This window comes from Zea mays, chromosome 5 (genome assembly GCF_902167145.1).
Source record: "Zea mays cultivar B73 chromosome 5, Zm-B73-REFERENCE-NAM-5.0, whole genome shotgun sequence".
In the NCBI taxonomy this organism is placed as follows: Eukaryota; Viridiplantae; Streptophyta; class Magnoliopsida; order Poales; family Poaceae; genus Zea; species Zea mays.
In genome coordinates, this window is record NC_050100.1 from 113,592,544 (window position 1) to 113,664,632 (window position 72,089).

At 45.9% G+C, this 72,089-nt stretch overlaps 1 protein-coding gene across 4 annotated transcripts; it reads left to right on the plus strand.

The window, feature by feature from the left end:
* The first annotated feature begins 34,270 nt into the window (after positions 1-34,270).
* On the plus strand, positions 34,271-45,189 carry LOC100192934 (Peptidyl-prolyl cis-trans isomerase CYP95). 4 transcript variants are annotated; one of them, XM_008682858.3, is made up of 15 exons: positions 34,271-34,550; positions 35,934-36,029; positions 36,197-36,251; positions 38,455-38,543; positions 38,690-38,739; positions 38,837-38,861; positions 39,488-39,526; positions 39,866-39,983; positions 40,752-40,918; positions 41,066-41,429; positions 41,669-41,781; positions 42,866-43,061; positions 43,145-43,954; positions 44,031-44,114; positions 44,503-45,189. In XM_008682858.3, the coding sequence occupies exons 4-15, from the start codon at positions 38,492-38,494 to the stop codon at positions 44,861-44,863; spliced, it is 2,379 nt and encodes a 792-aa protein (XP_008681080.1). In that variant the 5' UTR covers positions 34,271-34,550; positions 35,934-36,029; positions 36,197-36,251; positions 38,455-38,491; the 3' UTR covers positions 44,864-45,189. The 4 variants fall into 4 exon arrangements, with proteins under 4 accessions (XP_008681080.1, XP_035823570.1, XP_008681078.1 ...); XM_035967677.1 differs by having other exon boundaries at positions 44,512-45,189; XM_008682856.3 differs by lacking the exon at positions 38,690-38,739.
* Positions 45,190-72,089: the final 26,900 nt, after the last annotated feature.

Sequence of the window (72,089 nt, forward strand, 5' to 3'; positions counted from 1 at the left end):
GTTTACATAAGGGGAGGGACCTCGGGGAAGAAGAAGGAAAGGCCAGGGGGTTTTGTGCGCTGTCAGTGACTCAGGGGAATAGTAGCGCAGGGGTAGAAATGAATGGATTGATTTAGAAAGAACCCAGGGTCTTCGGTGCAAAGTAGTTTTCCAGGAAATCTTTTAAAATATTCTGATTTAAATCCAAACAGAACTTGAAAAATTCATAACTTCAGTTTGGTTTACCCAAATCAAGTCAAACCAATTTTGCCAGATCCTAAATAATGTAAACTACTTAGGAACAATATAAAACCCCTAAGTGTTACAGAAAACTTTAAAGTTTTGATTTAAATGATTAACTGGTCAAAAGCTAAAAGAAATAAGGAAAAATAGCTACGCTATTTGACTGGGGTCAAGAAAATTTAGAGAGGTACTTAATCATTTCCTAACCTGTTTAAAAATAATAAACCCCTCTGTACACCCCATTAAGATAGAATTTGCCATTTAAAACACTTTTTGCTTAAAGTTAGAGAAAATATTAAAGGTAGTTTAAAATAAGAACGAGGGAACACCCACATTTTTGTTAGTTTACTTATTCAGTATTGTTCACTAGAAAAATTTATTATACCCTTGTTTAGTACAAAATAAATGAGATACCTTTTATTTTAGGAAAACAAGGAAAACTTAGAAAAACCCTAGAAAAATAACCCCAAAGAGAAAACACCCCAAACCTTGGGATAACTAAAGTTAGAGAAAATATTAAAGGTAGTTTAAAATAAGAACCAGGGAACACTCACATTTTTGTTAGTTTACTTATTCAGTATAGTTCACTAGAAAAATTTATTATACCCTTGTTTAGTACAGAATAAATGAGATACCTTTTATTTTAGGAAAACAAGGAAAACTTAGAAAACCCCTAGAAAAATAACCCCAAGGAGAAAACACCCCAAACCTTGGGATAACTAATGTTTTGTTATTATTAACATAGGAAAAATATGAAATCTGTTGTTTGATATTTTTCAAATAACAAGTTAGTTATAAGCACCTTTTTGGCATAAAACTTTAGAAATTCACAACTAAATATCCAGTAGGCTTTTTTCTGTGATTTTTAACACAGAGGCCTAATATCACCTATGTATCTGGACAAAAATTCAATTTGGTACAGAAACCTCAATTAAATTACAGCTATAGTGTAAAATGCCCTTTTAAAACTTATTTTTGTTAATTTTGCACAAGTAGTATCTTAATTAGTATCCACCTCAAATTTATAGGACAGTTTGCAGAGACAAATAGTAACTCACTGTAATTTTTATAGAATATTTGGAAAAAGTTAAATCACTGTTGTAGTTCAAACCCACACTAGAATCCATAAATAGAAAATGAAAAAGGGGAATTAATAGTGGAGATTAATGTCACCCTAACCCAACCAGCAAAACCCCTTAAATGCCTACTAAAACATCTAAGGGAAATCCAAGTTTCAATCCACTATGCTTATCCCTAGGCAAAACCCAAACCTAAAGTTGATAAGCATAAACCACTAAGAGCCACGTATAACCAGGAAACCCTAAGTTACTAACTAACTTAGTTTTTTTCACTTAGCATAATGATTATTAAATCCTGCATAATCATAGCATACATATACTTATTCATTGCATTCGATAGATTGCAACCTCGCTGACGGAGAGTACGTCCTCGTGCCGGAGCAAGGAGTTGCTCAGGAGGTAGCCCCGGATCTAGCACCAGAGCCTGCCCCAGCTTTGGAAGGCAAACCCCGGTTTTATGCATAACATGTTCTATATGATATTTTACTACACTTAATGTTTGTAGGCTTGTATTGTGCACTTAAGTGTAGGAGTTGATTGAAACCCTAGTTGCATGAACTCAGGAAATCCTTGTTGAAATGGATACTAGTATGCTAGGTCGAGTAGTTGCCTTGCTAATTAGGGATCTCGGTAGAAGTCGAGTGATTTTTCTAGCACTCGCGCGAGGTCAGGAATTGGTTGTACCCACTTTCATATCATATTGATGATTGGTCTGTGGACACGGATCCATGGGGATGCGTGGTCTACGAGATGAAATTGGAATAAGGATTAACGTGGGGATACCTGTGTCAAGCGTTTGAACGTACTAAGCACATGCCGAGAAATATGGTAAATCGGTAAGCCTAGTACCTGATTGAACCTGGCAGTAGACTTTGCCCCTCACGCGACCTGAGACGTGGTCTCACATTCCGGTTATGGTGGGTACAAGTGCGGTCACTACACGACGGCAGTCGGGGTCAGTGAGGCATTGTACGCCAAGGCGGTGAGCCCTGATCTGCTGACGGGGAATCGATGGGGACAGTTGATGTGTGTGGGGACGGAGTGCCTCGCCACGTCGTGTGTTTAGGTTTACCTTGCAAGGATAAAAACTTGATTCGAATCGTCTGCTTCTCGTAGCTAATGAGACTGCTTGATCCATTGTACTGCATTGAGTAACTAGTGGAAATATGATGATGTGGCAAAAGATGTTGATTGCTAAATTTGCTTGATACCATGAATGAGTAGATAGTACACATCTAGTCTTAAGAGAGTCACACTAAAACTTGACAAAGCTAAAACTTGATTTATAAACTCAGCTAGTGCTTTTGGCAACCAAACCCCACAACCAAACAGCTGCATGTCTAGAGGTAGAGGAGTAGACTCCTCACACCGGGTAAGTCTAGCTGAGTATTAGTATACTCAGCCTTGCTTGTGGCAAAATGTTACAGGTTCTCTGGAGGACATGGTTGCTAGAGTGACTTGGTCGTCCATCTTGCCACCGGGTTGGATAGTCGAGTGGGATCCTGCCTCGGCTGAGGAGGAGCATGAGGAGTGATGGGATAGGCTTCCCCATCTCTCTGTTTATTTATCGTTAGTTTTATTCTGCTGCACTTCGAACAATGATGACTACTTTTGCTAAAACTCCGATGATGATATAATAAATTTAATACTCCTTAATGTATGGTTTTATGCTTTATTGTATTTGCTCTGTGACTCACCATCGAGTGAGAATGTGGTACTTGATCCTGTTAGTGGCCTAGTTGGACTAGATCCGAGGGATTGACGTGTTATTCCCATTTAAGTGTGGTCTAGCCTCTAAGGCGGGACTTAGGCACTTAAGTTGGAATAATTCGGGTAATTCCGCCACATTGGGTAGGGTGTAAAATTAATAGAAAGAGCACATCGGGGACTTGCCAGTTCTTGGGAAGATCTCTTGTGTCTTGGGCTTCAAAGAAACAAAATTTTGTAGCTCTTTCTACCGCCGAAACTGAGTATATTGCCACATGCCATTGTTGCGCGCAATTGCTTTGGATGAGGCAAACCCTTAGGGACTATGGTTACAAATTGTCGGGGACCATAATTAGGGGTACCCTCAAGACGCCTAATTCTCAGCTGGTAACCCCCATCAGCATAAAGCTGCAAAGGCCTGATGGGTACGATTAAGTCAGGGATCAGTCCACATGAGTGACTCGATCACGCTTCACCCGAGCCTAGCCTCGGCCAAGGGCAGCCGACCTCGAGAGACTTCCGTCTCGCCCGAGGCCCCCCTTTTTACGGCGGACACATCACCGGCTCGCCCGAGGCCTTGGCTTCGCTCAGAAGCAACCCTGACTAAATCGCCACACCGACTGACCGAGTTGCAGGAGCATTTAACGCAAAGGTGGCCTGACACCTTTATCCTGACACGCGCCCCCTCGGCAGAGTCGACGTGACCGCCGTCACTCCACCGCTCCACTGACCAGTCTGACAGAAGGACAGCGCCGCCTGCGCCACTCCGACTGCGGTGCCACTCGACAGAGTGAGTCTGACAGACAGTCAGGCTTTGCCAAAGGCGCCACGGCGAACTCCGCTCCGCCCGACCCCAGGGCTCGGACTCGGGCTAAGACCCGAAAGACGGCGAACTCTGCTCCGCCCGACCCCAGGGCTCGGACTCGGGCTAAGACCCGGAAGACGGCGAACTCCGCTCCGCCCGACCCCAGGGCTCGGACTCGGGCTAAGACCCGGAAGACGACGAAACTCCGCCTCGCCCGACTCCAGGGCTCGGACTCCGCCCTGGCCTCGGTCGAACGACCTCCGCCTCGCCCGACCCCATGGCTCGGACTCGGCCTCGGCAACAGAAGACAGACTCAACCTCGGCTTCGGAGGAGCCCCCACGTCACCCTGCCTAGGGCACAAACCCGCCACGTCAACAAGAAGCGCCATCATCGTCCTACCCCGAATCGACTCGGGTCACGGAGAACAAGACCGGCATCCCATCCGGCCAGCCCCGCCAGGCTGTGACAAGCTCTGTGACAAGCTCTGTCACGGAGAACAAGACAAGCTCTGTGACAACGGCGGCCCCCAGCTCTCTTACGGAAGCAGGGCGACGTCAGCAAGGACTCGACCGCTCCAACAGCTGTCCCTCCGCCAGGCTCCGTCGCACCTCCGACAGCCACGACATCACGCCAGCAAGGTGCCAAGACCTCTCCGGCTGCCACATTGGCATGTACCTAGGGCGCTAGCTCTCTCTCCGCTAGACACGTAGCACTCTGCTACACCCCCATTGTACACCTGGATCCTCTCCTTACGACTATAAAAGGGAGGACCAGGGCCTTCTTAGAGAAGGTTGGCCGCGCGGGACCGAGGACGGGACAGGCGCTCTCTTGGGGCCGCTCGCTTCCCTCACCCGCGTGGACGCTTGTAACCCCCCTACTGCAAGCGCACCCGACCTGGGCGCGGGACGAACACGAAGGCCGCGGGACTTCCACCTCTCTCACGCTCGACTCCGGCCACCTCGCCTCTCCCCCCTTCGCGCTCGCCCACGCGCTCGACCCATCTGGGCTGGGGCACGCAGCACACTCACTCGTCGGCTTTGGGACCCCCCTGTCTCGAAACGCCGATAGTTGGCGCGCCAGGTAGGGGCCTGCTGCGTGCTGACGAACAGCTCCCCGTCAAGCTCCAGATGGGCAGTCTCCAGCAACCTCTCCGGCCCGGGGCGGTGCTTCGTTTCGGGACTCTTGAGTTCATGTCCTTCGACGGCAGCTACGACATGATACTTCTTCCACCGCCGCGCGACAACGACAATGGCGGCCGACAACCCGCCCGCCGGCGGCGGAATCGACGACATCTTCCCCGCGTGGTGGAAGAGCAACATTCGAGCTCGCTCCGTTCTCTCCCCCGCCAACGGAGGAGGAGGCGGGGCCATCAAGGCCAAGTGGGAGGCCGCGCTTCGTTGGTCGTCGAGCGAATCGACGCCCCCGACGCCCCGACGGAAGGCACGCCGGACGTCGACCTCGCGTTCAAGACGAAGGCAAGCGCCGTCCCCCCGCGACACGCTGACCCCGAGCAAGAAGACGACGCCGGCGCGCTCGCGGAAAGCCTGCAGGACGTCGCCCTCGTACCTGAGATGACGGTGCAACCAGTCCCCGATGTGACTACGTCGCTCCTCGTCGACCAAAAGGTACCGACTAACTCCCATCTTACGTCATTTCGACTCGGCCTCAACCCGCCAAACGACCTCGCTTTGGCGGGCGCTCTCATTGAGGCGAGTGCAACCCCACTGGGGTTTCGTATGCGGTCGCCTTGGGACCGGCTGACGGACGTCTCGACCTACGGGCCCTCTGGGTCCGAGGAAGATGACGATCCCAGCGTCTGTTGGGATTTCTCCGGACTTGGCAACCCCAGTGCCATGCGGGACTTCATGACCGCATGTAACTACTGCCTATCCGACTGTTCCGACGGAAGCCGCAGCCTTGGCGACGAGAGTTGCGGCCCAAGCCGCGAATGTTTCCACATCGAGCTAGGGGATCCCTCCAAAGGCAACCATCTCGGCATGCTGGAGGACGGTGATCTTCCTAGGCCGGTGCCTCGCGCCGACATCCCACGGGAGCTAGCTGTGGTCCCCGCTCCGGCGGGGGGTTACGACCCACAACTCGAGCAAGTCCGCGAGGCGCAGGCCGGGCTCAACGAGGGAACAGGAGCGCTTGAGCCGATCCGTCGGGACGTCGGGCAGGTATGGGCGGGCCAACCCCTGCCCGGAGAAATACGTCACCTGCCCCAAGGTCTCCAGCACCGCGTCGCCAACGATGTCAGGGTCAGGCCGCCGCCCGCATCCAGCGGGGTTGGTCAGAACCTGGCAGCCGCAGCGATGCTCCTCCGCGCGATGCCGGAGCCATCAACCACCGAGGGTCGGCGAATCCAGGGAGAGCTCAAGAATCTCCTGGAAGGCGCTGCGGCCCGACGGGCCGAGAGCACTGCCTCCCGAAGGCAAGGATATCCCTCGGAACCTCACGCCGCGACTTCCCGATTCATGCGGGAAGCCTCGGTCTACACCGGGCGCACGCGCGACACCGCGCCTGCGGCCCCGGGCCACCTCGGCAACGAGCACCATCGACGCGACCGTCGGGCCCACCTCAACGAAAGGGTGCGCCGAGGCTACCACCCCAGGCGTGGGGGGCGCTACGACAGCGGGGAGGATCGGAGTCCCTCGCCCGAACCACCCGGTCCGCAGGCCTTCAGTCGGGCCATCCGACGGGCGCCATTCCCGACCCGGTTCCGACCCCCGACTACTATCACAAAGTACTCGGGGGAAACGAGACCGGAACTGTGGCTCGCGGACTACCGCCTTGCCTGCCAACTGGGTGGGACGGACGACGACAACCTCATCATCCGTAACCTCCCCCTGTTCCTCTCCGACACTGCTCGCGCCTGGTTGGAGCACCTGCCTCCGGGGCAGATCTCCATCTGGGACGACTTGGTCCAAGCCTTCGCTGGCAATTTCCAGGGCACATACGTGCGCCCCGGGAATTCCTGGGACCTTCGAAGCAGCCGGCAACAGCCGGGGGAGTCGCTCCGGGACTACATCCGGCGATTCTCGAAGCAGCGCACCGAGCTGCCCAACATCACCGACTCGGATGTCATCGGCGCGTTCCTCGCCGGCACCACTTGCCGCGACCTGGTGAGCAAGCTGGGTCGCAAGACCCCCACCAGGGCGAGCGAGCTGATGGACATCGCCACCAAGTTCGCCTCTGGCCAGGAGGCGGTCGAGGCTATCTTCCGAAAGGACAAGCAGCCCCAGGGCCGCCCATCGGAAGAGGCTCCCGAGGCGTCTGCTCCGCGCGGCGCCAAGAAGAAAGGCAAGAAGAAGTCGCAATCGAAACGCGACGCCGCTGACGCGGACCTTGTCGCCGCTGCCGAGTACAAGAACCCTCGGAAGCCCCCCGGAGGTGCAAACCTCTTCGACAAGATGCTCAAGGAGCCGTGCCCCTACCATCAGGGGCCCGTCAAGCACACCCTCGAGGAGTGCGTTATGCTTCGGCGTCACTTCCACAGGGCCGGGCCACCCGCCGAGGGTGGCAGGGCCCGCGACGACGACAAGAACGAAGATCACCAAGCAGGAGAGTTCCCCGAGGTCCGCGACTGCTTCATGATCTATGGAGGGCATGCGGCGAATGCCTCGGCTCGGCATCGCAAGCAAGAGCGCCAGGAGGTCTGCTCGGGGAAGGTGGCAGCGCCAGTCTACCTAGACTGGTCCGACAAGCCCATCACTTTCGACCAGGCCGACCACCCCGACCATGTGCCGAGCCCGGGGAAATACCCGCTCGTCGTCGACCCCGTTGTCGGCAATGTCAGGCTCACCAAGGTCCTGATGGATGGGGGCAGCTGCCTCAACATCATCTACGCCGAGACCCTCAAGCTCCTGCGCGTCGATCTGTCCTCCGTCCGAGCAGGCGCTGCGCCCTTCCACGGGATCATCCCTGGGAAGCGCGTCCAGCCCCTCGGGCGACTCGACCTCCCCGTCTGCTTCGGGACGCCCTCCAACTTCCGAAGGGAGACCCTGACGTTCGAGGTGGTCGGGTTTCGAGGAACCTACCACGCCGTACTAGGGAGGCCATGCTACGCGAAGTTCATGGCCGTCCCCAACTACACCTACTTGAAGCTCAAGATGTCGGGCCCCAACGGGGTCATCACCATCGGCCCCACGTACAAACACGCGTTCGAATGCGACGTGGAGTGCGTGGAGTACGCCGAGGCCCTCGCCGAGTCCGGGGCCCTCATCGCCGACCTGGAGAACCTCTCCAAGGAGGTGCCAGACGTGAAGCGCCATGCCGGCAACTTCGAGCCAGCAGAGACGGTTAAGGCCGTCCCTCTTGACCCCAGTGGCGACACCACCAAGCAGGTCCGGATCGGTTCCGGGCTCGACCCCAAATAGGAAGCAGTGCTCGTCGACTTTCTCCGCGCAAACGCCAACGTCTTTGTGTGGAGTCCCTCGGACATGCCCGGCATACCGAGGGATGTCGCCGAGCACTCGCTGGATATTCGGGCCGAAGCCCGACCCGTCAGGCAGTCTCTGCGCCGATTCGATGAGGAGAAGCGCAGAGTGATTGGTGAAGAGATCCACAAGCTAATGGCAGCAGGGTTCATCAAAGAGGTATTCCATCCCGAATGGCTTGCCAACCCTGTGCTTGTGAGGAAGAAAGGGGGGAAATGGCGGATGTGTGTAGACTACACTGGTCTCAACAAAGCATGTCCGAAGGTTCCCTACCCTCTGCCTCGCATCGATCAAATCGTGGATTCCACCGCTGGGTGCGAAACCCTGTCCTTCCTTGATGCCTACTCAGGGTATCACCAGATCCGGATGAAAGAGTTCGACCAGCTCGCGACTTCTTTCATCACGCCGTTCGGCATGTACTGCTATGTCACCATGCCGTTCGGTTTGAGGAATGCGGGCGCGACGTACCAGCGGTGCATGAACCATGTGTTCGGCGAACACATCGGTCGCACAGTCGAGGCCTACGTCGATGACATCGTAGTCAAGACAAGGAAGGCTCCCGACCTCCTCTCCGACCTTGAAGTGACATTCCGATGTCTCAAGGCGAAAGGAGTCAAGCTCAATCCTGAGAAGTGTGTCTTCGGGGTGCCCCGAGGCATGCTCCTGGGGTTCATCGTCTCCGAGCGAGGCATTGAAGCCAACCCGGAGAAGATCGCGGCCATCACCAGCATGGGACCCATCAAGGACTTAAAAGGTGTACAGAGGGTCATGGGATGCCTCGCGGCCCTGAGCCGCTTCATCTCACGCCTCGGCGAAAGAGGTCTGCCTCTGTACCGCCTCTTAAGGAAGGCCGAGTGTTTCGCTTGGACCCCTAAGGCCGAGGAAGCCCTCGACAACCTGAAGGCGCTCCTTACGAAGGCGCCTGTCTTGGTGCCCCCGGTGGATGGAGAAGCCCTCTTGGTCTACGTCGCCGCGACCACTCAGGTGGTTAGCGCCGCGATTGTGGTCGAGAGGCAAGAGGAAGGGCATGCATTGCCCGTTCAGAGGCCGGTCTACTTCGTCAGCGAAGTGCTGTCCGAGACCAAGATCCGCTACCCACAAGTTCAAAAGCTGTTGTATGCTGTGATCCTGACAAGGCGGAAGCTGCGACACTACTTCGAGTCTCATCCGGTAACTGTGGTGTCATCCTTCCCCCTGGGGGAGATCATCCAGTGCCGAGAGGCCTCGGGCAGGATCGCAAAGTGGGCGGTGGAAATCATGGGCGAAACGATCTCGTTCGCCCCTCGGAAGGCCATCAAGTCCCAGGTGTTGGCGGACTTCGTGGCCGAATGGGTTGACACCCAGTTGCCGACGGCTCCGATCCAACCGGAGCTCTGGACCATGTTTTCGATGGGTCGCTGATGAAGACAGGAGCCGGCGCGGGCCTGCTCTTCATCTCGCCCCTCGGAAAGCACTTGCGCTACGTGCTGCGCCTCCATTTCCCGGCGTCCAACAATGTGGCCGAGTACGAAGCTCTGGTCAACGGGTTGCGGATCGCCATCGAGCTAGGGGTCAGACGCCTCGACGCCCGCGGTGATTCACAGCTCGTCATCGACCAAGTCATGAAGAACTCCCACTGCCGCGACCCGAAGATGGAGGCCTACTGCGACGAGGTTCGGCGCCTGGAAGACAAGTTCTTCGGGCTCGAGCTCAACCACATCGCTCGGCGCTACAACGAAACCGCAGACGAGCTAGCTAAAATAGCCTCGGGGCGAACGACGGTCCCCCCGGACGTCTTCTCCCGAGATCTGCATCAACCCTCTGTCAAGATCGACGACACGCCCGAGCCCGAGGTACCCTCGGCTCAGCCCGAGGCACCCTCGGCACAGCCCGAGGTACCCTCGGCCCCCGAGGGCGAGGCACTGGACGTCGAGGAAGAGCAGAGCGGGGCCACGCCAGATCGAGATTGGCAGGCCCCGTACCTGCAATATCTCCGTCGAGGAGAGCTACCCCCCGACCAAGTCGAGGCTCGGCGGGTAGCGCGACGCGCCAAGTCGTTCGTCCTGCTGGGCGATGAAGAGGAGCTCTACCATCGCAGCCCCTCGGGCATCCTCCAGCGATGCATCTCCATCGCCGAAGGTCGAGAACTGCTGCAAGAAATACACTCGGGGGCTTGCGGCCATCACGCAGCGCCCCGAGCCCTTGTCGGGAATGCTTTCCGACAAGGCTTCTACTGGCCAACGGCGGTGGCTGACGCCACTAGAATTGTCCGCACCTGCGAAGGGTGCCAATTCTATGCGAAGCAGACCCACCTGCCCGCTCAGGCTCTGCAGACGATACCCATCACCTGGCCCTTCGCTGTATGGGGTCTGGACCTCGTCGGTCCCTTGCAGAAGGCGCCCGGGGGCTACACGCACCTGCTGGTCGCCATCGACAAATTCTCCAAGTGGATCGAGGTCCGACCTCTGAACAGCATCAGGTCCGAGCAGGCGATGGCGTTCTTCACCAACATCATCCATCGCTTTGGGGTCCCGAACTCCATCATCACCGACAACGGCACCCAGTTCACCGGCAAAAATTCTTGGATTTTTGCGAGGATCACCATATCCGGGTGGACTGGGCCGCCGTGGCTCATCCCATGTCGAATGGGCAAGTAGAGCGTGCCAACGGCATGATTCTACAAGGGCTCAAGCCTCGGATCTACAACGACCTCAACAAGTTCGGCAAGCGGTGGATGAAGGAACTCCCCTCGGTGGTCTGGAGCCTAAGGACGACGCTGAGTCGTGCCACGGGTTTCACGCCGTTTTTCCTGGTCTACGGGGCTGAAGCTATCTTGCCCACTGACCTGGAATACGGCTCCCCGAGGACGAGGGCCTACACCGATCAAAGCAACCAAGCTAGCCGAGAAGAATCGCTGGACCAGCTGGAGGAGGCTCGGGACAAGGCCTTACTACACTCGGCGCGGTACCAGCAGTCCCTGCGACGCTACCACGCCCGAGGGGTCCGGTCCAGAGACCTCCAGGTGGGCGATCTGGTGCTTCGGCTGCGGCAAGACGCCCGAGGGAGGCACAAGCTCACGCCCCCCTGGGAAGGGCCATTCGTCATCGCCAAAGTTCTAAAGCCCGGAACATACAAGCTGGCCAACAATCAAGGCGAGATCTACGACAACGCCTGGAACATCAAACAGCTACGTCGCTTCTACCCTTAAGATGTTTCCAAGTAGTTCATATACCTCGCACCTACGCAAAGTTTAGTCGTCAAGGAAGGGTCGGCCTAGCCCCGGCAAAGCCCGACCCTCCCTCGGGGGCTAAAAGGGGAGAGACCCCCTCTGCGTCGAATTTTTCCTCGAAAAAGGATCTCTTTTTAGCAGGATTACTTTCGTGCTTCTTGACTACTTCGGAAAGCGGATCCTGGAAACGACGGAGTACACGTAAGCAGCCAAGGCTGACCGAGCCGAGGGACTCCTACGCCTCCGGGATACGGATACCTCACTCATCACCTTCTGCGATAAGTAACTCGCGCTCGGATAAAGCGACTCCGTGGACCGAACAAGTCTTCATGTTCCGAAGCTCTCCTGCCGAAGCAGTCCTTCAAGCTTTCTCGACTAAGTCGAGGACAGGGCCTCATGAACGGGTGAAAGTACGCGTAAGTGGCAAGGCCGACCGAGCCGAGGGATTCCCACGCCTCTGGGATACGGATACCTCACTCGTCCCTTCCGCGAGAAGCAACTCTCGCTCACACAAACATCCCTGTTACCGACAGAGTCCAGATGCTCGAAACAAGAGGGAAAAAGACGCAGCTTCGCGAGCACGGCGAGGGTGTGTTTTCTGGCCTCGGCGGCCGCAGAAGGCACACGCTACAAGACGATCTGATCCTGCAGGCTCGGGTCTTCACGCTGAAGGGAGCCGTAGCACCCTCGGCATCGACGACGTCTTCAGCAAAGTCCGACCAGGCCTCGGACGGCGACGCGGACCAGGAACTCCTCCGGGAATCCGGCCCGAGCAGGCGGCTCGGCCGGTTACCCCTGGGGCCTCGGCCAACCGGCCTCCAAGGGCGCCAGCCCGACCCGAGGCCTCGGCTGATCGACTTTGGCGTCGGCTCCGCTGACGGACAACACGGCTAGGCTCCGGCCAACCAGGTTCCCATTCTCGAGCCAACTCCGCCTCTGTTCATACTGATATCGCTACCCCTGGCCTCGGCTCATCGAAGGGCGGCCGAGGGGTCTCTTTAACTAAGCTAGAGGAGCCCCAGACAACAAGGCCGATCGGGCCGAGGGATTCCTACGCCTCCGGGATACGGATACCTCACTCGACACCTTGACACGGGGCGACTCATGCTCGGTAAAGCGGTTCAGATAATCAACAGACGAGACTTAGTGCTCGAAAATGAGGAAAAAACACGGCTCCGTGCCGAAATTACATATATGTTCAGGCCTCGACAGCCACAATGAACAAACCCACCGGCGTTCAAGATGCCATTACGAACGGAACTCCGGTTCCCCCTCCGCAGGTACGAACGACCCCACTCCATGGGGAAGGCCTGCGGAGCAACAGAAGACTGACGAGCGGCTCGCCGCCGCCCGTTCTAACCACGACGACAACCACCCCCGCCCTGGGCAGCGAAGCGGCTTAGGCAGCAGCTTTGGGGCAGGTGTCACGACAGGAAGGCTCTCCCCCGCTAAGGACGAGAACCAGCCATTCAGGCAGGGAGACGGAGACCCAGGTCCACTGGCGCCCTACCTATCCCGGCATGGCTGGAGGAAGTCCCCGTGGGACTCGAGGACGCCGTTCTCCCCCAGGCGCGGGGGGAAGAAAAAGGCAGCCGACCCACGCGGGGGCGGCCCCTCGACTCGCCTCATCTTCCATCTTGGCCTGGATGACGAAAATCCTTGAGGCCGAGGGAGGAGTAGAGGCCGCGGCCTGGCCCGCTTTCCCCACCGTCGAACTGGAGGTCACCATTTTGGGTGACCGCCGGTGGCGGGGTGTGGCCAGGCTGCGTGATGAAAATCCTTGAAGCCGAACGATGGCTGAGAGGTACCAACTCCCATGGGGTTGCGTTCCTCCAACGAGGAGGCGGAAAGGCGGCGGATACCCCCCATCCGGGGGCTTGGAAGATGGAAAGACACGACGCATAAGGGAGGAAGAAGACATGGTTGCCTTCCGAAAGGAGTCTCCCTCCTTTTAAAGGCAACTCTCCCTACGTGCGCCCCCAGACGCCGCGGGCTGAGTCTTCTCCAACACGCTCCAAGGCCCTCCCCTGCGACTCGGGGGCTGGGTCCCGCATGTCATGCAAACCAGCTCAGGGCAGAAGAAACCAAACCGCCGCGCGTGGTGCGCACGACCGTCCAGCGGTTACAAGCGACCCCCCACTTTTGCCCAGACCAACGGGCGGAAGGGGCGGGCAGCCATGCAGACGGCATGCAACCGCGCCAGGTGGACGCGCTTCTCCGACTTCTGACACGCCAGCTTGGAAGCCCAGGCCCACGCGTCAAGCAACCGGCGCGCCAGTTGCTGCATGCAAGCAACCGCACCGCCACTTGTGCCACCGTCGCGCCTCTTCGGTTGCGGAGCCTATGCCGCGACTCGAGGCGACCCGGCGCGCGACCCAGCAGCGCCAGCCTGGCGTGTTGGTCAAAGCGACCGAAAGTGGGCCGGCAGTAATGGCGGTGGCAGGCGGGCGGGCACAGCAGACACGTCGTCAGCCAGGCTCACGTCTCATCCTGGGACAGCAAGAGAGCCTCCTCCCACGGCGTGAAGACGGGGCACCCGTGACCTGTTCCTCGAACGGATCGCGCACGCGCAACGGCCGCCCCGCCAACCACTCGCCCCGTCGCATTAACTCCGCGGCGGGACACGCGGCGCCTCTGGCGGGAGAAGCGCGCGACGCTTCGCCTTCGCCGTAATAACCGCGTCAAAAAGAGGTACGCCACGTCGTTCGATTTCGTTTCCTTTTCCTTTTTCCTCTTTCTCTATCTCTTGCAACAGGGACCGGGAAAGGGGGATACCCCGAAAAGGATCCTTCTCCGCGAAGGAACCGGGCTCCGAGCCCCCCCCTACTGATCAGGGGTTCGAAGACTGGCCCTCCGGAGGGTTCAACAGTCGCCTCAGATCGCGTGGGCCCGACACCCACTACTGGTCAGGGGTTCGAAGGCCAGCCCCCCGAAGGGTTCCATGGCCGCTTCAGGCTACTCGGGCTCCGCGCCCATTACTGATCAGGGGTTCGAAGGCTGGCCCCCGAAGGGTTCACAGTCGCCTCAGACACCGAGCGAGGGATGACCAGGGGTACGTTCGATACATAACCGAGGCTCGGGCTGCGCTCCCGAGGTACCCTAGGACATTTCCGAGACCAGCGGGAACGATCTTGTAACGGAATCCCATCGGAGGGAGGCATCGAGCCCTCGGACCCCGTCGCCAGGGGACCGGGTCCGGCAAATCACCCGCAGGTACTTTTGGGCGTGCCTCTGGGCCCCTAGCCGACCCCCAACGAACGGGGCACGGACGTCCACTCGGATTACCCGCTTGCAGCTCACCGGAGACACCATGTTCGGTGCCCATCGAGGGTAACATGGCGCACTCCCCCCCTCCTCCTTGCGGAAAGGCGACGTAGGGGCGTATGTAAAAAGTCGAGTCTGTCACTGATCGTCCTCTCGCCCTGTGCAGAGGCTCGGGGGCTGCTCTCGCAAAAACCGGCTCCGGCCAAACCGTTGACAGCGTCAACATACCAGCCCGAGAGCTTGGGCCCCGACCGTGCACCCGGGCTAAGGCCAGTTCGCATGAGGGAACGACCAGACCAGCCAAAGCATTACGCAAGGTATTAAGACCTCGAAGGAGTGTAACCACTCCTCCGAGGCCTCGGGGGCTACACCCGGCGGGTGCGCTCGCGCGCACCCACCGGAACAAAATGCAACCGAGAAAGGCTGGTCCCCTTGCAAAAAAGTGCGACGAAAGCCTCCAAGCGAGTGCTAACACTCCCTTCGAGGCTCGGGGGCTACTGTCGGGGACCATAATTAGGGGTACCCTCAAGACGCCTAATTCTCAGCTGGTAACCCCCATCAGCATAAAGCTGCAAAGGCCTGATGGGTACGATTAAGTCAGGGATCAGTCCACACGAGTGACTCGATCACGCTTCACCCGAGCCTAGCCTCGGCCAAGGGCAGCCGACCTCGAGAGACTTCCATCTCGCCCGAGGCCCCCCTTTTTACGGCGGACACATCACCGGCTCGCCCGAGGCCTTGGCTTCGCTCAGAAGCAACCCTGACTAAATCGCCACACCGACTGACCGAGTTGCAGGAGCATTTAACGCAAAGGTGGCCTGACACCTTTATCCTGACACGCGCCCCCTCGGCAGAGTCGACGTGACCGCCGTCACTCCACCGCTCCACTGACCAGTCTGATAGAAGGACAGCGCCGCCTGCGCCACTCCGACTGCGGTGCCACTCGACAGAGTGAGTCTGACAGACAGTCAGGCCTTGCCAAAGGCGCCACGGCGAACTCCGCTCCGCCCGACCCCAGGGCTCGGACTCGGGCTAAGACCCGGAAGACGGCGAACTCCGCTCCGCCCGACCCCAGGGCTCGGACTCGGGCTAAGACCCGGAAGACGGCGAACTCCGCTCCGCCCGACCCCAGGGCTTGGACTCGGGCTAAGACCCGGAAGACGACGAAACTCCGCCTCGCCCGACCCCAGGGCTCGGACTCCGCCCTGGCCTCGGCCGAACGACCTCCGCCTCGCCCGACCCCATGGCTCGGACTCGGCCTCGGCAACAGAAGACAGACTCAACCTCGGCTTCGGAGGAGCCCCCACGTCACCCTGCCTAGGGCACAGACCCGCCACGTCAACAGGAAGCGCCATCATCGTCCTACCCCGAATCGACTCGGGTCACGGAGAACAAGACCGGCGTCCCATCCGGCCAGCCCCGCCGGATGGGCAATGATGGCGCTCCACAAGCTCTGTGACGACGGCGGCCCCCAGCTCTCTTACGGAAGCAGGGCGACGTCAGCAAGGACTCGACCGCTCCAACAGCTGTCCCTCCGCCAGGCTCCGTCGCACCTCCGACAGCCACGACATCACGCCAGCAAGGTGCCAAGACCTCTCCGGCTGCCACATTGGCATGTACCTAGGGCGCTAGCTCTCTCTCCGCTAGACACGTAGCACTCTGCTACACCCCCCATTGTACACCTGGATCCTCTCCTTACGACTATAAAAGGGAGGACCAGGGCCTTCTTAGAGAAGGTTGGCCGCGCGGGACCGAGGACGGGACAGGCGCTCTCTTGGGGCCGCTCGCTTCCCTCACCCGCGTGGACGCTTGTAACCCCCCTACTGCAAGCGCACCCGACCTGGGCGCGGGACGAACACGAAGGCCGCGGGACTTCCACCTCTCTCACGCTCGACTCCGGCCACCTCGCCTCTCCCCCCCTTCGCGCTCGCCCACGCGCTCGACCCATCTGGGCTGGGGCACGCAGCACACTCACTCGTCGGCTTTGGGACCCCCTGTCTCGAAACGCCGACACAAATTAACCAAAGTTTCCTCTTCTATGTGATAATGAGACTGCAATCCGCATGGCGGATAATCCCGTTGAACATAGCCGCACTAAACACATAGCCATTCAGTATCATTTTCTAAGGGATCACCAACAAAAGGGGGATATCGAGATTGCATATATTAACACCAAGGAACAATTAGCCGATATCTTTACCAAGCCACTAGATGAACAAACCTTTAACAAACTTAGGCATGAGCTAAATATTCTTGATTCTCGAAATTTCTTTTGATGTTTCGCACAAATAGCTCATTAATATACCTTTGATCATGTCTCTTTTATATGCTATGACTAATGTGTTTTCAAGTGTATCTCAACCCAAGTCATAGATTGAAAGGGAATTGGAGTCTTCGGCGAAGACAAAGGCTTCCACTCCACTCCATCAAATTACTCATCCTTCGCCGTCGCTCTGGGCAGCTCTCCGTCTTTGGTATAATCTTCACTCATATTTTTCGCCAAAGGGGGAGAAAGTAGTTCCAAGGGCTTATATTTCATTCAAGTATCCATTTTTGGCGATTCATGCCAAAGGGGGAGAAAGTATTAGCCCAAAGCGAAAGGACCGCACCACCACCAATTTTCAAAATTTGAGTTAAGAAAAGGTTTTGAAATGATGAATTTTTCAATTGGTATCCTATTTTTGATAGAATTTCAAATTGGAACACCTTCTTCAAAAACTAATATCTAAAACCCTCTTGAACACTAAGAGGAGGAGTTTATTGAGGGGGAGTTTTGTTTAGTCAAAGGAAAAGCATTTGAAACAGGGGGAGAAAATTTCAAATCTTGAAAATGCTTCTCTAAATCTTATTCATTTACCTTTGACTATTTGCAAAAGAACTTTGAAAAGAATTTACAAAAGAATTTGCAAAAAACAAAACATGTGGTGCAAGCGTGGTCCAAAATGTTAAATAAAGAAACAATCCATGCATATCTTATGAGAATTTATTGGTTCAATTCTTAGTATCCTTTGCACTTACATTATGCACTTCTATATTTGCTTTGGTTTGTGTTGGCATCAATCACCAAAAAGGGGGAGATTGAAAGGGAAATAGGCTTACACCTTTTCCTAAATTAATTTTGGTGGTTGAATTGCCCAACACAAATAATTGGACTAACTAGTTTGCTCTAGTCTATAAGTTTTACAGGTGCCAAAGGTTCACAACAAGCCAATAAAAAGACCAAAGATGGGTTCAAATAAAGAGAGCTAAAGACATCCTAGAGGCACCCTGGTCTGGCGCACCGGACTGTCCGGTGTGCCACCGGACAGTGTTCGGTGCACCAGGGAACTCGACGCTGAACTCCTCACCTTCGGGAAAATGGGAGGCCGCTCCGCTAAAATTCACCGGACAGTGTCCGGTGTCACACTGGACTGTCCGGTGTGCCAGCGGAGCAACGACTACTTCGCACCAACGGTCGACTGCAAACGCATTCAATGCGCTACAGTGCGCGCCAGAGTCAGAGCAGCGCCAGACGGCGCACCGGACAGTCTACAGGACCTGTCCGGTGCACCACCGACAGCCCAGAGGCTCCACCTGTCAGAGCTCCAACGGTCAGAACCCAACGGCCGGCTGACGTGGCTGGCGCACCGGACAGTGTCCGGTGGCGCACCGGACTGTCCAGTGCGCCATGCGACAGCAGCCTTCCAACGACCACTTTTTGGTGGTTGGGGCTATAAATACCCCAACCACCCCACATTCAATGGCATCCAAGTTTTCCACCTTCAACACATTACAAGAGCTATAGCATTCAATTCTAGACACAACCAAAGAGATCAAATCCTCTTCCAAGTCCGGAACCACTCCAAATCAAATAGTGACTAGAGAGAGCGACATTTGTGTTCATTTGAGCTCTTGAGCTTGGATTGCTTCTTTTTCTCATTCTTTCTTGTGATCAAACTCAATTGTAACCGAGGCAAGAGACACCAATTGTGTGGTGGTCCTTGCGGGAACTTTGTGTTTCGTTTGATTGAGAAGAGAAGCTCACTCGGTCTAAGTGACCGTTTGAGAGAGGGAAAGGGTTGAAAGAGACCCGGTCTTTGTGACCACCTCAACGGGGAGTAGGTTTGTGAGAACCGAACCTCAGTAAAACAAATCCTTGTGTCTCACTCTTTATTTTGCTTGCGAGTTTTTTTCACCCTCTCTCTCGGACTCGTTTATATTTCTAACGCTAACCCGGCTTGTAGTTGTGCTTAAGTTTATAAATTTCAGATTCACCCTATTCACCCCCCCTCTAGGCGACTTTCAGAAGCTAAACCAGACTATGAAGCTAAAACACAATAGATGTACCTATAAGCTTAGCCCGCTCGACAGCTTCTTTAGCCCTTTTCGTTGCTTCTGAAGCATCATGTGATTCCTTTTCGTTCCTTTTGATGGCTTCATCAGCGACTTCTCGTCCGCCCTTATGCCATATCTCGGAGTAAAATTTCCCACCGAGGGTAGTAGCTTTGGCTGAAGGATTTTTGATATCATCAAATAAGAAAGCGAAGTTTGACTAAGCTACAGCCTTAGTATGATCACAACCAGCCTTCTCCAAGATGGACGTGGCCCCCCGGGCACCAGCAAAGGCACAAAAATCTCCTCAATCACTATGAATTTCTTTGAAAGCTTCAGCTTCCCCGCTGATCCACTGGATAACTCCATCGGGGTCACCGCGGATAAATCTTTGCTCGGAGGAATAAGCTCCAACCTTAGCGAAGCTGTTTTTTAAACTCTTAGCACATTCTAAGGATACTTTGTAACGTTTTTCTTTGGCAGTACGAAGCTCATCGGCATTCTTTTGCGCTCTTAATTTTTCGATCTCGCATATCTCATGCTTCACCACTTCAACTTCGAATTTTCGGTTGCTTCAGCAACCTTCCTCTTTAATTCTTGTACTTCAGCTTTGTGAGCTTCGGCTTGGGCAGCAAGCTTGGCCTCATTAGATTTCAGTTTATCTACCAAGGAGAGTAATATTTTGTCTTTTTCAAGAGCTTCGTTTCTTAGCGTGATAACTTCTGAGCGCAGATTCCCAAGAGCTATGCGACAGCTCTCATCCTCTGCATCCTTCTGGCCTTTAAAGCCTTGCTTAGAATTAAGCCCTGGAAAACGAAGAGCGAGAATGTAACAGCGGCAAGAAAAACCATAAAAGTAAACAAGTCAAAGTGCAAACACCTTCAGGCTATTGTAAGCAAGACTATCTGCAAGTTGATCTTTCGACATTGCAGATAGGCCAAGTTCAAGCTTCGGATATCCTATATTGTCCATTATTTCCCGGCAGACATGTATTTCTTTACTATCTGGCAGACAGTAAAGGAAGTCATCTTCGTCATTGCCACCATATACCAAGGACCCTTGGAGGTATTTCAGATCCTTGGCATAGTGTTGCACTTTGGCAACCTGCTCTTCTGATAGCTCCTTTCCTGAAGCATGACGAACAATGAACTCCAGCTCTTTAAGGGGTGCTTCAAGAGCAAGAGATTTAAATTTCTTAGGAACACTTTCTTTCTCTAGTGCTATCGATGCGGTTTCCGAAGGTCCAGCTTCGGCAGGAGCTTCTGAAGGTCCAGCTTCAGCAGGAGCGTTGGCTACGCCCGCAACATCAGTTTTCCTTGCATCCTTAATCTGCGTGCTGAGAGCTTCGGCAGAGGCAGGAGCTGATGTCTCTATGGACTCCAAAATAGCATCTAGCACGCTAGCTAGTCTCCTTTTTCTTGGAGTCACTGTGGGAGCATTTATGGCTTCGATAATCCTATTGTACTTGGTGGGCTCAACACCTTCAACTAAACTGCTGCCTTCACTAATTTCGGCTCTTCGGTCGGGTTTGTAGTAGCCTCGACTGGCACAACATGACCTGGTTTTGTGGCAGACAGACGGTCAGACTGAAAGAACTATCAAATCCTAGAAGATATGTTGAGAGCCCGTGCGTTGCAAGATAAGTCCAGATGGGACAAGAGGCTACCTTATGCAAAATTTTCCTATAACAACATTTACCAGGCCAGTTTGAAGATGTCACCGTTTCAGGCACTTTATGGAAGGAGTTGCAGAACTCCATTGCATTGGGATCAGCCTGGAGAAAAGAAAGTGTTTGGGCCCGGCATTTTGCTCGAAGACGAAGAGAACATCAAGATGGTTCAGGAGAATTTGAAGATTGCGCAGTCAAGGCAGCGAAGTTATGTAGATACAAGAAGAAGAGAGCTGAGTTTTGAAGTGGGAGATTTTGTCTACCTGAAGGTATCACCCATCAGAGGAGTCAGAAGGTTCAGAGTCAAAGGCAAGCTAGCACCCCAATATGTTGGTCCATATCAGATTCTTGCAAAGTGTGGAGAAGTGGCCTATCAGCTTAGTTTGCTAGAAGATTTGTCAACAATGCATGATGTCTTCCATGTGTCTCAGTTGAAGAAGTGTCTGGGTGTGCCAGAGGAGCAGTTGCTAGTGGAAGGTCTGGAAGTCCAAGAAGACTTGACCTACATAGAAAGGCCAACGCAGTTTCTGGAGACTACATACAGGGTCACCCGAAGGAACACTATCAGGATGTGCAAAGTCAGATGGGGTGACCACTCTAAGGAGGAAGCAACTTGGGAGCGTGAAGATGATCTGATGGCCAAGTATCCTGAGCTCTTTGCTGGCCAACCTTGAATCTCGAGGGCGAGATTCTTTTAAAGGGGATAGGTTTGTAACGCCCTGAATTTGGGGGTATAAATTTTCTTCTCCAATATTCACCAAATTCAAGCATTACTCTCTTTTTCTCTTTCTGTTTCGCTCCTTCCTCCTATTTTCAAAGCAATATAGAGACTGGTGTCCGTATCGCATGTAACAAAAACCTAAGTTGATATTGGTGTTGCGTCACGCCGGAGCATATTTATTTTATCTGATGTTGTGCCTAGGCGTGTGCTCGTCTAGTTTTGGTTTTCGATTCACGAATTAATCTCGATTAGAAGCAGGCGAGAGCGAGTAGAGGGTTGTCGGCCCGTCCTGTGGCCCAGCCCGCGGCGCGGCCCAACCCGGCCCTGGGCGCGCGCCTAGGCTCCACCTCCCCCTCATTCTCTCTTTCCCGCGTAGCAACCTCCCTCTCCCTCTCTTCCACCTCTCTCCACCTCTCCCCTTGCCCTAGGTTGGATCCCGGTGAGTGGTTGCTGTCGTCCGTCTAGCCCGTGGTGAGCTCCCCTCTCCTCCTTCCCCTCTCTCTCCTTTCCCTAGTCGATCCCCTCCCCAGCGAGCCCCTCCTCATGCAGCCCCCCCCCCCCCCCGGCGTGGCCCCCTGCCCGGCGGCACGGCTCGGCGTGGCCTGCGGCCAGAGCGCGACCGACCGTGGCACGCGTGGCCATGGCGTGGCTCGGCATGGGTGTGGCCAGGGCGCGGCCCCAGCGCACGGCCCTGCCCCGTGCGTGTAGCCCTAGCGCGTAGTAACGTTTTAAATTCAGTTTAATTCATGTGTTGTGTTGCGTGCTTCGTCACACGACAATTCGTTTTAAATTCAGTTTAGATTGCGTGTTGTGTCACGTGCTTCATCGTGCGACAATTCTTTTTATTTCCGTTTAGATCTTGTGTCGTGTTGCGCGTTTTGTCGCGCGACAGTCTTTTAAATTTACCTAAGACCGCGTATAATAATTAAGGTGCATAGTGTAACGACTATTAATCAAATACCGAGCTAATTAGGATCTAGTGCTGATTTTATTTATGCATTGCACGATGGTTAATCAATAGGATTATGTTTAGACAAGTATTTTAATCCATAGTTGCTTAACGTAATTACGTTTTGACTGTAGCCTCGACCGTTGTAATTTCTTTCTCGCATAGTTGTAGATGCGAGCCCTGCGCCACACGTCTGTTTTTTGTTATATTTTATTATGTGGTGTATTGTTTCTTTCTATGTTAAGATTGTGTAATGTATGTTTGAACTCGTATAGATAACGGTCCGTTGGCGGAGTCCGAAGGATTTGCAGGCGAAGACCCTGAGCAGCAGCTGGTTGGTGAAGGCAAGTGTCCTCTAACCTATCTATGTCCTATACATTTTATAATTCACCTCCCTGTATTTACACAATTTATACCTAAGGATTGACTAGTCTTTGTTTATCCTATCCTTATTCACCTATTTGGGTTGTATCATTTTTGGTTTAGCTTTATGCTAGTGCTTCACTTTAATCAATGAACATGATGAGACTTCTTTATGATACGAGGTTTACTTTTGATTATGATGATGGAATTATGGCATTTAAGGGGGCTCAAGCAGTTTCTCGAGTGTCTCTCCGTAAGGACTGGTTCATTGGATGACCACCTGGGAAAACAGTACATCCATGAGGGTGGTATGGGATGCCGTTATCCAAATAATTAGAGGAACTGAGGTGTAGCTTGCTTCGCCGTCGTGCCGTCAATGGGGCTCGGTGTATGCGGCAAGCTCTGCCGAGGGTGGTTTGCCCCTTGGGGAGGAGTGAGGTACATTAAGGAAACCTAACGGGTGGCTACAACCTCAGGGAATCTTTGTAAAGGCTACGTAGTGAAACCTTGTCTATTCACATTGGTATGTTTAAGGGTTTGATCGGCCCGAGGCAAAAAGGGATCACGGCTCGTGGGTAAAGTGTGCAGCCTCTACAGAGTGTTATGAAACTGATATATCAGCCGTGCTCACGGTTATGAGCGGCCTTGGGAGCTCCATTGATTAGAGATACTATGGTTACAGGTGATAATGAGGATAATTATGGTTTGATGATTATGATTATGGTTTCTAGTCTTCTTTCCATTTGGAAGGAGTACTTTTGGGCTAATAACTTGGGTTTAATGCTAAAACCTGGCTCTCTACTAGTAATAATTACCTAACCAACTAAAAGCAACTACTTGATCTTAACCCCACACAAAGCTAGTCCACTACAGCCAAACGAGACAATTGCTAAGTATGTTGATGTGTACTCACCCTTGCTTTACACACCAAACCCCACAGGTTGTCCACATTGCAACCACTACTCAGGAGAAGATAAAGTCGTGGTGGATGATTTTTAGGAGTTCTAAGAGTATGATGAGTTCTAGGCGTGGGTTACTGACAAACCCCCAGTCGGCTGCCTGTAAAGGTCGTGTTTAGCTACGTTTCGTTTTCGCACTTTGGTCTATGTTAATGACTATGTGGATGTCTCGGGCATCATGATGTAATCAACTATTACCTCTTTTATGTTACTATTTGAGCATTGTGTGATGATGTCCGGTTATGTAACTGTTGTGTACGTGAATTGCTGATCCTGGCACGTACATGGTTCGCATGCGGTTTGCCTTCTAAAACCGGGTGTGACACAGACGGTGCTCGGAGTTCAGTTCACCATCGATGATTCCATGGTCTCACGAATTCGTCTTCTTGTTAAGGTACATGTCCCCTCTTCCGCCATCTCAATCTGTGGGGCAGTCTCTGTGTTTCGTGCACTTTGACTTCAGATCTAGGTACCTAGGAGTACCAAATGCAACCGATGATCTTGTAATTTCCTTTTGCTCCTATGCGATGTATGTAGTGCCTTGTTCTAATAGTTTGTCGCATCATCATTCCCGGCTCGTAGATTCGGTTGATCAGCAGACACAGGACAATGCACTAAAATAGGTTCATGTGATCTTGTAATGGTTTGATTTGGTTAACGTGACTGAAACCAAAATTGTTCCAAATTGTGTAATTTGTACATAAAACCAAAATTGTTGTAATGGAGAACACATGTGATACGCTCGAATTACATGGTCATACGACAATGAATTTTTAAGCAGAGCTAATTTCAAAAAGTATTCCTTTCGAAATCTGGTCGTCCAAACACCTAGATTCCAACCACCAGCCAGATTATCCAACACCTAGATTCTTATCGACCAACTTCTCTGCACAGTCAGCTTCTCACCATAGCCAACTTCTCAAAAAAGCTCGTAAGAAAAAAGCCGATCCAAACAGGCCCATAGTACATCTGACCAGCCTTACTGTTGCATTTAATCATCAAAACCTTACACTTGCAATCAATTATGGGAATGAGACTCCTCATCCAACCTAAACTTGAGCTCGCTGCTATGGTCACATAGGAAAACATGGTGGATGCCACCATAGTGATAAGGATGGTGAAGGTTGTAGTGACAAAGGTGGATTGAAGGTGACGTCCGAGGATGCCGAATACAGTGGCAACAACCTAACCCTATTATTCTAATGGACGACGTCAGATAGAGGAGGAAGAGAATGAGCCCACGTCAGATAGATAGAGGAGGAAGTTAATGAGCCCATGCCGCAAGTGGATATCATACTCGAAAAGGTGGACATCAGGCCTAGCTTGCCTCCTCTCAGGCCAACTGTATGCTTCTCTCTCGGCGGACTTCGATCGCTCCAAGTTCGAGGCCACCGAGCTCACCACCTTTGTTGAGCGTCGCGCTGCCAAGCTTTCCTCCTCTCAACCGAAGATACATCAGGCCTAGCTTGCCTCCTCTCAGGCCGAGCCGAGCTTCGCATACAGGTCACGCAAAGGCTGGATTGCGAGCTCACGTTCTATAATACCCAATTTGTAAATAAAAAGAAAGAGTTGATCTCAATATATGTTTTGCCCTCTACTCATTATAACATGGAAAAAAACTATTTTGCTTATGAGAATTATTCATGTGACATAGTTTATTTTAAATAAATACCAGATAAAAACATGAACTTATGCATCATGCTGAGATTTCTATGTTTGTGCATTAAACCAAAACCTATAATCAAAATAAATTAGCTTTAGATTTAAATTGTGCTCCGAAGAATATGGGAGCAAAGGAATTGAGGAATGAATAAAAATAATAATAATGATAATAATACCACAGAAATTATAGCAAAACATTGGTAGTATTATTTATATTAAAGTACTATTAAGATTTGAGAAGTGAAATTCAAATCAACAATTCAAACCTATTTTGAATTATGGGTTTTTGGGCAAATAGAGGAAAAAAAGAAGAAAGCGCTACCTGGGCTGAAACACCACCGTCGGCCCACTCTACCAGACTTTCTCCCCTGCGGCCCACCTTCTTTTTCCACACTCGCCAGCCCAGTCCATTCACCTCGGTGCCAATCGTGTGGGGGTCTCTCTGCCAAGCAGGCCCACACGCCAGGCGTCCATCCGTTCTCGGTCGCCTGCCCGCTGCTGATGGGAACCGCGACTGGGCCGTTTTCACGCTTGGGCGGCCCAAACTCCCCACCTGACGTGGCGCTGCCCCTCGCACTGCGTCCCACTGACTTACCGGGCCCGCATACTGGGTCTTCGTCTTCCCGAAATCCGTGGTGCCCTCCCCGCCGTGGGCATGCAGCCATCGCCGAGAACCTCTGGAGGGTTGTTAGGATGCCAACAAACTCGCCCCAAACCCTTGCCTATAACCCAAACCACCGCTCCTCCTCGCATCCCTCTAGTCCCTGCCTCGACCAGGGTGATTGTCGTGTGAGTTTCGCTAGGGCATAGCCATGAGCCGCTGCCATTGCTCCCTGCTCAGTCACCGCTCGTGTTTTGTCCAGTACGTTCGTGAAGCTCTGGTGGACATACACAATCCGCTCCTCGGCTAGCCTAGCTCAGCGTTGGTGGAGGGTGGCGCAATTGCTCGCCACCGTTGAAGGAAGTCCCGTGCGTCTTGGGTTGCATTGGGCCGAGGCACCACCGCACCGATTCGAGGTAAGACCACCTCCACATCCTTCGCCCTACCCTCCTCTGCATGTGGCAACTGTCGGGGAAAGTTTTAGGGCGCTGAGTCGCGGCGACCGCGCTCGGCTGGAGCTGCTCCGCCGTGATTCCTGAACAACGTGGTGGTCGGGCGCTGGGGGTAGAAGACGATCACTGTGGTCGTGGATTGCTCGGCCAACGACTAGGAATAGATCTCGTGCGTTTGATGCCTAAGTCGTTGATCCGTGCGCGTGTGGCTAGGATTAGATGGCGCTTACCCATTCGGTCTATTTTAATATGTACCGTTGATCATCGATCTGGCGGTGCTGGGTAACTCGCGCTTCTGGCCATCAGATCTAGATCCGAGGCCTGCGTAGCTTACCGGTTCAAAATTAGTACGCTGTAATCGTGGCAGTTCGGATTTGATCGGACGACCGAGATCCCGCGATACCCCTTTGCCCAAACCTTTTTGCATATGAGTCCCTCGATTATTTCAGAATGAACCCGTCGTCCAGCGTACAGGAGCCTGAGTCTTAGAGAAATTGTGATTTAGGCCCCTGCTGTTCCCTGTTTTTGTGCGCGAGATACAGGGAGCAGTGAAAATAAATAATTATAGAAAATGATTTCTAGTATATAAATAATTCCAGAAACTCATTTTATTCATAGAAAATTCATATGAGGTCCAAATTAATCCATTTCAGTTCATATAATTCTATAATATTACTGTTTATCACCTAGTGCCTCTGTTTTGACATAAAAGCCATATTAAAATTAATATCCTAATTAACCTTTTATCCAACACTTAAAATTTTATAAATTCATACTTTCCCCGTTTTAAATCCGATTTGACTCGTTCAAGTTGCATTAGTCTCGTATGAATATTTATTGTGCAATAACAACATTTATAACACCATGTCTCATTATTTTATAATTAGATCTTTATTTAACTTATGTTGGTTAGTCTTGTTAATCTGTGTATCATTATAGACTACTAGAATATGATATATGATCAATTTATAACTTAAATTAAAGTTGAGATAATTATTTATAGAATAACCTCTTATATGATTTATATTAACCAATTTATAATATAGTTTAATATTTTAATCACGCAGATCTTTTATAAGATCGTAACTCCTTAATCGTAACTCCGATCTTAGTAGTTCTCGGTCCCGCGATCTTGTAGCAACGTGTAGATCATTATTATTCAGTTTGTTCTTATGTTTGGTGTGATGTTAATTTTGTCTATATCATGTTTGTTTGTATTGCTACGACTAACGTGAGGTCACGAGGATCTGAAGAATCACCCTCGTAACTGGAATCTCAAGTGCCAGGCAAGTTGTGCCCTTGATCACATTTATTACCCAATAATGTTCTTTATTATCATTATTCAATGCATAGGTTTAAATTTTGATGGGACCCAATAGGTCACCCTAGTCTGGTTATCTTTTACCTTGTTTACCCCTGAATCACTTGGGTAGTTTTGCTATTGCCTTATATGGTTTTGGGTTAATATTTCATTCTATCCATGTTCCAATTATTCTGTTATTTTATTTATGTTAATGTCAAGATCATTAATGTTAATTGGAACATGGAGCTTAACTTGAAAAACACGTGCCACTACAAGGGTGGAATGGGACGCCCTTGGCTGACTAATTAGGAAAGCTAGTGGAAGACTACCTTACCCGAAAGGGGCAAGGGCAGTAGGGGAGTTGCATGCAAGGAGGTTCTTGGGTTGATTTTGCTGCGATGGCGGTCAGACGAGAGATTCTTGCAAGTAGTCTTCCCATAACTGTAGCGGGTTTTCGGAAGCTAGTGGAACTTTGTAAAGGCCTCGTAGTGGATCCCTAGCCATTCACCTCGGTAGTGTCTAAGGGCCCTGTAAACCCTGGCGACATGGGATACACGACTTTATGGGTACAGGGTACAACCTCTGCAGAGTGTAAAACTGGTATACTAGCCGAGCTCACGGTCATAAGCAGCTCAGAACTCTCGCATGATTAATTTATGGAACTTAAATTCAATTTGTCATTTGCATTTGCATGGGTTTATTATTAATTTTGTTCTATTATTGTTATTATGGTTTGGTATTTACTTACATCTAGTAATTGTTAATAAAATTTTGACCAACTTTAAAAGCAATGCTCAGCTTTAACCATTCTCTTTGGTAAGCCTTACACTTCACATGATCTTCCACCTTTGGTGAGTTCATGCCACATTATTCTCCATAATTTGATGAGTGATGAACATGTGTGAGCTCACCCTTGCTGTCTCACACCCCCACAGGAAAAGATCAGGTGGTTCAAGAGGGGCCACATATTGAGGAGTTCGATTCGATCTAGGTGGCGTCTCCCAGTTGACTTTCTGGCGCCAAGGATGGATTTTAGATCCTTTTATATTTATGGCCCAGGCACGGGCCAGATGCACGCCGAACACAACTATGGCTCATGCACGTCATGCCGGCCTACTGACTGTGTCAGGCCAGCCTGTTAGCCCGTCGACACATTTGATTAAACCAGCATAAAATGTTAAAAACGGTGCAGGAGGTGGGGTTCGAACCGATGCCCTGACGGAAGAATGGTGGGAGACACTGGGTCAAGCTATCTAACCATTAGAACATCATGCTCAAATGTTTTTGATATTGAATATAAATTATATATATACATTTTTTTGTAAAATTTAAAAAATATAATCGTGTCGGGCTAGGCCAACACTACGGGGCGAGGCTACAGCCCGAGCACGGCACGACGTTCTTGACTCTTGCAAGCATTATGTTGTTTCTGAAACCACATTGACGCAATGGACTCCATGGTGTTTAAGGTTGCTGAATTGGATGGAGCGCATCCAATTTTTATTGATGCCTGACTTTAGCAATCACTCCATATTTTGATCTATCTTTTTTATAAGTTTGACTTCATGTGACTTATTTTAGAAACTTGAGCTCACAAACTTTCTCTTATTTGGTTTCTGTATGGTAGAATTATGTCATTTTATAATCTCTGTTCGTTCAGTTAGTCGTTGTGAACTCTCTTCTAATCGCTCACTTCATTGGTCGTGTTGTACCAAGACATATTGCATGGAGTAAACAATAACATAATTAGCCAAATAAAAAAAATATTATACAGAGAGTGGAGACAGTCAATAAAAAATCTTGAAATTTTTTTGATGGATAGTTTACGTGGGTATTGTTGTAAGCCGTCGTAACGCACGGACAACCGACTAGTTTCTATAATGGATTTCTTATGTGGAATACTAATGGATAGGGCCTCGTTGCTAAGTGCTATAAGATCCAGTGCACTGGAACTCGTGGTTATGGGATGTGGCTATTTATCTATCTCTTGACTTGCAATAGGTGTAGAGCAGGTTTGAAAAGGATTTTAGAGTATCTAGGGTTGGGCCATGAGGGTCTCTTAACCCCTTCTTTTTTCTATACATCGGAGTTATTTCATAAGAACTTGCCGTGGTAAGGGGAAGAAGCACACTTGAAGAGTGCAATATAATAGATACTAGTCAGTTGCCCGTGCGTTGCGACGGCTTACAACAATACCCATGTAAAATATCCACCAAAAAAATTCAAAATTTTTTATTGATTGTCTCCGCTATCCGTATAATATTTTTTGATTTGGCTAATTAATGTTATTGTTTACTCATGCAATATATCATGGTACAACACAGTCAATAAAGTGAGCGATTAGAAGAGAATTCACAACGACTGACTGAACGAACATAGATTATAAAATGACATAATTCCATCATACAGAGACCAAATAAGAGAAAGTTTATGAGCTCAAGTTTCTAAAATAAGTCACATGAATTCAAACTTATAAAAAAGATGGATCAAAATATGGAGTGATTGCTAAAGCCAGGTATCAATAAAAACTGTATGGGCTCCATATAAATTATGCTACTTCATAGCAATTACTAACATTTAAAACCAATAAATAACCTTTTATTTTACTGTTAGTGTGACAAATCATTGTTGCTCCATCCAATTCAGCAACCTCAAACACCATGGAGTCCATTGCACCAATGTGGTCTCAGAAACAACCTAATGCTTGCAAGAGCCAAGAACGTCGTGTCGTGCTTGGGCTGTAGCCTCGGTCCATAGTGCTAGCCCGGCCCGACACAATTATATTTTTTATTTTAAAAAAGCGTATATACATATATATACAATTTATATTCAATATTAAAAACATCTGAGCATGATGTTCTACTGGTTAGACAGCTTCACCCAGTGTTTCCTGCCCTTGTTCCATCAGAGCATGGGTTCAAACCCCACCTCATGCACCACTTTTTAACATTTTACGCTAATTTAATCAAATGGGCCGACAAGCTGGTCCGTCATAGTCTGCTCCATATATAGGCGTGCAACAAATTAATTTAAAATAAATGTGAGAGGTTATTTGTAAAAAGATGACGCGTGACGACCGTTGAAACTGGTGCTTTAAGTATAGTATATGCTCCGCCACCTCCACCTCCACCTCAGGTGCTTCAATTTAGTTTAGACTTGTGGTTTGTATTAACCTTTCAAATTTTGACTAAACTTGATTTTGTAGGGATTCGGGGTTATGGGCCACAACACGCTACCACCAGTGATACCAGCACCAGGAGGAGCTTATGTAGGGGAGGGAGCTACTACAAGAGAGGCTAGTTTGACAAACAGTTCATTTGAATAGTGGTCATGTAAACATTGTATTTACTAATGTCTTCTTTTTTCTTTCGAATCCAAACCAGTTAAACGACTTCGTTAACGAGTTGTTCGCTTCTAGAGGTAGTGGTCACAACTCAAACTACCCCAATATGTGATAGTTTGAATCTTGTACTGAATTGTGAGTTTGTGTTATGTTGTGTAATGAACTATGTGATGTATTTGTGAACAATTGTGAACTTTGGACTCAAGTAGTATTTTGGTGAACTGTGATGTACTTATGAATAATTGTGATATTGTGTGTAATTGTGGAATTACATTTTCTGTCATATTATTGTGATTATATTGTGGTTGAAATTGCTGTTTTTTGCATTTTATTTCATTTTTTCTCTAAAATTGCTTATTTTCAGTGGCCAAATGGGGCCGCCGAAAATAGAGTGGGAAATTTTCGACGGCCGCTAATTTTCGGCGGGTGAGCTCTGCTGTCGAAAATAAAGTTTAACTTTCGGCGGCTTGTGGCCGGCCGCCAAAAATAACTTATTTTTGGCAGTCGAGCTCTGGCCGCCAAAAATTAACCTTTATTTTTTGCTAATTTTTTTGACGGCTAAAAGCCGTCGAAAATAGGCCCGAAAATGCCTGTAGCTGATGTAGTGCTAGCGTACGGTGCAGACTTCTATGGTAGCATAGGGGAGATCGATGACACACACATCTATACTATATTTAAAGCACCAGTTTCAACAGTCGTCATGCGTCATCTTTTTACAAATAACCCATCACAGCTGTTTCAAATTAATCTGCTACACGTCTATATAGATGGCCAAACGGCGACCGGCACGGGCTAGACGCACGCGGGCCACAACTATGGCCCAGGCACGTCATATCGGTCTGCTATCTGTGTCGGGCTAACCCGTTAACCCGTCGACCCATTTAATTAAATCAGTGTAAAATGTTAAAAAACGGTGCAGAAGGTGGGGGTTCGAACCCATGTCCAGATGGAAGAAAGACGAAAGACATTGGGTGAAACTGTCTAACCAGTAGAACATTATGCTAAAATGTTTTTAATATTGAATATAAATTGTATATAGGTATATATGTATTTTTGTAAAATAAAAAAATAATCGTGTCGGACCGGGCCAGCACTACGGGCTGAGGCTACAGCCCAAGCACGACACGACGTTCTTGGCTCTTGCAAACATTAGGTCGTTTCTGAGACCACATTGGCGCAATGGACTAAATGGTGTTTGAGGTTGCTGAATTGGATAGAGAAACAATGATTTGTCACACTAACAACAAAATGAAAGGTTATTTGTTGGTTTTAAATGTTAGTAATTGCTACGAAGTAGCATAATTTATATGGAGCGCATCCGGTTTTTATTGATACCTGACTTTAGCAATCACTCCATATTTTTGATTTGTCTTTTTTATAAGTTTGACTTCATGAGACTTATTTTAGAAACTTGAGCTCACAAATTTTGTCTTATTTGGTCTCTGTATGATGGAATTATGTCATTTTATAATCTTTGTTCATCCAGTCAGTCGTTGTGAACTATTTTCTAATCGCTCACTTTATTGGTCGTGTTGTACCAAGACATATTGCATGAGTAAACAATAACATCAGTTAGCTAAATCAAAAAATATTATACGGATAGCGGAGACAATCAATAAAAAATATTGAATTTTTTGGTGGATATTTTACGTGGGTATTGTTGTAAGCCGTCGCAACGCACGGGCAACCGACTAGTATACTTGGGCTGTAGCAACCGACTAGTATACTAGCCGACAAGCTGGTCCGTCATAGTCTGCTCCATATATAGGCGTGCAACGAATTAATTTAAAATAAATGTGAGGGGTTATTTGTAAAAAGATGACGCGTGACGACCGTTGAAACTGGTGCTTTAAGTATAGTACTAGTCGGTTGCCCGTGCGTTGCGACGGCTTACAATAATACCCATGTAAACTATCCATAAAAAAATTGAAGATTTTTTATTGATTGCCTCCGCTCTCTGTATAATATTTTTTTGATTTGGCTAATTGATGTTATTGTTTACTCCATGTAATATGTCTTGGTACAACACGACCAATGAAGTGAGTGATTAGAAAGAGTTCACAATGACTGATGAATGAACAGAGATTATAAAATGACATAATTCCATCATACAGAGACCAAATAAGACAAAATTTGTGAGCTCAAGTTTCTAAAATAAGTCTCATGAAGTCAAACTTATAAAAAAGATAGATCAAAATATGGAGTGATTGCTAAAGTCAGGCATCAATAAAAACTGGATGCACTCCATATAAATTATGCTACTTCGTAGCAATTACTAACGTTTAAAACCAACAATAACATTTTATTTTGTTGTTAGTGTGATAAATCATTGTTGCTCCATCCAATTCAGCAACCTCAAACACCATGTAGTCCATTGCGCCAATGTGGTCTCAGAAACAACCTAATGTTTGCAAGAGCCAAGAACGTCGTGCCGTGCTTGGGCTGTAGCCACAGCCCGTAGTGCTGGCCCGACCCAACACCATTATTTTTTTATTTTACAAAAAAAGTATATACCTATATACAATTTATATTCAATATTAAAAACATCTTAGCATGATGTTCTACTGGTTAGACAGCTTCACCCAGTGTTTCTCGTCCTTTTTCCATCAGGACTTGGGTTCGAACCCCACCTCCTGCATCGTTTTTGTTTTTTAACATTTTACGTTGATTTAATTAAATGGATCGACGGGCTAACGAGCTGGCTCGACACAGTTAGCAGGCCGGCATGACGTGCCCGGGCCATAATTGCGTCTAGCTCGTGCCGGACGCCGTTTAGCCATCTATATAAACGTGCAGCTGATTAATTTGAAATAGCTGTGAGAGATTATTTGTAAGAAGATGACGTATGACGACCGTTAAAACTGGTGCTTTAAGTATAGATAAGATATAAGACTTGTATGCTGTGTTTGGGAGGGATGAATCGTTCTAAAAATAGTCTATTAATTCTCTCCCAACCTGCGAGGTCTCTAGTTCAAGTCCTAGTCAGATTAGATGAATAGTAATATTAATTTCTCAAAAAGAAATCCCTGTATAAGTCGGTGCGCGGGGCGGAATTTTCGCGGCCGTGTGACATGTGGAAACAAAAATCCATGGCGCCCCGATAGATCTCCCATCCTGGTCCCTGGGCCCACGTCGCCCGACCGTTTACTGCCACCGCCTCCAGAGGCCCATGCCTCTCAGGCCCACGTGCATCTAGGACTAGCATTCAACGTTCCATGTATCGGGGGGCTCGGGCAGAACTGTACTTGGCCCGTCTCAGGGCTCGCAGAACAGGGAGCGTAGGGTAATACTTTGCGTGGCGGCCGCTGCGCTCCTCCCCTCCACCCTCCTATCCCCCCACCTCACTCCGCTTGTGCGGCCGCGTGGTGGTGCCTCCCGCGGCGCTGCGGCTGCTCTCCGATCCCGAGCGAGCACATATCCTCGCCACCTTATCACGAGGCCCTCGCACCGCGCCGACGCGATCAGCGCGTCGAGCCACCGGAGTCTCCCCTTGCGGTTCGTGTTCTCTCTCTCTACCCGCTCTGCTCCCCTATACCTCGTCGTCGCGGGATCGAGCGCCGCGGGGATGGCTTGCGCGTTTCGATCTGTGTGACCAGATCGTTTCATGCGCGTTTGGGCTCTCAGGTTTGGATGGGAAGGACCAGGAGGAGATTCTAGGGTTGTGGACTGTGTTTGCGGTAGGGTTTTGTGGGTTTGTAGGGTGTCTTCAGGTTTGCGGTTTGGTGCATGGATCCTGATCTGGGGCCGGGATTGTTTGCCTAGATTCCTGTCGTTGCACTTGGATGCTGCTCTGCCTGATTACTGATTACTCAAGTGAGTGTTGGCTGGCGCCGTGTGTTGTAGACAACAGTGGTCTCGGAGTCAGTAGGGGGCTGGCAGGGGGCATGCCGAATGAATGACCCTCATGATCCATTTTTTTCGTTGAAACCTTTGAGATCAACAAGAACTTTAGTGCATGGTTTATATTTGGTTAGTAGAATAACTTAGTTAGGCCCCAAAGTCATATAATCCTAGCTCCATCATGGGCAGTGGAGCAGATGTACAAAGCTTGAAGAGGCATAAAGACATTGTTATTAACTAGCAAACATGCCCATGCCCTGCAACAGGACGTACATCTTATGCATTTGCTACAATACATTTTGGAATCAGACTATGTACTGTTGCTGGACGCTTGCTATTCTAACTCGTATGATCAGAGGTTTTGAGTTTGGGTCACAGATGAGATAGTAAACCAATTAGGACTCTAGTCTTTAATTTATCCCATATTACTACTTTTAGTAAAACAGGCGAGGACTCTGCTTGTGGGAGTGTAGGGACAGACTGACCAATAGAGTGATGTACCAAAATTTGGAGGAAGAAATTTCTACTCTTTAATATTATAATAGTATATAGATATAGATATATAGGTGAAGATTTATTATTATTAAGTGATTTGCAACAAGGGCAGGGACTTCCAGATGAATGTTTTTGGGTGTTCTTTGTTGTCTTGCCTCCTTGTTGCTTGTTTGCAATGGGTATTTATTGTAAAAGCTGGTTTTTGCTAGTAGAATTGGGTATTATGCTTGTTGCATCTGCACATTCTCTACTCCATGCTTGTGACGTTCTTTTAGAAGGCTGCAAAAGAAATGGCTTTTATGTGTTGTGAGTAGTAGAAGTATATTTCTGCAGCTATTTTAATCATGTAAGTGCATGCAAATTTGAAGGCATATATCATATTTTTTTCTTTTGAAAGGGATGTTCACAAACTATGTGAAGTTTCAATATATGTAATAGTACATTAATAGTACATTTTCTCTAGTGCAGCGATGCCATATTTTTACCACTTATTTTACCAATTGCTTACTTTCTTGCTATCTTTCCATTACCCTGTTGGCTCAGGGATTGCATCTCAAGAATATGGGGAGAAAGAAGAACCCCATTGTCTTTCTGGATGTATCCGTAGGTGACGAGCCAGATGAAAGAATGATCTTTGAGGTATTTTTGTTATTATTGTTTCTCAAATTCGTATTCATATGGTAGTGCAAACGTGACTAAGACTGCAACGTTAAAGATTAGGAGCTGTAGCTGTCTCTTTTTATATTGAAGGCTAATGATGGTATTAGTTTGATCTGTTTAAAAGCATGAGTTACCTTTCCTTGCAGTTGTTTGCTGATGTTGCACCCCTTACAACTGAGAACTTCAGAGCTTTATGCACAGGTAATCCTCTCTCCACTTCCTTTTCATTAAATTAGTAAAAATCATCTGTTATCTAATGTTACATATTATTGTGTAATTTGGTTTATGTGACAAGTTGAACATGTTGTTTTAGCTTTCTAATGGTTGTGGTGTCACATAATGTGTCCATCAAAATACTGAAGTTTTTGTTGTGATCTGTTCAAACTATTAAATATTTCAAGTAGCATTACTTTCAAGTGGTATTATATGATGTAAAATTCAGTAAATTCACAAAGCCACACTTTTCTGAAATTATAAAAAGATGACAATTCCAAGAACTTGCTTTGAGCAACAACACTTCTTATTGTTTACAGTTTTAGATCGAAACTCTTTTAGTGCTTGATGGTTACTGAGTAGTCAAGCACTCAAGCCCACTGGGCAATCAGACCATGCTTACGAAGTTACGATGGCCACTTAATGACATGGTGCTAGGAACCATGTGCGGATCATGTCATGTTGTTTATGAGGGAATGTGATGTTATCACCAAATTGCTAGGATTATGCTACAATCACCCCTGTTTATCTAGATATGGGTCTTAACCAGGGAGGGTTGGACTTAGATCTGCTGATGCCCCATCCAAACAGTAATAATGAAAACTGTTTCACTGAAAGAGTTTCTGTTGTGAATAATGTTCCAGTGCTAAGGATTGTAATCCTTTTTAATTTTAGGGAACTACAAATCTAGTTTCATGTTCAAATGTAGCTTTCTTTTAATTACCTTGGGATGTTCCTGAAATTTCACTATTTTATTGAAATAGCATCACATATTTTTTTTGCTGTGTTTAATTTCGCTCCAGTGGTTCTAGTTGAGGCAATATTTTCCCTATATTTATGTACAAATGTTGTACTTCCTATCCTCACTAACACAAGCCCATTAGGACATTAGCACAGTGTCCAATACTTCAGTTTGACTAGCAATATCAAGAAAAAGTGGATAGATTAAATTAAACGGATTTGTATTTTGAAAATAATTATCCCAATGAATCTACTTGTGGCGATCTTCTGTTGCAAATCTATGTGAATTTTAGATATTGATGTCTGGAGCTGAAAAGAATTTGACCTAAGACAAATCTAAATGGACATGTACTTGTGGTCAATGGAAGTACTGCATAGCTTCTCTTTGCAACATGGAATAATACCACAAATGTATTTTATTCTGATGAATCTACTAATTGCAATCTTCTATTGCAAATCTATGTCAATTTAGATATTGATGTCTGGAGCTAAACAGAATTTGATCTAGGACAAACCTAAATGGACTTGTATTTGTGTATCACTGGAAGTAATGTGTAGCTACTCTCTGCAACCTTGAAGAATACCTCAATAATGTATTTTATTACTGCTCTTACTGCATTTTATTTTTATTATCTGCACTAAGCAGTTGTGACTGATACTGTTGTTATACTAGTCTTTTTATCGGCACTTGGTAATCCTAATGGTTTTTATTGTTCTTTCTTTGCTTAAAAACACTCTTTGGAATATTTATTCAAACTTGAACTCTCGTCTACTTTCAGCTATATCCAATATGCCATTTTGTGATTCTGTTTGAATATTTCTGAAATCTGAGAACCTAATCTATTCTTTCCATGTTGATTAACTGGCAAAGTAATTCTGCATGCTTAATGCTTACTATATCTACGTGACTACAAATTTGTAATTGCTCTTTATATTATGAAACTTCATCTTGAAATTTTGAGCAAGGCGATGATGTTACTACATGGGAGTCTCTTACAGATTTCAAGTAAAACTGGATGCATGATACAACAGCTGATGTTTCTACTTTTTTGACAGTTTTGTTTTGTCAGACAATTTGTTATGATGTTCTTCAGTTATGACATCAAATAAAATTAGGATATGAAATGAAGATTCTGAACTTGTCTACATCAGTAAACACAAACATACTCACATGTAATTAGTATAACTTGAGCTATAGACTTCTATCAAAATCTTGTGTTCTAAGCTGCCAATCTAATCTACGCATAAAAAAGCTAATTTGATGATGAGCGGTTAATATACTATTATGTGTTTTCGAAATCTTCTGATAGTGTAGTGGTTACCATTGTTCTTTTTGCCACAGCCCACCTTGTGAATAGTCGAACCTACAGATTATATCCAATTCTCAGTTAAAAAACTCCTTCCTGTTCCTAGCATTGTTGCTCTTGCTAATTGATGTCGCATGCTTTAGGTGAGCTGGGAATTGGACAGAAGACTAAGAAGCCCTTATGTTACAAGGGAACATTGTTCCACCGCGTGATCAAGGGGTTTATGGCACAAGTTAGTTTTTCTTCTTTTGTGTAATTTTGTATTTATGCATTTTTGTTCCACCTCAGTTACGATGGTTGTATTTTGTGGTTAGAATTTGGTTAGTTTTGTCTTGTCCTGTTTTTAGTCAGTTCCTTGTTTCCTTGTTCATGATGTAGGATGCAAGACAGATGATATCGACTGCTTTTCTTATCATATAGTATTTAAGGTTGTATGCAGTATTGTCTAAGTTTGATATTCTAATAATGAGTAGCAAACTTGTTTGTTTTCTTAGTCATAACTGCTGAGCTTGCTTTGTTTTTCAGGGAGGTGACATTGCAAAAGAAAATGGTGAGTTTACACAATTAGTTCTTTCTTTGCTTTTTTCTATTTCTATTCTTTTCCAGAAAAAAGCTGCAATTCTACTCCCCACTTCTATGTCCTTTCTTATTTTTTGTGTTCTCTTGTAAACTAATGATCTTGTTTACGTCTACTTAAAGTGTTTGTATCCCTGTAAGTTGTGCAGTTATGGACTACCTTTTGATTTGATAATTATATTGTGCACCCCTCGTTAGCATTTGATGTTCTTTAAGAGCATTTGATGTTCTTTAAGATTCATACACTTTTTTTAACTGGAGTAGTTTAGCAGTTTTTTCACGTCATCTACAGTTGTAATGGTCTTAATTCTGGTACCGAAGTTTTTTTATATTTGCTTAGGGTTAGTTTTTTTATATGCATTAATTTGTTCCAAGATCCAGATTTACTGTGCCCACATTTGTAGATTGCTATATTTTTGTATATTAATGTTACATATTTGATGCTGCATGTTACTATCTTTATCTTTACTTTTTTTGGCAATATTTTTCTGTTATACATTAGTTTTATTTGTTTGATGTAATTCTACCTTCCATGTATGGTTCCAGATTCTTGTGTTACATCTTGTTTTGAAAATGACTATGATTTCAACTATGGTACAGGGTCTGGTGGTGAAAACATATATAGTGGAAAATTTACAGGTATTAACCATTTAGCTTGGTGTGAAATCTGTTATATAGTGGAAATGTTGAATGCAAATAACGGGAACCTTGCAGACTTTTGTATTGGTCTATTTTAGACTTGTTTCTTCTATGTATATGATGCGTAGCTCTCCTACGCTTGAGAAAAAAAGATGTCAAATACTGTTATGTGTCTACCGTTTACATTAGGAATGTATTAAATTATAGTAATCTAGCACAAGTTACTAGTGGCTGCTTTGTTCTTGAAATACTGGAGATATTATCCAACTGTTCTGGTTAGCAGTTTAGCACTAAAGCAAGCAGTATATCTGTAATGACAGTATATTATTTGCATTTCAGATGAAACTTGTGTTCTACTTCATGATGATCGTGGCCTCTTGACAACAGCAGATACTGGATTCAAACCTAGTGGCTCCCAGTTCTGCATTACTTTCAAGCCTAATTCTCATCTTGACAGGTTTGTTCCGATTAATTCCATTTAAATGAAAGTGTACTGCAGTTTTGTACAAAATATGTCTTCAGACATGTATGGAGACTAATCTTACATCCATTTGCAATGTTAAATGGAATCTATGGTCTGGACATTTGTCTCTCAGATCAATATTTATTTCCAGTACTAAACTATTTTTTTCTCATCCTAAATTAAAGCCCTAATTGTCCGAAGGCAATAGTCACTGTTACAACATCATTTGCTTAATTATCTATTTTTATCAAGCATTGGAACTACATAATAGTTTTCTGCTACTTCTTTTACTTGTTCACTTGTAGTGTCTTTGGATCTCCATTGTTGCCTAATTCAAAATGGGCAACGCTGCTTCTTGAATTGCAAGAATTTGATGGTAGTTCTGTATTATATGTGAAATCGATTCAGTTCTTACAGTACCATTTGCCAGTTTATTAGGTTTGACATGTTGCATTAATTTTGTGCTGTCTATGTGTGGAATTTTGCACTGTGGAAATTTGTTTCCTATGGTATGCATGTCTTTTTTTGGTTGTGAAAATAGAAGGTGAGAGTAGGAGCAAACCTGTTTGACATGCATATGTGGATGGAGTGAGACAGTTTTGGTTTTGCCTTTTGGCTTTTTACTATGTTAGGAATGTTGCGGGCTTGTGCCATAAACTGTTAACTGGGCAAACCTCTATAATGTCTTGTTCATTTCATTTGTGAACTCCATGGTTTTCTGACTCAGTTCTGTTGATAATATGACATTTTACTGTGTTGCAGGAAGCACACAGTTTTTGGCAAGCTTGTTGTTGGAAGTGATGTTCTGAAGAGGATCGAGCAAGTAGATGTGCAATCCCCTGATTCAACTCCTGTTATTCCAGTTACTATAGTAAATTGTGGAGAGCTCATTGAACGCAAAGATATTGGCTCTATGTCAATAGAAATTGGTAATGCTTATGAACTGATTGGAACATTTGCAGCACTCTTGATCCATTTAATCTATAAGAATTAAGCCTTTTGGGGGGCATTTAAGTGAAGTAGGGAACTTTTCTTTACGTTTTGAATGCCCTTCTCATGCAATAATGGTCATACAGATAAAAAAAGGGCTGCCAAATCAAAGTTGACAAGGGATATAACTTCTGACGAGGAAAGTAATGAAGGACAACACAAGAGACGTCGTAACAAATCTTCAAAAAGGAGAAGGAAGAAGAGGAGATATTCTTATTCGGAATCAGATAGCTCTTCTGAGTCAGAGACTGAATCATCTGATTATGAGAGCGATTCTGATACTTACTCTAGTGACTCATCTGATGTCAGCAGCTCAAGTGATGACAGGCGAAGGCGCAGAAAGAGACACTCGAAGAAAAATAAACGCAAGCATTCAAGAAGAAAGCGTGACCATAGGCGCGAAAGAAGGCGTAGGAAGCGTGGTAGGAAATCAAAACAGAAGTCAAAAAGGTCTGTTAACATTGTCAAATTGATCATTCCTGACCTTTGATCTGTGATATAAAAAGGAGCAGGCCTAGTGCTAGAGGCTCCCAAATGAGTGAGGTGAATGGTTAAACTGAGGCAAGCCTTTCCCCCGCAAATGCGGAGAGTCTGCTTCGAACCCGCGACCTAGTGACTCAACGAGACATCTCTCATCACTGTACCAGGCCTTCACCTTAGATCTGTAATATATGTTCTTTTATTTGCAGGATAGTAAAGGGTGATAGTGAAGCTGAAAGTACGGGCGATAGCAGTTCTGAAGATGCTAGAAGCAAGAGACACCGCCGTGGGCGGAAGTTCAAGGCATCATCTCAAGTTTCTGGTAATTTCTTTTCTTTTTTCCTATATATTCTTTAACCCAATGTTTATTGAGCTTATGTAACTAATACCAAGTAAATCAAAGCATAGGTTCCTGAACTTTATTCTGATTTCTCAGGTAGTTATTAGATTTATGAACTCTGAGAGTTAGCATGCAGTTGAACTTCTGCTATGTACTACATCAGCCAATCCTTTGTAACTTAAGAGTGAGGTGGCATTCATCATTGGAAACATATCTAGTGTAAAAAGGATTAGAGTGCTAACATGCTAACATCAAATTCTATCCATCAGATCCAGCATCTACGGCTGAGTGCAATTCAACCTGAGGATGGCGCCCTATTCCGTGAAACCGTAGAGATTCTTTAGAAAATAGTCTAATAGAGGAGGTGGGATTGTACTTAGCCGTAGATGGTGGATCCGATGGTCAGGATTTGATGTTAGCATTATAAACATTTTTACACGATATGTTGCCTTCATCATTATTATTGAATTGTATAGGCACAATAGAATACCATATCTGTTTAAGAACTTCATTGTATTTCAAGAAACCGATAGAATAAATCTGACAAGGTAATGTAACGGCAGTAGCTAATGCTTCCCAAACACAATCAAGGGATATAACAAAAGTGTCAATTTCTTGCATGCTTGGATGCCTTATTGGTTCTTTGTTTACTTACCCACAAATACTTGCGTTAAAGATCTGGTCAAACTTTTGAAACTGACTATCACTAACTTCTGAAATGCAGATGGTTGGCTTGGAATTTTGAGAACCATCCGCTTACATTTGTCTTAAACATGCTGTCATATTCTCATAATTTTATTGGATTTTATAATTTATAAATATAACTATATTATAGTGGAAAACAATGGCTAAAGGTAGACCATGCCTTGTCTAAAAATCACTAAGTTCTAACTGGCTGGATCTCTCTTAAATCTTTAGATCATGGTTGCATGGTATTATTGGTGCTATTGTTCTGTTATATGTCTTGCATGAGCAACAGTACTGATTGGCTATCTAGGAAGGGATATGTAGTTCTTGCTTGGTTTATGTGGTAGTTCAACTAATGATTGCAATCTTACCTTTTCAGAGGAAAATCTTGCTGGAGTGGCTGCTTTGAAGGATGCCACCTCACCTCAACAAAAGAGTGGAATACAGAGGAGTCCAGCACAAGATGTCTCCTCCCTGCAAAATGGGGAAGTCCATACAAATGGTGTTAATGACTCAAAAATTGAAAGAAATGCCGCTGTCATGCCTGTTTTAACTGGCAATCGAAGCAAATCTAGGTTTCCTATTTTTCTTCATACATAAATCATTCTTTCTGCTTACTGCTTCTGGAAGCGGTGTTTCATCTGACATTGATAAGCAGGAGCCAGAGCATGAGTGTTAATCACTCAATGAGCAAGAGTATGAGTATCAGTCCAAGAAGAAGCCCAATGAAAAGGTCAAGTACCAGCCCGAAGAGGTCACTTAGCAGGAGCCCTGTTGACAATAATCACAGTAGAAGCCCTATCCGTACTCCCAAAAGAAGCGTGAGCAGGAGTCCAGCCAGGCGGCAGATCATGAGCAGGAGCCCTGCTAGGAGCCCACCCAGAAATTCAAGCAGAAGCCTTCACATAAGCAGGAGTCCTGTTAAAGCCCACAGAAGAAGCATTAGCAGGAGCTCAGCTAGGTCCATGCAACAGAGAAGTCCAAGCAGGAGTCTGGAGAGAACTCATGTACGAAAAAGTATCAGTCCAAGCCCACCTTTGGAGAAGGGAAGAAGCATTACCCGTACCTCTGTGGTATCTCCATTGCGAAGTGTTAGTCGGAGCCCAGCAAGGATTTCAAGGAGCCCACATAGGCCTTCTAGGAGAAGCCCTATGAGAAGTCCACGATGGAACATACGCAGAAGCCTCAGCAGGAGCCCTGCAAGAATACCTAGAAGAAGTGTGAGCAGAAGCCCAGTAAGAGGTGGTCGACCTCGCAGGAACATTAGCAGAAGTCCCAGTCCACATCGCAGGGTAGTAACACCACCAAACAATGGAAGAAGCCCATCCAGGAGTGGTTCTCCTGATGGGTCACCAAAACGCATAAGACGTGGACGGGGTTTTACTCAGAGGTACTCATACGCAAGACAATATCGCTCACCTTCTGCTGATCGCTCACATCGTTATGGTGGAAGAAATGACCGTGACAGGTAATTTTGAATCAAAGTTTGATCTATTGTTTTCATTTGACTTAGAGTGTTAAATTACGTTTCCCCTCTTATGTAGATACATGGGTTACCGGGGTTCCCGCCATCGATCACCTCCTAGACGGTATAGAAGCCCACCCAGAGGAAGAGTGTCATCGCCAAGGTAAATAAACTGTTTATATGTGATATTTTTCTATGTGTATCAGCTTGTATTATCATTTGTGATGCTATGTCATGGAACTAACTCTGAATAGGCATAGATTTTTGTTTGCTATACTTGCTCCCCTCAGTTTAAATTTATAAGCCATTTTAACATTTTCGGTACATCAATTTTACTATGTATCTAGATATAACATATCTAGATACATAACAAAATTGATGTATCACAGAAGTCAAAGCGACTTATAATTTGGAATGGAGTATTATTTTTCTGAAGTTATTATTTGCAAATGATTGAAGCAATTTTATTTCGAGTTTTTTCTCAATCGGTATGCATAGCTGATTCTTGTGGTTGGTTCTTTGTCATGATTTCTTTTATTTTGGTACTTGAGGCGTGGTAGGTACAGGAGGAGGAGCCGAAGCGCCTCACGCAGCCCTGTCTACAGGGAAAGAGGAAGGGGAGGTGGATACAGCAAAAGCCCTATACGGAGCAGTTCACCCCCTGCCAGGAAACCAAGGTCACATGGTGACCGTGCACGGTCAGTTTCAAGAAGCCACCTTTCTGGGTCAGTATCAAGGTCTCCTCCAGTGCATCATCCCTCTCCACCTGATTCCCCATCAGTGAAGCATGCAAGTGATGAGAAATCTCAGTCCGCGTCCCCAGCTCTGTCACTGTCTGGTAGCCCTAATCGTGGAGGCAAGAAAGGTTTGGTTTCCTACGGGGATGGCTCACCTGATTCAGCTGGGAAGTAGGTTTCCACCGGGGCATTGAAATGTATCTTACACCGTTAGCCATTGGCTGTTGATCAGGTCCATCAATACTTTTTGTTATATTTCTACTGTAAGAAGCGGTTTGGTCCTTGAGCTGCCCAGCTGTTACATATGTTGTTTGGGATGATCGGCTATGTCCTTTGGTTATCACAAGAGTCGTAATTTGAGCTTAGGTTTTGCTGTTGCTAAACATGTAGCACAGATTCAGTGTGGGATTTTGATGTTATATAAGCTTCAACGCAAAGAATCATTACAATGTTTTGACCTCGGATGCCTAAGTACGATTCACAATTTATTTCTTTTGCATATTCAATTCTAATGTTTATGCATCTATTCAACAATTAATTTGGTTTGGCCGCATCATACTTTTCACTTTTCCCCGACATTTCTTTCTACTCTAAAGCACCAGTTTTGTAGGGCGTCCCCTCCCCTCTTGCATGGTTGTCTTATGGGCAACGACTTCTGTGCAAGCAAACCATCTGATCTATTAGATCGTGATCTAACCGTAGGTCACATTTAACATTTAAACCTTTTCACCACGAACTCAATAATCTTTATAAAAAACCTCTAACAAACCATGATTGTATCTGTGGTTGGATCGTAATATAATGTATCAGATAGTTTGCTTGCACGCTTGCATAGAATGACTGTTTGCATAGCAGTTGTTGCCTGTCCTATAGCTGTAAACGTTGCCCTCCCTCAACTAAGCCCTCTTGTGCCGCTGCCTCCCTGGATATCTGTAATCCGTAATGGCTCACTGCCTATGACCACGCTCCGTCCGCTAGCGTCACCGTTGCTTGCAGTTGTCCGTAATCCGTAATGTCACTGTTGCTTGTAGTTGTCCGTAATCCGTAATGGCTCACTGCCTGTGGCCACTCTCCGTCCGCTAGCGCCACCGTTGCTTGCAGTTGGTAGGCATGGTTCTTTAACCTGACAGGCGTGTGGTTCCCCGCTGTCTTTGCCACGCGAACGCGATTGGCAGCGGCGGCTGGAGCATGGAACAGCCCGCCATCGCTGGGGTGACGACGACAATGCCGTCGTGGATGTCTCCATTGCGGCCGGAACGAAGGCTATACTAGGTTTACCGATTTACCATATTTCTCAGCATATGTTTAGTACTTTTAAACGTTTGAATACGATACCACACGATAATCTTTATTCCAATTCCCTTCTATGGACATGACATCTCCCAGGGATCCGAGTCCACAAACAATTCTGTTGGGGACTTGTTCTCAAATGCTATGAGTTAAGAACAAGGCAACACAAAGTATTAAATGTTAATGTCCTTCGTCCTTCGAAGCATTATTTCCCTTAGGATATAACGATCTTCGGACGAAGGTCATGAAGGACGTACCTTTATCATCATGGTATGCGATAATGAAAGACAAAGCATATGAAACATGAAAGATAACATGAATAATCATATAATATTATTCACATGTCTTCATTATATAAACTTGGATATTTAAATACGACATTTGATTACATTTATACCTTCGGCTTGACAGAAGGCAAAAATCCAAGTGTTGCGCACGAGCGAATACAGGATAGCGTGAACAGTACAGGGGTATTGTTCATCTATTTATAGGCACAGGACACAGTCTGTGAGAAATTACATCCATGCACTTTACAAATGTTTACAATCATAGTACAAGCTATCTCGGGCCGATTGGTCATTTCATCTTTAAGTCGGTGCATCTGAAAATGTACTCCGAAGCTCTTTGGTTGATATCTTTGACTTTGTGTCGGTCTTCCGAAGGTGTTTCTTCTTATGGGACCTTCGGCGACGAAGCAGACCCCCAACAGTAGCCCCTTCACGGTGCCAGATCATTTTTTGTAACGAGCTCGACCCGTGAAAAATTCTCTCAGGCTTCGGAATGCCAATGGTCCGAAAACACCTTCCCTTAGCTCGTTGCCGAGAAACGATTTAAATATTCCGAGTGAAGGGTGGTCCCACCATACGACGGGTACGCATGATCTGGTGATTCAACTTATTGGGCACTATGGTCCACCGTTCAGTGGGTGCGGGTGACTGTTCAGCGGGTGCGAGCGGCTTGGCGATTCACCTTCCCACCTGCAGCACTTTATAAACAGACGGGTAGATGTGAAGTTACCACAACATTTACTGCTATTGTACTGTTGTGCTGTCGAAAAATTTGATCACAGCCGAAGCTTGTTCACCGTATTCTCAATCAAAAGATCACTTTGCTCTAGCTTCGTGACAAGAGGGAGCTTCGGCAAAGATAAAAAATAATCAACTTCGTCAAAACTCAAGAAATTTAACATCAAATGGCCAGGGTGCGCTCAACAGCTAGGGTTACACACGACAGAGAGGAAACCGAAGCTGCTGAAACTGCTCCGATTTCTGAAGTTATGAGGCGGTCGGGACTGGTTATGACGGAGGGTGCTTCTGACGAAGGCGCCCCTGCTACTGAAGCCGAGCAGGCTAATATTGAAGAGGGCGATACTGGTGAAGAAGAGATTGATTATAACACCGCTATGCCATCGAAGCCCAGCCATTTGAATTTTGGGAAGTCGACTGTGTCTAAAGCTGATATGGCTATGATGACGAAGCTTGGCTACTTCAGAGAAGCCGATAAGGGGTTGATTCGTTTTGGTGGGGAAGAGACTATCCCGAAACCAGAAAATGATGAAGTGGTGGTTTTTAAGAGCTTCTTCAAAGCAGGGTTGAGATTTCCTATGCACGGGATGATTGCAGATGTCTTGGAAATTTTTGAGATTTACCTCCATCAGCTGACCCCTAACGCCATTGTTAGGCTCAGCATGTATATCTGGGCTCTCCGAAGTCAAGGGGTGGAACCGCTCGCCGAAGCCTTCTGCCGAGTACATGAACTTCACTATCAGACGAAGGCTAGAGAAGACGGACTGCATGAGAACTTCGGCTGCTATAATTTTGCTTATCGCAAAGACATGAAGACACCGGTGGTTAGCTATCGCACTAAATGGCCGACCGGTTGGAAATCTGAATGGTTTTATGTTAAAATTGATGAGAAAAAGGAGAAGCTAGTTCAGAGCCCGTTGGAGCTAACCTTCGGGCTGACTAGGCCTCAGTGCAACATGACGCCGGGGGCACCATGCCCAGATGCTGTGTATGAGTTTAGAGTTGTATCTGAACACATTGGAACTAGGGATTTAGTTCAAGAATACTTGACCAACCGAGTATTCCCAACGCTAAGGGAATGGGGTATGCCGAAGCTTGAAGGAGAGAAGAAGAATGAACTCGTTCGGCTGCCCTATCATTTCAAGTTCAAAAAACACTTTAAAGAACCCTGCCAAGAATGGTTGGATACAATTGAAGTTATGTGCAATGAGATTTTGGGAAATTATAGGAGAAAAGAAGATCAGTTGATGACTGCAGCCTTCGGCGCTCGACCGAAGCGAAGATTGAATCGGGTAATGGATGCCCTGAATTTTGAATATCCAAACTATGAGCGATTGAATAAGGGCGCCGAAGGGCAAAAAAAGAAAAAGAATTGTTAGCGTTGTGGGCAGACAGGCTGCTAGAATGGTGAAAGAAGATGAAGAAATCCCGAAGAAGAGAAAACTGAGTCCTGAGCCGAAGGCAGTTGCTCCGAAGAAAAGGAAAGCTGCGGCTCCGAAGCAGAAGACGACTGATATAGAAGAAGAAACTCCTTCAACACCTTCTAATGCCAACGTGGAAGAAATTCTAAAGGTAATGACTGAATCCTTGCCTAACAAGCTAAGTCCACTAGGGCCACATCTGATGAAGCTTTTATAGAAGAAGAAGGAGCCTTTGGCAACGAAGAAGTCTGCTGGGCCGAAAAAACAAAGAATTATTAGTGTGACTGAAGCTATTGAAGAAACACCACCACCAACTTCGGCGTCAAAAGCACCAGTTGTCGAGAGCGCTATAGCTACCGAAGCTGCACCTACTGAAGCCGCAACTGCCGCAGCTGCAATGGCCGATGATGCAAATCTAGAAAGCACACTCTCTGATATTGATAAAATACTTCTGGATATGGCCGCAGAAGAAGCTGCTACAGCCGCCGAAGAGACCATGGCCACAGTGCCTGGGAAAGAGAAGGAGATAGCCGAAGATACCTCAGAAGAAGAAAATTTCAACTTTCAAAACTTAATTGGCCAAGAATTGTCAAAGGCCGAGAAAGAAGAATTGAGAGCCTATGCCATATCCTGCGGGTATCAGCCATGGACACTACTCTTCGGCGGTATTTACGATGAAAGCTTAGGTTGTCTCCGAGACCGAACCAGAGCGAAGGTTATCAGTACTTTATCGAAGAGTATTGGCTTCCCGAAGCTTGAGACCGATATCAGCCGCTACCGACGACAACATATCGTCTGTAGTTTATTCTATTCTAATTTCAAGGTAAAAACTTTTCTTCGACTTTTCATTGTTTTAACAACGAAGGTGTTTTCTAACGAAAGTTGCTTCTGCACAGAGTATGCTATTGAGTAAAGCTTTGAGAATGCAATAGGACCTTGAAGATAAAAAGCATGAAGTTATAATTGAAGGTTTAGAGAGCAAAATAAAAGATCAAGCAACTGCTCTTGAAAAGAAAGATTTCGAACTCCAGACAATGGAGGGTTTACTGGCAGAAGCTGAAGCCAAAATTGCAAATTTGAATAAGGAGCTTGTCTCAAAGTCAGAAAGCTTCAAACAAGAAAAGCAGAAATTTGATATGAAGTTTGATGCTGAGGTCGAAAAAAGTTCAAATTTGCAAAAATCATTGAAAGAGCTTCAAAATAAATATCTAGAGTTCAGCAACCGATGCGTGCAGCGGCTAAAGCAGGTCTTCAACTCGGTTGGAGCCAGCTCTGAGAAATTTAATCCTTCGATTGAAGACCTGCCAGGGACCTTCGAACACATTGAGGGCGAAGTTGATGCTCTTGATGAAGTTATAGCCGGACACGGTGATTTCTATGCCCTGCTAGCTTCTCGGGGCACAACTGTTGCCTTCATGAAGTCTGGTTGCACGCATGGGAAGATTGTTAATAGACCAAACTTCAGCTTATCACCAGCATATTTGATTGATATCCCCAGCCTTGCTTGAAGCACATGAAACAGATTTATAAAGCAAATCTGGACGAAAGGTGGGCGAAGCCTAGCTGGTGACGAAGCCCGAAGTCACCTCAAGCCGGTAATAAAATCATACCTTGTGCTTACCTTTTCCTCAAAACTTGAATTTTCCTTATAATGCTTTGATATGTACATGATGACGAAGCCGAAGAACACAGAGCCGAAGCTTAGAAGACGATCCAAAGCTCAACAAATAGTGATGAAGCTCGAATACCTAGCTGTGGAAAAATTCTAAGAAGACTCTTGTATTAACCTTTATAAAGAATATTGTAACTTAAGAATCAGATTCTACTCTGTAAATTTGTTCATACCTTGTAATATATTTTTACCTTTCCATCGATGTATGAAATGCTTTGATGTGGACGAAACTTGTATTTTTTGAGATGAAGGCGAAAAACACCTTCCTTCTTTTCGTACACAACGAAGCATGAATCTGCTTTTGAAGCTGTATACTTAGGGCCGAAGCAACTGTCTGTATTTGTATGATATAATGATGATGATGATCCTATGTATGTCTAAATGAATGTTTATGAATGCAATGTATGATGTAATGTATCGTGCAAATGAATGCCCAAACACACTCATTCGAAACTTTATTCATAACCTTCATTCCCTTAGGAATGAGTGAAATCTCTTTGCCGTTTATTTTTCGGCTGCACCGCTTATTTTTCTGTGTAAGTTCTGCATCCCCTTAGGGACGTCTTTTGAACTTCTTCGCCTTCTATTTCGGCGGTATTCACGTTGACTTTTCGCGCTTCGCCTTATATTTCGGCGGTATTTGGCTCTGCATTCCCTTAGGAACGACTTTTGAGCAGAAAACTTACGCTGCGCTCCCTTAGGAATGACTTTTTGTAGCTTCATCATGCTCTGCATCCCCTTAGAGACGACATTCGAGCTTCTCCCTGTTTTCTCTTTTTCTCTGCACTCGATGGTGCGTGCTCAGATTTTACATTTACATATTTTGGGGATTTTGCTCTCATTGAGCTGAATAAGAAAGGAAAAATTACAAACTATGGCCCCATTAAAAACCTTTCTCCCCCTTTGGAAAGGAAAAGGGTACCATAGAAAAATGAAAAAGATTACATCAATCTATACATAATACCGTCGAAGCTCATCCGCGTTCCAAGATCTAGGAATGTCATTGCCATCCATATCCTTTAATCTGTAAGAACCGGGCCTTGATGAAGATACTACCAGAAAAGGTCCTTCCCACTTCAGCTGTAGTTTGCCTACTGTGTCCGGATTAGCTACTCTCCGAAGCACCAAATGCCCTGGCTTGATATTTTTCAGTCGGACTTTTCTGTCGCGCCATTTTATTGTTTCGGCTTGATATTTATTTATATTTTCCATAGCCTGAAGTCTGACCCCTTCTATAGTGTCTTTTGCCACATGATAATCAGCTTTGTCTTCAGTCGAAGCTGTTGTTCTTATTGACCCCGTTTTAGCTTCTTCTAGGGTTATAGCTTCGTCACCAAATAATAACTTGAATGGCGTAAAACCTGTTGATCTTGATACCGTATTGTGGCTCCACACCACTTTAATCAACTCTTCTAGCCACTTTCCTCTGGGTTGATTAAAAATTAACTTCATTATTCCTGTCATTATAATACCATTTGCTCTTTCGACAAGTCCATTTGACTCTGGATGTCTGACTGACGCAAAATGAATCTTCGTGCCGATTTGATCACAGAATTCCTTGAAAGCTTCGGCATCAAACTGTGTTCCGTTGTCCACAGTTATAGCCTTTGGTACGCCGAAGCGACAAACAATGTTTTGCCAAAAGAATTTCTGAACTGTGAGCGAAGTTATTGTGGCCAAAGGCTTCGCTTCAATCCACATGGAAAAATATTCTACAGCCACCACAACATATTTCAAATTACCTTGCGCTGGTGGAAGTGGGCCTAACAAGTCCAGGCCCCACCTTTGCAATGGCCAGGTTGGTTGTATTAGCTGAGTTAACGACGAAGGTTGCTTCTGGTCTCTTGCACATTTTTGACAATTTTCGCACTTCTGAACCAGATCCGTTGCATCTGAAGCTGCCTTCAGCCAATAAAATCCTTGTCTGAAGACCTTCCCCAGCAAAGGTCTAGATCCAATGTGAGAGCCACACAAATCTGCATGTATCTCCTTCATCAACTCTATACCTTTGGTTCTGGATAGACATTTGAGAAGTGGAGAGCAGACTCCATGTTTGTATAACTCCCCTTCTATCATTACATATGGTCTTGTTCTTGCCTCCATTCTCTTATTAGAAGCTTCGTCATCTGAAAGGCAGTTACCTTGGAGGAAAGATATAATCTCAGTCCTCCAATCTTCACTATGAACATGAGATATAGTGAGCACTGCTCTTTCGAGAAGTTCCACCGAAGGTGCTCTTATTGTCTCAAAAATACTTCTGAAGGTAGGGGCAGCCCCTGAGCCGATGATTTGACTAACAAATCTGCATGTTCATTTTCGCCTCGTGGGATGTTCTTGACGGAGAAACCTTCGAAAGAAGCCTCCAACCTTCGAACTGTATCCAGATATTTTTCAAGTTTCGGATCTCTTGCCCTGCAACTTTTGTCAACATGACCAGAAATAACTTGGTAATCAGTTTTAAGGACCGCCCTTCTTATCCCCATTGCCTTTAACTTCTGAAGCCCCAAAAGCAAAGCTTTGTATTCAGCAATATTATTTGTGCAGTTGAAATCAAGCTTTATTGCATAGCATGTTCTGACTTTGGAAGGTGCAACTAAGACAACAGCCGCACCTGCCCCGAAGGTTACCCAGGAACCGTCACAGAACACTGTCCAAGCTTCAGCATCTTTATTTGCTTCTTCTTCCTGAGCCCCTGGCATCCAGTCAGCGATGAAGTCTGCTAACGCCTGGGACTGAATCGAGGATCTATGCACATAATCAATGCTGAATTCGTTGAGTTCCGCAACCCACTTTCCAATCCTTCCAGTAGCTTCTCTGTTCCTCATGATATCCTTCAGAGGCTGTGATGAAGGAACAATTATATGGAATGCTTGAAAATAATGCTGAAGCTTCCTGGAGGCCATTAAGACAGCATACAACACCTTCTCCAATTATGTATAGTTTTTCTTTAATAAACTTAGAACTTCAGAAACAAAGTATACTGGGGCTTGCTTTTTAATTTGTCCTTCCAGTTTCTCCTGCACAAGCGCCGCACTTACTGCAGAGTGCGAAGCTGCCACATACAATAGTAACAGAGCCCCTGGCACGAGTGGAGTTAATGTTGTTAGGTCAATTAAGTATTGCTTCAGCTCTTCAAAGGCTTTCTGTTGAGCTGGGCCCCATTGAAAGACTTTGGCTGATTTTAGTATTTCAAAGAATGGCAAGTTTCTTTCTGCTGATCTAGATATAAATCTATTCAATGAAGCCAGTCTTCCTGCCAATCGTTGCCCCCCTTCTTTGTGCTTGGCGGTTCCATTCGAAGGATGGCTTCGATCTTGCTTGGGTTAGCTTCAATACCCTTCGTTGAAACTAGACAGCCAAGGAACTTACCCTTCTTCACTCCAAAGACACATTTTCAGGATTTAATTTCAAGTCAGCTTGCCTGAAATTAGCAAATGTTTCTTGCAGATCAGTGATATGATTTTCTTGCTTCGTGCTTTTTACTATGATATCATCAACGTATGTTAGCACATTTCTGCCTATCTGGGAATGAAGGACCTTGGCTGTCATTGTGCTGAAACTTCCTCCAACATTCTTGAGCCCCTCAGGCATCCGAAGATAACAATAGGTGCCACTAGGAGTTATGAAGCTAGTCTTCGGCTCATCCTCCTTCTTCATCCATATTTGATGATATCCTGAGTAGCAATCCAACAGACTCATAAGTTCTGAAGAACTTGCTGCATCCACAAGAGTCTATCCTTGGTAATGGAAACTCGTCCTTCGGACAGGCCTTCTTGAGATCCGTGAAATCAATACACATTCTCCATTTGCCATTGGCCTTCTTCACCATAACAGTATTGGCTAGCCACTCTGGATACTTTACCTCCCTAATAACACCAGCACTGAGAAGTCTTTTGACTTCATTTCGAGCACCTTCAGCTTTATCATCAGACGCCGAAGCCTTTGCTTTCTCTGCCTGAAAGACGGGTCAACATTGAGTGAATGTTCAATGACATCTCTGTTTACACCACAGAGATCATTGGCTGACCATGCAAAAACATCTTTGTTGTTGAATAAAAACCTTATCAAAGTTTTTTCCTGCTCTTCAGATAATTGAGACCCCAACAGTACCTTCTGCTCTGCTATGTCTTCACATAGAAGTATGGGCTTCGGCTGATCAACCGAAGCAGCCTTCTCTCTTCTGTACTTATACTGCTCACAAGCTTTAGCTCCATCTATATTGTGGATGACTTTTGAGTCTGTCCAATTTCCCTCAGCCTTTCTGGTAGCTTCCTGGCTTCCATGAATAGCAATAGGCCCTTGTTCTGAAGGTATCTTCATGCATAGATATACTGGATGAAGAATTGCTTCGAAAGCATTAAGTGTACCACGACCAATGATTGCATTGTAGGGGTATTCCATGTCAACAATATCAAACACAACCTGTTCAGTCCTTGTGTTGTGGACAAATCCGAAGGTCACTGGTATTGTGATCTTGCCAAGTGCTACGATCTGCCTTCCTCCGAAGCCATAAAGAGGGTGTGTAGCATCATGAATCTTGTCCTCTGGCTCTTGCATCTGTCTGAAGGCCTTAGCAAATATGATATCCGCTGCACTGCCTATATCAACCAGAACATTATGGACCAGAAATCCCTTGATGACACAAGATATAACCATAGCATCATTGTGAGGGTAATCCTTGAGCTGAAGATCCTCCTAGGAGAAGGTGATTGGGATGTGGGACCATTTGGACTTGATGAAGGGTCCCTGCACCCCAACATGCTGCACCCTTCTCTAAGCCTCATTCTTCTGCTTCTTGTTAGCTGGTTCTGAACATGAACCGCCTATTATTGGGAGCACCATCTTCGTAGCCGAAGCTACTTCAGCTTCATTGTTGAACGAAGCCATCAGCTCGACAGTGGAAGTGAGTTCACCGGAGGTGGGCGCCAATGTTGGGGACTTGTTCTCAAATGCTATGAGTTAAGAACAAGGCAACACAAAGTATTAAATGTTAATGTCCTTCGTCCTTCGAAGCATTATTTCCCTTAGGATATAACGATCTTCGGACGAAGGTCATGAAGGACGTACCTTCATCATCATGGTATGCGATAATGAAAGACAAAGCATATGAAACATGAAAGATAACATGAATAATCATATAATATTATTCACATGTCTTCATTATATAAACTTGGATATTTAAATACGACATTTGATTACATTTATACCTTCGGCTTGACAGAAGGCAAAAATCCAAGTGTTGCGCACGAGCGAATACAGGATAGCGTGAACAGTACAGGGGTACTGTTCATCTATTTATTGGCACAGGACACAGTCTATGAGAAATTACATCCATGCCCTTTACAAATGTTTACAATCATAGTACAAGCTATCTCGGGCCAATTGGTCATTTCGTCTTTAAGTCGGTGCATCTGAAAATGTACTCCGAAGCTCTTTGGTTGATAGCTTCGGCTTTGTGTCAGTCTTCTGAAGGTGTTTCTTCTTATGGGACCTTCGGCGACAAAGCAGACCCCCAACAAATTCATAGCTCCATTATTGAAATGAATACAACCAATTGCTGACCTCGTGCGAATGCTAGAAAAATCACTTCTACCAAGATCCCTATTTAGCAAAGCATCTACTCAACTTAGCATTCTAGTATTCAATCCAAGAAGAACCTAAGTTCATGTAGCTAAGGTTTCACACAACTCCTATACTTAATGCATAATACAAGCCTACAAACAATATTGTAGTAAAATAGCATATAAAGGTTAGGTATAAAATCCGAGCTTGCCTTTAGGTGTTGGTGCTGCTGGGATGTCCTCGGCAGCAGGTTTGGGAGTAGGCTCCTGGCCTTCTTCTTGATCAACTCCTTGCTCCGGGATCAACACGTATTCTCCGTTAGCGATGTTACAATCTAATGAATGCAATGTATGAGATATGTAAGTTATGATATGCTATAGTGCTTATTGGTGATGCATTATGCATAAGTTTGTACTATTAGTGTAGGTTCTCATAAAAGTTAGTATTTAGGGGTCTAGTTAAAGGGTTGTCCTTGGAGAGGGTGAAAGTCGCCTAGAGGGGGGGGGTGAATAGGCGGAATCTGAAATTTATAACTTTAAACACACACTACAAGCCGGGGTTAGCGTTAGAATGTAATTCAAGTCCGAAAGAGAGGGAAAACAAATCAACCAAGAAATAAGCTGTTGGGGACTTGTTGTCAAATGCTATGAATTAATAACAAGGCAACACAAAATGTTAAATGTTAATGCCCTTCGTCCTTCGAAGCATTATTTCCCTTAGGATATAACGATCTTTGGACGAAAGTTATGAAGGATATACCTTCATAAATATGACATGTATAAACGAAGGATGAAGCTTATAAAACACAGGAAAACAACATAAATAATGATATGACAGCATAAACATTTATTATTGAATCATCATGAATACATGAAAACAATATCAAATTACATTTGTACCTTGAGTGCGACAGAACGCAAGGGCAAAAGTAAGATGCGAAAGCGTGAACAGTACGGGGGCACTGTTCACCTATTTATAGGCACAAGGCGCAGCCTGTGTGAATTTACATTCATGCCCTTTACATTTATTATTAACTTATAGACAATTCTATGAGGACTAGATAGTCTTTTCCCCTTTAAGTCGGTTCCTTTTTCCGCCATTTTGCCGAAGCTCCTCTACACGTAGCTTCGGAGCAACTCCACCTTCGTCACGATCATGCTTTTTGCATCGTAGATGCTTTTAACCCAAGTTTGAAGGTACCTGTTTACATGTCACACTTGGAAGATATTGTTAAATCACGTTTTTGAGGACCTTCGGAGGACGAAGGCCCCCAACAGTAGCCCCTCGCAGTATTAATTTGTTTAAGGTAACGAATTCAGACTGCGACATGGACGAAGGCCTTAAGCCGAAGGTCCGAAAAAACACCTTCCCTTTGCTAGAATAGCAACAACCAATGACAGACGGGTCCCCCCAGTTTGGAGCGCGCCGAGCGTATAAATAAGACCTCACACCGACCACATTTGGTACGATGTTTGTGCCACTTGCTTTATTTGCTCAATTTTATAGCTCTTGCTTACTATTGCTTGCTAGTTTCTCAAGCTTCCTGAGCTTCAGTTAAAAAGACACCTTTTCGTCATTGTTGAAGGAAAAATGTCTCAAGACAAAAAGGATGTTGCTGAGACGAAGCTAACCGAAGAGGAGAAGCTCTTTGAATAGAAGAAGGCTGCGAATCCTTATATAGCTGGGCTTTTAGAATCAATGGCAAAATCAAATACAGAGAAGATTACTAAAGAGATATTGAAGGGCCTGTCTGAAGATACTGGTGACAGTGATAACTATGATGCAGAAAGTGGAGGCGAAGATTCCGAAGATCGACCCTGGAGGCCAAGCCATACAATTTTCGGAAAGTCGACCATCAAGCAAAGTCACCTTGAGAGCATGAGGGGGAGGTACTTTCGAGATATATCTATTGTGAGGGTTGGCGAAGACAACAACACTCCTGCGCCTGAGGAGAATGAAGTTGTGATTTTTTCTCGAAGCTTCTTTAAAGCTGGGCTTCGGTTCCCACTGAGCAGGTTTGTAGTTGAAGTGTTGAAAACCTTCCAAATTTTCCTTCATCAATTGACCCCCGAAGCCATATTGAGGATGGGAGTCTTCGTCTGGGCAACAAGGAGCCAAGGGATAGAACCAAGCGCAAAATGCTTCTGCAGCATGCATGAACTTATGTATGAGACGAAGGCCACGGGGAAAGAACAATATCACAACAACTTCGGTTGTTATGGATTTATCGCCCGTCCCAACGCAAGCCACCTAGTGCCAACATTTCGTAAGAGATGGCCGGGAAATTGGATGGAGGAATGGTTTTATGTGAAGAACGACTTGGTAGCGAGGGAGGATATTAAGGAGGTTATTATGCGTCCCATATGGTCCCGCTTCGGCCTTCGAAGGCCGAATGTTGAAATCGATGAAGCCGCCGAAGCATGCCAAAAGTTTTTGGTACTGTATGCTTCTTCATTGGTACAAGAGACTTGATTCAAGAACATATAGCATTCAGAGTATGGCCGCTTATAGAGAACTGGGAAATGCCGAAGGATACTGTCACCGAGTCTAGCGAAGGTGACCTGGTCCGACTGAAATATACATTTAGATATGGAGATAAATTTGATGAACCAAATGATGACTGGCTGAAATGTATCGAAGCTACAAGTGATGAACTGCTTGGGTCATATTCCAAAGCAGAAGATAATGCATTATCCACATCCTTCGGAGCCCGGGGAAAAAAGAGATTGAACAGAGTTTTTGATGCCATTGGTTTTGTTTACCTCGACTACCGCTACCCGCTGCGAGGACGGGGAAAGAAGAGGAAAACTGCTGCTTCGGCCAAAACTGCTGCTTCGGCCACTCCAGATGAGCCTGCGCCGAAGAGCAAAAAGTTGAAGGTCCTTACCCACCGGCCACGCTATATTGAACCGGCGGTGGTACCAGAGTTTGGCGGGGAGGCTTCTTCAGCTGCTGAACCGAAAGAACCTGCTCCTCCCACGCAGAAAATTGAAGAGCCGACTGTAATGCCAAAGGCACCTTCGACTGAGCTAATTGAAACAAAGGTTGACAAAGATAAGGCTGAAAGGTCAAAAACTGAAGAAGTAACAAAGATGCTCGAGATTCTAAGTCCTTCAACAGAAGGAACAGTGCTGAAGGCAGAAAAGAGTTCTGCGATAACCCCTAGAAGAAAAAGGATGGTAAATGTATTAGATATTTTGGAAACAACGGATTCCAAAAGCCCCGCTCCCATAAATAAGGTTGCCAAAGCTGTCAAAGCGCAAACTGAAGCTGATACTAAGCAGATAGAAGTTGAAGCTACAATGATTGAGGCTGGAATAAATACTGGGCCTTCAGAGCCCGCTGAGAAAAAGTCTACCGAAATTGAAGAAATGGCAACAGAAGAAATAGTCACAGAGCAAATTTCAACTGAAAAGGTAACAACTCCTGCTCCCGAAGCTTTAAAAGAAAGCATTGATTACATCATTCGCCATGCTTCGGGAAAGAGACTTTCTCAGGAAGAAGAACGAGAAGCTCAACATTATGCCCAAAAATTGAAATACCCGAAAGGGGCATTAGTGTTTAATGGCAGCAGGGAAGAAGATTTTTTGTACTGTCTCCTAGATAGTAAAGAGATATCCGTTTGCCGGGAGATGGGTAGAAGCTTTGGATTTCTGAAGCTGGAAGATGGCCTTTCAATACTATCCAAGGATGAAATGGCTGACAGCTTAACATATAATAGCATAAAGGTATAAAGGTTAATTTTGTATTTGAAAACGAATTGCTTCATTCGTTTATACTTAATCTTGTCCTCCTCTTGCAGGGCTTAATCCTTAGCAATGCCCTTAGAGCACAGAAAAATATTGAAGATGAAGAGTATACAATGGCTCTAAATAACCTTCGTTTAGAGGTGATTGAACTAAGGAACGAAGGTCTTAAAAAAGACAAGATATTAATTTCATTGATGAACAAAGTAAAAGAAAACGAAGCCAATTCCAAAGCTCAAGCTGAGGTCCAAAATAATGAAATCGAAGACCTTCGTAAACAATTGACCGAAGCCAAAGAAAAATGCGCTCTCGCCGAAGGTAACCGAGATGCCAGCGAATATTGGAAAAACTATTTAGAAAAAACAGTTGAAGAACTTCGCACATCCAAGGAAAGATGTTTTGAAAAATCTTTGGGTTGCGTGGAGAAGATAAAAGCTAGCTTCACCAACGTGGGCGCCTATTCAAACAAAGATAACTTCATACGAGGCGACCCTGAGGGTGTTATCGAGTGGATCAGCGGAGAAGCCGAAGCTTTTGAGGAAATTTTAAGTGATCGTGGGGACGTCTACGCATTCTCTGGTTCTAGAGGAGTTTCATATGTCTTGGAGAAGGCGGGTTGCAATCATGTTAAAACCTTGGCCCAGGCTGAAGCTGCCTTCTCCGTGGATGACACGAAGGATCCCTCGGCCGAAGCAAGTTTTATGGGCAGAAAATTTTTCACTGACATCTGGGAAAATGGTGGCCGAGAAATGGCTCACGAAATAATGAAGAAAAGTGAAAAAGATATTCATGAGGCTCGAGAAGCGGCGAAAAAAGCTGAAGAAGCTGTCGAACGCGAGAGACGGATAGGTATCATTTAATGGCCTCTAGCTTCGTCGTTTGTTTTCGTGGCTTCGAACTAATTGATGTTTTCTACCGCAGCTGAATTACCTCCTCCACCGGAGCCATTCGACCCGCTGGCCGACCTAGAAACAAAGAAAGCAATAGAAATCATCAATATGGCCGAAGCTATTGTTGACGAAGTTGTTAACAAATTGCTTAGTGAAGTTGCAAGAGAAGGTTCTGAAGGAAGAATAGTAGTTATTGTAAAAACATTTTTAGGCTATTAATGTAACATTTGCTGAACTAAGTCTGTAATATTTGATGTGTATAGTTTTAAATCTAGTATGTAAGTTGTTTGTAATTCAGTTCTTTGCGATGCATGAAACTTTATGTACATACCGTTTTTGAGCCTTCGGCGAAAAATACCTTTCCTTCTTTTCATGCTTCGTAAAGAAAAATGTTTATGCTTCGTGAGAATATCCATACTTCATAAAGAACATCTAAGCTCCGTAAAAACATCAATGCTTCATAAACAATAGATCTCTTCTTCCATACCAGAGCTGATGAAGATGTACTTCTCAGCTTATTTTGTGCCTTGGCACCTTTTCATTTTTGTAAAGCATTCTCCGAAGATTGACTTCGTTTCCAATTCATGTCATTGGTGTGATATGATGTATGATGTGATGATATGATGCAAAGAATGATGCTAATGCCGAAGACACACACCCACGCTAAAACACAATCTCTGCGTCCCCATAGGAACGATCAAAATCTCTTTGCCGCTTATTTTTCGGCTTCACCGCTTATTTTTTGGTGTAAGTTCTGCATCCCCTTAGGAACGTCTTTTGAACTTCTTCGCCGTCTATTTCAGCGGTATTTTTCGCGTTGACTTTTCGCTCTTCGCCTTATATTTCGGCGGTATTTTTCGCGTTGACTTTTCGCGCTTCGCCTTATATTTCGGCGGTATTTGACTCTGCATTCCCTTGGGAACGACTTTTGAGCAGAAAACTTACACTGCGCTCCCTTGGGAACGACTTTTTGTAGCTTCGACATGACTTATTCTGTGCTCCCTTAGGAACAAATTTTTGAGCTTCGGCAATTTTCGAGCTTCGTAAATCTGTGAAGAAGATATATTTCATTTTGATAGAAGCAAAACTATTACAAGAAATTAAAACTAAATTTGCATTACTTGTCCCTTATTAAGAAACAAACTGGCATAGAATGAAAAAGTGTTTCAGAAGGTAGGATATCTCTCAATAGATGTGTTTTGACTCCGGCACAGTACAGTTAACTGTGCGGGCTTTGGATTCCTCCCTGAAATCCTGCTGCTGGTGGGTGTGTTGGCTCCCTTCTGGCTGCTGGCCACGTGAATAGGTAGGTTGTAGTGGTGGCGGAGGTGGAAGCTGTGGCCAAGAAGCCTGTGGCTGGCTAGCCGAAGCAACAAAAGCTGCAGGATGATTACCCACATATTCTGGTATGTAGGGTGAGTGACACGAAGCAGTGTGCAGGACCTGCTTCGGTTGACTTTGTCGGGCTTCGGCTTCTGCGATCTCCTTCTGCTTTTGGATGGTGATTTGGCACATTCTTATAGTATGGCCCTTGTCCTCACCACAAAATAAGCAGTAGATCTTCCTGGGCTGATCCCCATACCTTCCTTCGAAGCCCCTGGCGCCTCTACCTCTTGGAGCTGGCGGCCAGAAAGAGCTTTATTGCTGTCCCAAAGATTGTGAAGTATATTGTTGTAATACCCAACTTATAATTTGTGGAAGATAACCTAAAAAGGAGAAATGATATTTCTTTATATATATGTGTGTTATCTATATTTATCATTTCATGAGAACATCACATGAAAACAAATAAATAAATAACAAAAGACATCCAAAAATAAATTATGCATCATGCTGGGATTTTATTTTATGTGCATTTTGTGACAACATAAAATAATATGAAAAGGAATATATTAATACCCAAATGGGAATTTGACATCTAAAAGAAATTCTAGAAATTGGAAAAAAGTAAATAAAGATATATGAACCCAATACTAGGGTTTGAATTTGCATAATTGATTCAAAAGTGAAACCCCATATTCAGATTCAAATTTGGATTCAAAATAAGCATGAATAAAAAAACAGAAAATATTAAGAAAAGAAAAGATAAAGGGTTTACTCGCTGTTGGGCCGCACCCTCACATTTTGGCCCAACTCCTCATTTCCCTCCCCTTCACCGCGCTGGCCCAGCGGTCCCTGCTGGCCTCTCCTCTCACGGTCATGCCGGTCCCGTTTGCGCTATGCTTCGCGTACTCGCTGCCTATGGACCCCCATGTGTCAGACTCTTCCCTATCCCAAGTCCGCTCCGTGCAACAAATTCGACCGCAGCCTGCGCGAGTTCATCGGAGCAGCTCCGAACCCGGTCCTCATTCCCCCTTTCTCGGACCGTTGCGGTGCCCTCGCGGGTATAAGATTGGGCGCCGCGGTCTCCTCATCCTCCCCGCAGACCCAGCGCTCTTCCGCCCGGTGATTCCCACGGCCAAACGCTCCTCGGCCACCTCTGTGTCGTGATCTGCGGTCGCTGCGCCAGGCCATCGCTGCAGGGACCTGCACCGCTGCCCTGATCCTGTGCGGTGGAGTCTCATCGGGCGTGTGGCCGACCGGAGTGCGCAGGCTTCCCCAACGACGATCCGCCATTACCGCCAGGAGTCCTCGTTGTTGTGTCCGTGCCCCTCTCTGTCGTCCCCACTGGTAATTCCCTTTCTCCAACCGAGACACCGCCCTTGGTTAGTAGATGTTCATACCACGCTTGAATTGGACTCGCGCGGCCTCTGTTAAAACTCGCTGGTGGGGTGAATCCACCATGGAATCGTCCTTCCGTGGCAGGGCCCTCCACTACGAATCGCATCCTGCGAAGCCATCCGTGTAGCTCCCAATCACCCCTATTTCATTTTGCGCTAATCCAGGCTAGGGATTCATCACCGGATGTTGGGGTGTGGGATTCCGGCGGTTTGCGCGGTCGCGGATGGGCAGCTCCGCCGTGTAGAGGCATTGGATGTGGGACGATAACCTCTGGCCGTTGATCGCCCAACGTGCGGCTCAGATTTGTCTCTGGCATACACTCTCGCGGGAGCAATCTGGTCCGTAGGATTGTAAACGGAGGAACTAGATTAGGTCAAGCGTTCCCCTTTGATCCGTTCGATCTGTGCCCTTGGATCAAGATCTCATGCGTAAGAATAGATCGCGCCTTCATTAAATTGTGGACGTCGATCTTTGATCTAACGGGTACGATTGCGTACCGGTTCGGTGTTGGAAAGATTTAATCTGGGCCATCCAGAATTGATCGGACGGTCAGAATTGAATCATACCCCTTCGTCGTGCGACATTTGCAAAAGAGACCTCAAAGTTCGTAGGAAATAACCCACCGTCCGCGCGAGCTAATGTTGAGTCTTGGGAACATTTCAGTGTAGCCCCTGCACTTCTCGGTATTAGTGCGCTCAGACCAGTAACCAGGGAATTTGGGAAAAGCATTATAGAAATTACTTTTCCTATACTAAAATAATTTCAGAATCATAATTAATTCATAGAAAATTCAGATTAGGGCCTTTTTAACCCATTCCTGTTTCTATAATTTTGTAATAATATTGTTTATCACTTAGTAACACTGTTTTAGCATAAACCTCGTATTAAATCGGATCACTTAATTAATCTTGTACCAAACACGTAAAACTTCGGAAATTCGTAAATTCTTCGTTTTAAATCCGATTTGGCTCGTTCTAGTTGCGTTAGCTTCGTATTAATATTTAATATACAGTGACAGTATTAATTATACTATATTGCATAATTCTATAATTAGATATTTGTTAGTAGATTCACCCTTTTAATCAAAGATTAATCTGTTTATGATTATAAGGTGACTAAACACGATCTCTAGTCAAGTGTAATCTAGATTAAAGTTGAAAGGATTATTTAGAGTATATTTTCTCATAATAATCAATTTATAATATAATTTAATGTTTAACCACATAAATCCCTCATAGATCATAACTCCTTATCCGTAACTCCGATCTTAGTAGTTCTTGATTCCGCGATCTCATAGTAACGCGTACATTATTATTATGCAGTTGTTCCTATGTTTGGTGTAATGTTAATTTTATCTATACCATGTTTGTTTGTATTGCTACGACTAGCGGTGAGGTCATGAGGATTTGGAGAATCATCCTGGTACCTGGAATCTCAAGTCCCAGGCAAGTTGTGCCCTTGATCACTTCTTTTACCCACTCATGTTCTAATTAATCATAATGATCTGCATAGGTTAATTTTGATGGGACCCAATAGGTTACCCTAGTTTGTCTATCTTTATACCTTGTTTACCACTGAACTTTTTGGGTAGTACTTGCTAGTGCTTTATGTGGTTTTGGGTATGAAGATACATTACTCATGATTATACTTTTGTTATCCGTTGTTATTTATCGTTCATGATAAGATCATTATGTTAATTGGAACATGGAGCGACCACCCGGGAAAACAGTGCTACCACAAGGGTTTAATGGGACGCCCTTGGCTGATTAATTAGGAAAGCTAGTGGAGGGCTACCTTACCCGAAAGGGGCAAGGGCAGTAGGGGAGTGGTCAGTGTAGGGAGGCCCTCGGGAGGATTTTGCTGCGATGGCGGTCCTGCAAGGGATTCCTGCATTGGAGCTTCCTATAAACTGTAGCGGGTTTTCTGAAGCTAGTGGAACTTTGTAAAGGCCTCGTAGTGTTACCCTGCCTCGCCTCCTCGGTAGAGGTGTATGGGAAGTCGCGATCCCTTGGCAGATGGGTAACATGACTTGTGGGTAAAGATGTGCAACCTCTGCAGAGTGTAAAACTGGTATACTAGCCGTGCTCACGGTCATGAGCGGCTCGGACCCTCACATGATTAATCTATGGAACTTAAATTCAATTTGTCATATGCATTGCATCGCAGGTGATGTTGTTACTTCCGTTCTACTATTTAATTGGGTTGGTATTTACTTATACTTAGTAATGGCTAATAAAATTTTGACCAACTTTAAAAGCAATGCTCAGCTTTAGCCATCCTCTTTGGTAAGCCTTACACTTCACATGAGCTCCCACCTTTGGCGAGTTCATACAGATTATTCCCCACAACTTGTTGAGCGATGAACGTATGTGAGCTCACTCTTGCTGTCTCACACCCCCCCACAGGTCAAGAACAGGTACCGCAGGATGAAGCGCATGGAGGATGCTGTGGCGAGTTCGCGAGAGGTCTAGGCCGTCGTCTCCCAGTCAACTTTGGGTTGCTGGACCGTTGTCTCCTTATAATGTAATTATTTATTTATTTTTGTATAGAACTCCTGTTATGTAGTAAAGATGTGACATTCGATCCTGTGCCATGATTCATCATATGTGTGAGACTTGGTCCCAGCACACCTGGTGATTATGTTCGCGCCCGGGTTTTGGACCCCTAAAACCCGGGTGTGACAGAAGTGGTATCAGAGGAATGTTGACTGTAGGACGAAACCTAGATAGAACTAGATAACCCGTATCTACTTACCTTTGCTACTCTGATTCTTTCTAAACTTATCTTAATCTTTTCTCATCTATTTCCGCTTTACTTACCTTTTCTTTCTAAAGATAAATGTGGATTTCACACTTTGAAATCCCGTGCCTAAAGTGACCTTTAGAACTAGGAGACCTACTCTTAGGAAAAAAAAATAAAACTATTTTCATAGGTATCTATGCGCTTGAGTGTTTGTTCTTATGATACTTGTCTGATTTGGATCTTTGATTGAGTGTGATGGGTTGTAGAGTAATGTCCACAATTACATCTGCATATACATATAGGCTTAAATAGAATTCATAAGAAAACTAAGCAATTTGGATTATCCTCCATTAAAATGTATGTATCTCATAGAGATCCCTCTAATCTTAAAAGACTCTCCCATACCTTAATAGATTCATCGTATCTTATAAGATTCTCTCTTATCCTACTAGATCCACCTCATCTTAAAAGATTCTTCTTACCTTAATAAATTCATCTTATCTTGAAGAGATTCTATCTTATCATGACATATCTAACTAATCTCAAAAGATTCTAACATATCTTAATAATACATATTCTACCTTGTTGGGCCTACCCATCCCAAGCACCGACAACTATTTTAACCATATGTCCTTAACTCGGATGATAACTCCAAGAATAAAGGCCAAAGAAGACCAACCACGTCAAAGGAAGATAAGCATCAACTCAAGTCTTCAAAGATCAAGTTGAATCGCCAAAGGAATCAAGATCCAGAGTTCAGGATGAAGTCTTTCCTTATTATACCCTTGCCACAACCTCTACTTGCCATAACCGTACCTCATCTGACCTAATAAATGTCTAGACATACAATATTCATATCATCTACTAACTGTTATGTAAAAACTTGGACAAAACTTTGATTCCCAAAACCAAATGAGAAACTAAAATTCTAGACCAAACCAATTATATCTTTTTTTCTTACAAATCTCGAGGACGAGATTATTTTTAAGGGGGGTAGGATTTGTAATACCCAACTTATAATTTGTGGAAGATAACCTAAAAAGGAGAAATGATATTTCTTTATATATGTGTGTGTTATCTATATTTATCATTTCATGAGAACATCACATGAAAACAAATAAATAAATAACAAAAGACATCCAAAAATAAATTATGCATCATGCTGGGATTTTATTTTATGTGCATTTTGTGACAACATAAAATAATATGAAAAGAAATATATTAATACCCAAATGGGAATTTGACATCTAAAAGAAATTCTAGAAATTGGAAAAAAAGTAAATAAAGATATATGAACCCAATACTAGGGTTTGAATTTGCATAATTGATTCAAAAGTGAAACCCATATTCAGATTCAAATTTGGATTCAAAATAAGCATGAATAAAAAAAACAGAAAATATTAAGAAAAGAAAAGATAAAGGGTTTACTCGCTGTTGGGCCGCACCCTCACATTTTGGCCCAACTCCTCATTTCCCTCCCCTTCACCGCGCTGGCCCAGCGGTCCCTGCTGGCCTCTCCTCTCACGGTCATGCCGGTCCCGTTTGCGCTATGCTTCGCGTACTCGCTGCCTATGGACCCCCATGTGTCAGACTCTTCCCTATCCCAAGTCCGCTCCGTGCAACAAATTCGACCGCAGCCTGCGCGAGTTCATCGGAGCAGCTCCGAACCCGGTCCTCATTCCCCCTTTCTCGGACCGTTGCGGTGCCCTCGCGGGTATAAGATTGGGCGCCACGGTCTCCTCATCCTCCCCGCAGACCCAACGCTCTTCCGCCCGGTGATTCCCACGGCCAAACGCTCCTCGGCCACCTCTGTGTCGTGATCTGCGGTCGCTGCGCCAGGCCATCGGCCCATCGCCGCAGGGACCTGCACCGCTGCCCTGATCCTGTGCGGTGGAGTCTCATCGGGCGTGTGGCCGACTGGAGTGCGCAGGCTTCCCCAACGCCGATCCGCCATTACCGCCAGGAGTCCTCGTCGTCGCGTCCGTGCCCCTCTCTGTCGTCCCCACTGGTAATTCCCTTTCTCCAACCGAGACACCGCCCTTGGTTAGTAGATGTTCATACCACGCTTGAATTGGACTCGCGCGGCCTCTGTTAAAACTCGCTGGTGGGGTGAATCCGCCATGGAATCGTCCTTCCGTGGCCGGGGCCCTCCACTACGAATCGCATCCTGCGAAGCCATCCGTGTAGCTCCCAATCACCCCTATTTCATTTTGCGCTAATCCAGGCTAGGGATTCATCACCGGATGTTGGGGTGTGGGATTCCGGCGGGTTGCGCGGCCGCGGATGGGCAGCTCCCCCGTGTAGAGGCATTGGATGTGGGACGATAACCTCTGGCCGTTGATCGCCCAACGTGCGGCTCAGATTTGTCTCTGGCATACACTCTCGCGGGAGCAATCTGGTCCGTAGGATTGTAAACGGAGGAACTAGATTAGGTCAAGCGTTCCCCTTTGATCCGTTCGATCTGTGCCCTTGGATCAAGATCTCATGCGTAAGAATAGATCGCGCCTTCATTAAATTGTGGACGTCGATCTTTGATCTAACGGGTACGATTGCGTACCGGTTCGGTGTTGGAAAGATTTAATCTGGGCCATCCAGAATTGATCGGACGGTCAGAATTGAATCATACCCCTTCGTCGTGCGACATTTGCAAAAGAGACCTCAAAGTTCGTAGGAAATAACCCACCGTCCGCGCGAGCTAATGTTGAGTCTTGGGAACATTTCAGTGTAGCCCCTGCACTTCTCGGTATTAGTGCGCTCAGACCAGTAACCAGGGAATTTGGGAAAAGCATTATAGAAATTACTTTTCCTATACTAAAATAATTTCAGAATCATAATTAATTCATAGAAAATTCAGATTAGGGCCTTTTTAACCCATTCCTGTTTCTATAATTTTGTAATAATATTGTTTATCACTTAGTAACACTGTTTTAGCATAAACCTCATATTAAATCGGATCACTTAATTAATCTTGTACCAAACACGTAAAACTTCGTAAATTCGTAAATTCTTCGTTTTAAATCCGATTTGGCTCGTTCTAGTTGCGTTAGCTTCGTATTAATATTTAATACACAGTGACAGTATTAATTATACTATATTGCATAATTCTATAATTAGATATTTGTTAGTAGATTCACCCTTTTAATCAAAGATTAATCTGTTTATGATTATAAGGTGACTAAACACGATCTCTAGTCAAGTGTAATCTAGATTAAAGTTGAAAGGATTATTTAGAGTATATTTTCTCATAATAATCAATTTATAATATAATTTAATGTTCAACCACATAAATCCCTCATAGATCATAACTCCTTATCCGTAACTCCGATCTTAGTAGTTCTTGATTCCGCGATCTCATAGTAACACGTACATTATTATTATGCAGTTGTTCCTATGTTTGGTGTAATGTTAATTTTATCTATACCATGTTTGTTTGTATTGCTACGACTAGCGGTGAGGTCACGAGGATTTGAAGAATCATCCTGGTACCTGGAATCTCAAGTCCCAGGCAAGTTGTGCCCTTGATCACTTCTTTTACCCACTCATGTTCTAATTAATCATAATGATCTGCATAGGTTAATTTTGATGGGACCCAATAGGTTACCCTAGTTTGTCTATCTTTATACCTTGTTTACCACTGAACTTTTTGGGTAGTACTTGCTAGTGCTTTATGTGGTTTTGGGTATGAAGATACATTACTCATGATTATACTTTTGTTATCCGTTGTTATTTATCGTTCATGATAAGATCATTATGTTAATTGGAACATGGAGCGACCACCCGGGAAAACAGTGCTACCACAAGGGTTTAATGGGACGCCCTTGGCTGATTAATTAGGAAAGCTAGTGGAGGACTACCTTACCCGAAAGGGGCAAGGGCAGTAGGGTAGTGGTCAGTGTAGGGAGGCCCTCGGGAGGATTTTGCTGCGATGGCAGTCCTGCAAGGGATTCCTGCATTGGAGCTTCCTATAAACTGTTGCGGGTTTTCTGAAGCTAGTGGAACTTTGTAAAGGCCTCGTAGTGTTACCCTGCCTCGCCTCCTCGGTAGAGGTGTATGGGAAGTCGCGATCCCTTGGCAGATGGGTAACATGACTTGTGGGTAAAGATGCGCAACCTCTGCAGAGTGTAAAACTGGTATACTAGCCGTGCTCACGGTCATGAGCGGCTCGGACCCTCACATGATTAATCTATGGAACTTAAATTCAATTTGTCATATGCATTGCATCGCAGGTGATGTTGTTACTTCCGTTCTACTATTTAATTGGGTTGGTATTTACTTATACTTAGTAATGGCTAATAAAATTTTGACCAACTTTAAAAGCAATGCTCAGCTTCAGCCATCCTCTTTGGTAAGCCTTACACTTCACATGAGCTCCCACCTTTGGCGAGTTCATACACATTATTCTCCACAACTTGTTGAGCGATGAACGTATGTGAGCTCACTCTTGCTGTCTCACACCCCCCACAGGTCAAGAACAGGTACCGTAGGATGAAGCGCATGGAGGATGCTGTGGTGAGTTCACGAGAGGTCTAGGCCGTCGTCTCCCAGTCAACTTTGGGTTGCTGGACCGTTGTCTCCTTATAATGTAATTATTTATTTATTTTTGTATAGAACTCCTGTTATGTAATAAAGATGTGACATTCGATCCTGTGCCATGATTCATCATATGTGTGAGACTTGGTCCCAGCACACCTGGTGATTATGTTCGCGCCCGGGTTTTGGACCCCTAAAACTCGGGTGTGACAATTGTGGCCTCTGCAGCTGACTTCCTCTATCATCACTCTGAGTGGAGTTATGAATTGACCTGACATGCCTCGGGTGGATTCTTCCTCCGAAGCCACTGGTCATCTCAGAGAACCTGTAAGCTTCCTCCATTCTTTGGCAGAAGTCATTGTCAGCCCGGATGTACTCATCCATCTTTTGAAGCAGCTTCTCCAGAGTCTGTGGGGGCTTTCTAGCGAAATACTGGGCAGTAGGTCCTGGACGAAGCCCCTTGATCATGGCCTCAATGACAATTTCATTGGGCACTATAGGCGCTTGTGCCCTCAGATGCAAGAACCTTCGGACATACGCCTGGAGATATTCCTCATGGTCTTACGTGCATTGGAACAGGGCCTGAGCTGTGACTGGCTTCGTCTGAAAGCCTTGGAAACTTGTCACCAGCATGTCCTTGAGCTTCTGCCACGAAGTAATAGTCCCTGGCCAAAGGGAAGAATACCATGTTTGGGCCACATTCCGAACTGCCATGACGAAGGACTTAGCCATGGCAGCTACATTGCCTCCGTACGAAGATATAGTTGCTTCGTAGCTCATCAAAAACTGCTTCGGATCTGAGTGCCCATCATACATGGGGAGCTGAGGTGGCTTGTATGATGGAGGCCATGGGATAGCCTGCAGTTCTGCTGCCAAGGGAGAAGCATCATCAAAAGGTAAAGGTATCATGATTAAAATCATCATACCATCCATCCTCGTTGAATAAGCCTTCTTGACGAAGCTCCCTGTGTTGGGGCCTTCGATCTTGTTCATCTTGAGCAAGATGATGTACTTCTTCAGTGGCTTCGTCGATCTGCCTTTGAAGATCAACCAATCACGCCATCTTCTCCTTCTTCCTTTGTACCTACTGATGGATTATTTCCATGTCCCTGATCTCTTGGTCCAACTCCTCCTCCTGGAGTGTTGGACTGATGGCCTTCCTTTTCTGGCTTCGGACCTCTCGGAGAGACAGGGTCTCCTGGTTTGGGTCCAGTGGCTGCAGTGCGGCAGCCCCTGGAGCTGAAACTTTTTTCGGCGGCATGACGAAGGTCAGTGCTCGCCGAAGGTGGTCGAAAAAAGGGTTCACCGGAGGTGGGCGCCAATGTTGGGGACTTGTTCTCAAATGTTATGAATTAAGAACAAGGCAACACGAAATGTTAAATGTTAATGCCCTTCGTCCTTCGAAGCATTATTTCCCTTAGGATATAACGATCTTTGGACGAAGGTTGTGAAGGATATACCTTCATAAATATGACATGTATAAACAAAGGATGAAGCTTATAAAACACAGGAAAACAACATAAATAATGATATGACAACATAAACATTTATTATTGAATCATCATGAATACATGAAAACAATATCAAATTACATTTGTACCCTGAGTGCGACAGAAGGCAAGGGCAAAAGTAAGATGCGAAAGCATGAACAGTATGTGGGCACTGTTCACCTATTTATAGGCACAGGGCGCAGCCTGTGTGAATTTACATTCATGCCCTTTACACTTATTATTAATTTGTAGACAATTCTATGAGGACTAGATAGCCTTTTCCCCTTTAAGTTGGTTCCTTTTTCCGCCATT

Coding starts and splice junctions, on each gene's coding strand:
- LOC100192934 (XM_008682856.3), top strand. CDS start 35,952: ATGGGGAGAAAGAAGAACCCCATTGTCTTTCTGGATGTATCCGTAGGT. Junction 41,782..42,865: donor GGCATCATCTCAAGTTTCTG/GTAATTTCTTTT, acceptor TTACCTTTTCAG/AGGAAAATCTTGCTGGAGTG. Junction 43,955..44,030: donor GGAAGAAATGACCGTGACAG/GTAATTTTGAAT, acceptor CCTCTTATGTAG/ATACATGGGTTACCGGGGTT.